The sequence below is a fragment of the Panthera onca genome, chromosome A3 (assembly GCF_046562875.1).
Source record: "Panthera onca isolate mPanOnc1 chromosome A3, mPanOnc1 haplotype 2, whole genome shotgun sequence".
Classification (NCBI taxonomy): domain Eukaryota; kingdom Metazoa; phylum Chordata; class Mammalia; order Carnivora; family Felidae; genus Panthera; species Panthera onca.
Window position 1 is genome coordinate 120008205 of NC_138341.1, and position 72089 is coordinate 120080293.

Sequence of the window (72089 nt, forward strand, 5' to 3'; positions counted from 1 at the left end):
AAGTTTCTGTTGTCAAGACATAAAAGCAGGGCTTTAATTTTTCTCTAGCAACATCTTTGATCTACTTGTATATTTATTCCCTTACTTCATTTACCAAGGAGTCTAACCAGTGAAATGATTGTAAGTGTGGGCTCTGAAATCACAGTCCTGAGTTTCACTCTTGCCTCTAACACCTACCGGCTGTGTGACCTTGAGATTAGGCTGGTGTTACGGTTGACCTGTGTTCCCCCAAAATGTATACGTTGAAGTCTTAGCCCTCAGTAACTAAGAATATGCCGTTATTTGGAGATAGAGTTTTTACATAAGTAATCAAGTGAATATGAGGTCATTTGGATAGGCCCTAGTCCAATAGGTGTTCTTCATAGAAAGGGGAAATGTGGACACAGACACACAGAGAAGAAGGACCCCAGGTGGACGTGAAGGCACAAGTTGGGGTGATTGTTCCACAAGCCAAGGAACATCAAAGACTGTCCAAATTCCACCAGAAGCCAGGGGACAGGCCTGGGACAGACCCACTCCTCAGAGTCCTCAGAAGTGGCCAACCCTGCCAGTACCTTGATCTTGGACTTCTAGTCTCCAGAATTATGACACAATAGATTTCTGTTGTGTAAGCCTCTCAGTTTGCGTCACTTTGTTACAGCTGTTTCAGAAAACCAATACAGCTAGTTATTCAACTCCAGGAGATTTAACTTTCTTACCTCTAAAATGCAAATGGTAACTTCAGCAATGATTCTCAGTGTCGTCCCTGGAACAGCAGTGCCAGCATCACCTGGTATGTTGTCAGAAAAATGCAAATTCTTAGGTCCCCACTCCAGATTTGCTAAATCAGAAATTCTGGACCTGGGACTCAGAGTTCTGTGTTTTAACAAGCCCTCCGTGTGACTCTAAGGCATGCTTCATTGTGAGACTGCATAGTATTAGAGTGAGGATTATATCAGAATAATATGTTTAGAGTTCTTAGCATAATGCCTGACACAGAGTAAGAAACTAATATATGATTAACCATAATAAGATCTTCTCAAACATGTATAGAACACAAAGTATTCTAGTTACTAGAGATGTAACGATATACAAAATACTGTCCTTCCATAAATTGGTGGGATTCACAACTATGGGAAAGGCATACACACAATGATTAACCATAGTGCTTTTAGGTGTTTTACTATTGTTTAAGATATGCTTTGGTAACATAGTAGATGCACTAAGGCAGTGGAAAGTCAAGATAGATTTTGATTGATAGATAGATAGATAGATAGATAGATGATAGATAGATGATAGATAGATAGATAGATAGATAGATAGATATAATCAAGTAGAGGAGACATCTCCAAAGTGTGATTTATTATTATTAAAATGATGTTTTGTCTTTAGATAAGTTTATCTAAATTCTTACAACATATCCCTGGTGTAAGATATTATCTCTATCTCTATCTCTATCTCTATCTCTATCTCTATCTCTATCTCTATCTCTATCTCATCTATCTATCTATCTATCTATCTATCTATCAACTGAGGCTCACAACAACAAAATAACTTGCTACAAAGAACACATATAACTTGCCATAAAGACACAACCAAAGAACCTCATTTCAAGCCTTCTGCAGATTCTCCTCATCTTTGCCCATCCCCCATTCTGTTGTGCAGTCTCTTGTATGAGACGGGTAGGCTTCTCTCAGCCTTTGCTACAGTTGCCATGACTGTCCCGCTAGATCCTCTGCTCCTATAACTTGCGTCCCCACTCAAATGACTGTAACAGGGCATCTCACTTCAGTGCTCAGTGGCCCCGCGTTCTGATGTTTCGGAGAGAACCAAAAGTCAAACCCCGGGATTATGATTCTTGGGCGGGTCCTCAGAATGGTGGACATTTGGAGGGAAGGGGATTGTGTCAGGCTAAAAGGCTCAAGAAACCATTTTGCTGTTTCCCTCTTAGTCTGGGGCTGATCATGAGGCCAGACTTTCTGGGCAGGTACCGTTGTAGTAGTCCCTGCGGTCCAGGAGGAAGAGGCAGAGAACTTTCTGGCCATAAGAGATCTGGAGAATATGAACCATGAAACACTGAGCCTAGAGTCAGCTGGCTTGTGAAGGAAGACAACTTTATGTTCCATGAACCTCTAGTTTGAAATTATTTGTCCTCCCACTCAAGGCTTTCTGACCTCTGGCCCTGGTCTCCAGCATTATCTCCTGCTATTTTTTTTTTTTTTTTTGCATACTCTTCCAGTTCCAGCCAGACACCATTCACTTACCTATTTCCCTGAGTGCCATCACTCCAGGTGTCATGTGTGCTGGGGCAGATGGGTTTGGCAAAGGAAGAGGCCTCTCAGGTTGTGGTCACAGAGTTCCTATGGCAACCTCTGCATCTTGCCCTAGACCATACTGAAGAGGCTTGTGGGGATTCATAGACTTAATCAAGTCTTTTTTTTTTTTTTTTTTTTTTTTATAATTTTCCCTGTCTCTCTATTTCTCTAATTTATTTTTTCCAACTTTCTGCCCTCATTCTTGAGTGGCCTTCATGTCCCTCCTCCCTCATTGCTCTTGGCGGTGTGAGTGGCGTTCTGGGAAAATGGTGGGCATTGAATGATGCCCCACCCTTCCTGCAGCGTCTGTTCCGTGGCAGGGCTTGAACATACTTGTGAGCACTCCAGCATGGGAGTAAAGGAGGGAATGGTGATGTTTCTTTGTGTCTTAGGAGTGGATGTCAACCTCCTTCTAGACACGTGAGACTCAGACCCAATGAACTGGAGCCAATTCTCCTCCCAACATATGCATATATCCCCATATGTAAACAAGCATTTCACCCAACATGTATTCATTGAGTACCTATGCTATTGTTACACTCAACCAAACCCTTGAGGATGTGGTTGCAAGTGAACAAAACAGATTTAATTCCTACCTTATCAATGCTGACTACCAGGAAAGCCATCCTTAAGAATTCCTTGAGATTCCTTAAGAATCTCAAAAATAAACCTTTTTGTTAAACTGATATTCCCATATCTTCGGATGGCCAGTAGTTTTTCTTCTGGTTTTCCTTTGAAGCCAAAGGGAGGTAGGAAGTAAAATGACAAGGATTCAGGAATCAGAAGACTTGAGTACGAATTCAATCTCCTCCCAACCCAATTAAGCGAGCCTGGCCAAGTGTAACCTTTGATCTATGGGGTAAATGCCCAGATGAAGGGATTGAGCCCTTTTGGGAACGTGGTCATGGTTATAGAGCATTCTGAACTCTGAAGATACAAAGAAAACTAGCGTTCATTCTTACCTCTTTTGGGTCTTTGACCCAATAGTTACGACATTGCAGACCACTGTAACCAATAAACACTCAGTAGTCTACCAAGATACATGTACGTTTCCTATCCACATCAAGTTCAGCTGGTGGAGGAACTGAGGCCAGTTACCCAGCATCCCAACGTGCCACAGTTTTGTTGCTGTTGTTTTAAGGTGTGGATACCAAGAGTACACTGCAATATGGACATTCACTCACAAGATGAGGGAATAGAGAGAATGGAGAATTGCACAGAAGTGTTACAGGTAGCCTGAAAGAGTGTGCATCACTTGCCCAAATTCCATGGAACAGCATTCAATCTCATGGCTGCATCTAACTGCAAGGAAGACTAGACATATAATCTACCTGTGTGCCCAAGAAGAAAGGGAAATAGACTTGCTAAATTCTTAGCAGCCTCTGCCATAGCCTCCTTAAGAAAGCAAAGACAAATTTGCACCTTATACCCAAAAAATAGATGCTAGCACCCAAAGACATGAAAAGAAAATGGTGATTATTTTTAGAGTTTAACACAGCCCCTGAAGCCACAATCCCTGGGATGAAAACCACTGATACACCAGCTCTTTACAGAAAAGGGTGATAGGTAATAGGTGATAAGTAATAAGTGATAGGTACCTGCTAACGTCATTTGGGGACCTCTCTAGTAATAAAGAGATCTTGGTTGAAGCCTTTAAAAATTCATCTTTTGGAAAGTGAAAGAAGGAATTGCTGTTGACATCTGTGACATGACTGTTACCTGCTTGGCCTCTCCAGATGTGGCCCAGGGGAGATAACTTTTCAAGAACATTTTGGCACATTTTCTTTACAGACCAATCAACAGAACAACCTACAAAGTGGAAGAAGGAAACCAAATGGAAAAGAGCATGAGAGAAAGTGTTTTATTTCTTCTGTCTCATTTGATGTCTCCCTATCCCAATGCTGAGCCAGTGAACACAGGGGTTATCATAGGGTCTGGCAGTCATAGAGGGAACCCCAGAGCAGCTATGTACTCTCAAGGTTCCGACTCTCATGGCTCACCAAGTTTCTTTCTCTTATCTCCATCTTATGGGTCAAGAGAAGCTGAGCTTAAGACTGACCAAGTGAGAAGTTGGGAATGTGGGATTTAGTCAGTGCCCTGCCAGTAAATGATAATGTGCAATTAACTCTTTTTTTTTTTTTAATTTTTTTAAATGTTTATTTATTTTTGACAGAGACAGAGAGACAGGGCATGAGTGGGGAAGGGGCAGAGAGAGAGGAAGACACAGAATCTGAAACAGGCTCCAGGCTCTGAGCTGTCAGCACAGAGCCCGACGTGGGACTCGAATTCACAGACTGCGAGATCATGACCTGAGCCGAAGTCGGACACTCAACCGACTGAGCCACCCAGGCGCCCCATGCAATTAACTCTTTAAAGCAGTCTTTACTTACTTTTTTGAAGTCTTACTTAAAAAAAAAAAAAAAAAGAACATGGTGTAGCAGACAAGGAATAAACTTTGCAGCAAGAGGAATTAAATATAGAGTCTAACTCTGTTACTTCAACTTTAGAGTCTCTGTTTCACATCTGTTAAACTGGGAGAAAAGACATTTACTCTTCAGAGCTGTTGTGAACATTAAATCAGATAACTGTCGGGGCACCTGGGTGGCTCAGTCGGTTAAGCGTGAGATCAGGTCATGATCTCACGGTTCGTGGGTTCGAGCCCCACATCGGGCCCTGTGCTGACAGCTCAGAGCCCGCAGCCTGTTTCAGATTCTGTCTCCGGCTCTCTCTGCCCCTCCCCTGCCTGTGCTCTGTCTCTCTGTCTTAAAATAAATAAACATTTAAAAAAAAATTTAAAAATCAGATAACTGTCTTAGAGCACACAACACAACCTCAGATCCACAGTGAACACGTAAGTGTGAAAGGTAAAGGGCCGTCTTCAGAGAGAGAAAAAAGGATACAAAGCAATTCCTGCAGTGAATACATATGCGAAACAATATAAACTCAAGGGCAATTACCCGTAACCAACAGAAATCTTTGGGCAATATTATTGCTATATTTCTGGAAATCATTGTCTGAACAGGATTGAGTTTGGATTTATTCTAGAATAGTCTTTATTCATATACATCTTTATCAAAAAACAAGATCATGCTGGGATGGGGGCCCCATCACTCTCCCTCACCCTCCACTATAGGAGTAAGAAGGCTGGGGCTGGGACTGTTGAATCCATAAGTCTCTGCATTTACCCACTAGGAATCCCAGGAATTCCCCAGCATCGGGGGAAGAAGACAAGTTCCTTTTGGAAGAAAACGTATCGAGACAGGAACTGAATCCCAGGACCACTCTGTCCAGAGGATATCTTGACTCCTCAGATCAAGAGGAACATATGGGATATTTCACAAACACCTTAATCGATGTACCCTGGAGACATTAACTTATACCTTCTTCACCCAGTCCCCCCATTCTGGGAGCAGAGAAAGAAAGTAGGGGACTTTCAGCTCAAGTTTTTCATTCCTATCTCTGTCATTCGGTGCACAACATGTATACTCACACAGATTGTCAAGCGTGATTCTCGTCAAGGCAAAAAAAAAAAAAAAGACAACAAAGGGGTTCTCTTTGGGATGGTATAGCTTGTAGGTATTCCGATTCTCTTTTTTTAAAGGGAGAGGAGCGTCATCTACCTGGAATCCTAAAGAGATTTATAGAAGCATATTTAATTGGGGGGATGAGAGAAGAGGGAGGTCCTTGAGTGAAAAGAATTATCTGATTATGAGCCTACCGCCTACTCCTTCCTGCCATTGGATGAGCTGGGCAGAGCTTGATTCTTAGTCTAGGAATTCCAGGGCCTCACCACCTATTCTCACAGATAATTACCAAGTCTTTTGGAATGGACCGCTCAAATACCACACAATACAGAGTGGCCTCTGGAGTTCTATGGGAAAGATGGACAGATCAAGGAAGAAAAATTCTTTTGCTGCAGCCAACTAGAGGAGCCTCAAAGACTAGGTTAGGAGGTAGATGCAGGTCTTAATTTAGGTTACTCCAAGATCCTGAAGCAAACGCTTTGGTGGAGATAGTTTATTTGGAAGATGATTCTAGAATGCACAGTGTGGACATGGAGAAAGGAAAACAAGGAAGATAGAAGAGTCCATGATCTGTTGAAGATCTTCTGAAAAACGGTGTAGAACCTATCTCAGAAGGATCCCACTTCGGATGACGGCCTCCCATCTGCCATGAGTTGAAGCTTGCCCTGGGTGTTAATTCTCCCACCTCACCACACACTTCTGCACTCAGCCTGAGTGTGGCAGAGTAAGCTCCTGTGGCCTGCAGACAGACCTCAGACAGAGAAGATGACAGACATAAGCACCTGATGTGTAAAGCTGGGAACTCTGGTGGCCTGGGGGAATAAAGGGGACTAAGCATCAACAGCATCTACTGAAACACAATTAAAATGCCAAGAGTCTACCTTCCCCAAATCTTCACAGCTGGTAAAAGGCAGCACTGACATTGGAACATGAGTCCCTTGGGCTCCAAATTATCAGGTGCTCAGAAGAATCTTGAGTTTAAAATAAAACTTAAGTTCAACACATGACACTCTGGATTACGGAAGTGTTCTATGACTCAGTCCCTAAGATAGAAATTGAGATATCACTTCTATTAGGCAAGAAGGGATTGAGGGAAAACAGAGTGGAAGAGAACGAAAATTGTATGAAACATTTAAAATAATCATTGGCAGCATTAACAAGTAGAATTGACAGCATGGAAAATTGAATTAGCTAAGCAGAAGCTCAACCCAAGAAATAAATCAAGAACACAGAGATTAATACTAACAGAGAAATGAAGGGACTGTTAGCAAATCTGACATTGAGCACCGTGTGTCAATATGCATATAATAGAATCCCTTACAGATGATATGGGGAAGTGAATGATCAATACCGTGGCTATAGAGAGACATGATCAGATCTTCAAATATAATAACCATGTTCATAATGAAAACATATATCATCAACTCACTGAGCTAAATTGCTAAAGGCCTGTTTGAAGGATTTTGAAGCAGAAAAGAGATGTGAGGAAGACTGAAAACCAAATCTGGTGTCTGTATATAAGAACACTAGTTATGAGTGACTAATATAATTATAAAGTGGGTTTCTTTTTCGTAAAACACAGAAGCGTACACATAAAAATAGATGCCTACTTTTGTTCTACACACCATCTACTACAGATTTTATAGTTGTTCTTGTAAGTTGGAAGCTTGTAGCACTTCAGATATTTAATTGTCTTTATCATGAAATCCATCGTGAAACCGTTATCCTCAAATGCGTATTGATTACTCCCATCCCTTTCCAAGTTTTATAACGGAGAACTATCCTCATTGGGGACAAGGGACAAGTTTAGGAAGAGCATTCCCGGTCAACATCCTTCCCACCTTTACCGCCTCCCCAATTCCCAATACTGCGCGTCGGCACCACGAGGAATGTCTAATGCTCCAACACTATAATCCACAAACGTTAATCTCTGTGTTTTTTTCTTTAAGTTTTTCTTAATTGGGATATAATTCACATGCAGGAAAAGTCATTTTCTTATAGCGCAAACCATCCTGGAACCACCACCACAATCAAGAGACAGAGCAATTTCCTCATGCTGAAAAATGTCTGCACGCTCCTGGCAGTCAACGCCTTCCCCCGCCTTATGCCCGTGACAATTACAAATCTGTTTTCTGTCCCTTTAGTTTGGAAATTTCCAGACTTCTCGTTAGTTTTTGAATCTGGCTTCTTTTATTTAGTATGATGGATTTGAGCTTTATTTGTGCTGCTGCATGTTATGGGTGGTTGATTCATTTTATTGCCAAGCAGAGTTCCATTTTATATACGTACTATGGCTTATCTGTTCACCCATTGAAGGGTATTTGGATTTTGGGTGGTGGTGATGAATAAAGCCACTAGAAACGTATTCCTTTCAGGGTTTTGTGCAAAAATATGTTTCCATCTCACTTGTGTAGTCAGGATGGAGATTTCTGAGCTGTGAGGTAAGCATATCACTGAATTTTACAAGAAAATGTCCAACTGTTTTCCAAAGAGGCTGGACCATTTTAAATTCCTATCACCAAAATTTAAGTTCTAATAACAACATTACTAGAATTTGTATCGACTCCCCTCCCCATTCCAATCTAGTAGGCACGGTATCTTGTTGTGGTTTTAATTTGCATTTTCCTAATAACTAATCATATGGAGCATCCTTGTGTGTGCTTATTTGCCATTTCTATATCATCTTTTGTAAAATATCTGTTCAAATCTTTTGCACTTTTTAAAAATTAGGTTGTTTGTGGGGCACCTGGGTGGGTCAGTTGGTTGAGTGTCTGACTTTGGATCAGGTCGTGATCTTGCAGTTTGTGGGTTCAAGCCCCACCTTGGGCTCTGTGCTGACAGTTCAGAGCCTGGAGCCTACTTTGGATTCTGTCTCCCTCTTTCTCCGCCTCATTTCCACTTGCACTCTGTCTCTCTGTGTCTCTAAAAAATGAATAAATGTTAAAAGTTTTTTTTTAAATTAAGTTGTTACCTTATTGAGTTTTAAGAGCTCCTTATATATTCTAGATACAAGTTCTTTATTAGCTAGTGTTTTGCCAGTATTTTATTCTAGTATGTGGCTTTTTTTTTTTTTTTTTTTTTTTTTTTTGGTCATCTGAATTATTTTGCCCTTCCCTGTTGGCTTAAGTCTTTTGATTCATGGGGCTGTGTTTGGGGTTGAATTATATTCTCCCCAAAATTCATACATTGAAATCTTAACCTCCAGTACCTCAGAATGTGACTTTTGAGATAGGATATTTACAGAAGTAATCTGGTTAACATGAGTCCATTAAAATGAGGTCAATCCAATATGTCCTTATAAAAGGAGGAAATTAGGACGCAGACACTCACGGAAGGAAGATGATGTGAAGGCAGAGGGAGGAGATGACCATCTACAAGCCAAGGAGAAAGGCCTGAATACATCCACTTCTCACTAACCCTGAAGACACCTTGATCTTGGACTTCCCGCCTCCAGTGAGAAGAAAACTTTCTGTTTTCTACCCAATCTGAAGCTACCCAATCTGTGGACATTTGCTACAACAGCCCTAGGAAAGTAATACAAGTGAAAGATCTGGGTAGGATTTCTCTTCTTTCTGATGGAGGTATTTCCTTCCTTGCCAAGGCTCGGAATACAAAGGAAGATTTCTCCAGATCCCTGCCTGCCCCTCTTCTTACTCATCAACATCCAGTGAGACCTGTGGAAGAGATTCTATGAAGGAGTGTAAACCACCCTCTTGCACACTGCTCGTGTGGACTGGGTGTCTACATTCTTAGGCTAGTTCTCTCTCAGCCTGGAGCACTTTCTCAAAAGTTCAGCTTCTTGCTTCCTCGTATGGCAGCCTTATTCTCCTCCCACGTGCTGTTCCCGGCAAAGCAGTGTGTGTGCTTTGTCTTTCCTTGGAGGCATCCGTCTGTACTGAGATTTCACATTTGTTGCTATCTCTTTGACCCCCCAACGTTTGGTGGACTCAGTAAAAATGGTGAGTCTGTAGAGTATCCAGTCTTTTCTGGGTTGTCAAGTGGGAGCAATCCTGTCTTCGGTTTTTGACATCCTGAGCAGGAGCCAGAGATCTCTTTGCATTTCAAAATCCTGTACACATTCATTTTTTCTTTTTCAAAAATGCCTTTCTCCTCATCTGTTTGTTGGGAAACTCCAACCCACATATCAAAACTCACGGATTTTGCCACTTCCTCCATGAAGGCTTCCCTGACTCCCGCAGATAGAGTCAACTGATGAAAATCTGTGTGTCCGCACAGCACAGATATTTTTATAAAATATAAAAAATATTTTATCATATTTGCATTACAAGTATTTCTTAATATGCCTGTACCTCCCACTAGATTGGGAGGCCTCTGAAGGCAGACTCTCGGTCTTTTTGGTTTATGTTGCCTCATAATTTCCTTACCATAATTTCCACTATGCAGTCAGTTCTCAGAACATGTCTGCTTCAAGAAAAGTTCTCTTGAGGAAAAATACTGAAAGCTTGGTCCTCCCTTCCAATGGCCCAAAATAACACTACAGAATTTCACACGGAGGAGAGACTTCCTGGTCTCTTGCTTTTTAGAGAATCCGGTTTTTCCTTTTTTAAATTTTTTTACCTTTATTTATTTATTTATTTACTTACTTTTGAGAGACAGAGAGAGACAGAGAGAGACAGAGCACAAGCGGGGGGAGGGCAGAGAGAGAGAGAGAGAGAGAGAGAGAGAGACAGACAGAATCCGAAGCAGGCTCCAGGCTTCGAGCTGTCAGCACAGAGCCGGACGCGGGGCTCAAACTCATTGAACCGTGAGATCATGCCCTGAGCCAAAGTCGGACATTCAACCGACGGAGCCACCCAGGGGCCCCCAGTTGTTTCTTTTTTCTTACCATATATACCTGCCAGGTACCCTCATGACCAAGAGGGGAAATGCATTGAGTCATAATAGGTGATAAGACACAGTGGCTAAGAGCACAGTCTCTTGAAGTCAGGATGCCTTGGTATTCAAATCTTGGCAATAGTACTCCTCAGCTGGAAGATTTTCTGCAACTTAAGGGTCAAAAACTGTTTTCTCATCTGTATAAGAGTATCCACTTCAGAGGGACTGTTGGGAAGGTTAATTGTGAATCTCGATGTAAGGTACTCTGCACATGGCAGATGCTTCGTCAACACCTCACAATATTAGCATTTGTGTGTGTTACTCCACATCATCTCCCCTGCGTGCGTGGGCCCAGGTCATGAATTCCACCAGTACAGTCATTTACCTTTAGATCAATGACACCTTTTCCAGAAAGCAGTATGACACCCTTCAAAATTACAACCATGAAATCCACTCCAGTGGAGCTTTTGGGAAGTGTAATGGTTCGATTTTACATGTCAACTTTACTGGGCTGAGAGATGCCTCAATATCTGGTAAAACACTTCTGGGTGTGTCTGGGAGGGTGTTTCTGGAAGCTATTAGCCTTCGAATTGGTAGACAGAGAAAAGAAGCCGGCCTTCAGTGTGGGTGGGTCTCATCTGATCTTTTAAGGGCCTGAACAGAACAAAAAGGCAGAGGAAAAGCAAATTTGTTCTCTGCTTGACCTTGGACATCCATCTTCTCTTGCCCTTGGATGTTGGTACAGCTGGTTCTTGAGCCTGAGGATTCAGACCAGAACCTACATCATTGGCTCCTCTGGTTCTCAGGCTGTGGATTTGGACCGGAAGTTACACCATTGGCTCTCTTGGGCCTTCCAGCTTGCAGATGGCGACCGTCAGACTTCTGAGCCTCTGTAATGTGAGCCAATCCCTCAGAGTAAATCTCTTTTTACATATCTCTGTATATCCTATTGGTTCTGTCTTTCTGGAGAGCCCTGACTAATAGACGAAGACATACTCATTGGTCACATTTTAGGGGGGAGCAAACACACTGGGGATGACTGTGGGATGTGCCAAGCGCCCAAGCCCACTATAACTGGTGTAGGGGGATGGCTTGGAGCACAAGCTACCGTGTTGGACAGACTCGATTCGTTTTGAGCCCCGGCTCTGTCACTTACACATCAACGGGACCTCAGACAAACTGCATCACCCTGTACGCTTTGTTTCTTCGTTTCGTAAAATTGTGCTGATCGTGACAGTACCAGACTCCCGTGCCCGGTTCAGGGCACGTGATCCAGAACTGTTAGCTGTTTATTTAGCCGAGATTATCTTGAAAGGTTGGCACTTGGCTGCACGGTTGGCATTTCCTGCGGCACGCGGCACTGCCGGGCCCCTGGCTTTGCCCTTTCCCCTTTTCCCAGGCCGGATGGAGCTGGTTTTCCTTTCTGGCACACAGTCGACAGAGGGCCTTGGGAAAGGAACAGAGACTGGAGAACAAACCAGTCACTTTTTCCGCTTTTTACAAGTAGCTCTATCAAAAGGTTGCCCTGGGAGGGGTTTGCGGCCATTGGCTAAAGTGGGGGGCTCTCTTTCCTGTCTACGGACACCCATGAATTCTACCCTCCACTACTGCTCTCTGGCAGGACAGACCCCGGTGGTGGACCCCTCCCCCGACCCCCGCCACCCTGGTCTGTCTCCCGGAACTTGGCACTTGCCCCTTTCCATGTTCCACGTTCTTCTAGAAAAGAGCTCTGGCACGGGGCACAGCCGGCAGGTAGCCGGCACACCGAGGGGCGTCCTGCCTTGAGGCTGCTGAGCGAGGTCCTGGGCCTGACAGGACAGATGAAGCCTTTTGTTCCTGCAAATGGGCCTTTCCTGGCAGTGATGGAGCTGCCTGCAGTCGGGCCCTGCTCCTCCTGTGCGCTGCAGCCATTATCCTAAAGTGGTTCTATTGATCTGCTGACTCTCCGTCTCCTCCCGCTCTCGCTCTCCTCCTCGCTCCCCCCCCTCGGCACCCCGTGCCCGGGATCCTGACCGCTCTGCAGCTGGCTTCACAGACACGCGAGGCTTCTTCTTCCGGGGTGAGTGGTGCTTTGGACGTTGGCCCGCACGGCTGCACCTGCCCCGTGTGAAAGCCGAGATCCCCTCGGGAAAAGCGGTTGCGGTCTGGCGAAGGCCGCGTCTCCATTGACCGCCCACCCCGTGGCCCGGAGTTTAGTTTCTGTCGCTTCAAGTTTTTGTATTCCAACTAGGAACACGCACGCTACAGAAGTCTGATTTCCAAGGTTGCCTTTTGGCAAACCGTTGTACGTTTTGCAACCTCATGATGACACCTCGTTTCGGACAATCCTGTTAATGTTACTACAATTTATGTGTAATGCAAAGAATTCAAGCTCACCCAGCATTTCTCCGTAAGACGTAGTGACGAGGTCCTTAAATGTAGTATTCTTGTTTCGTTCTCACCGATCTTGGGAGATAACTGGTTTTGGCCCCATTTTCAGGTGAGGAAAAAGAAACGGCTGGTAATTCATAAATCTGGCAGCAACATGGATGGGACTCGAAGCTGGGCCATCTGACACCAAAATGTGTTTCTCCACGTGACAGGGTGCATTTCTGAGAACACCTGAGATTTTAGGCACGTGTCTGATCAAGCAGGTGTGCTACATTAGACAACACTTTTGAAACTCGGGAGTCCTCATCTTTCGGGGGGGTAGGAATGACCTAGGTGTTCATCACCTGAGTGCTGGGCCATCCTGGGGAGTTTTAACTGAAATGTCCCCACTTAGTTCTACTCTGGCTCTCAACACTATGTTAAGTTTTTTGAGAGAAGGTGGAACAGCTCTCCGTCAATGAAAACGGGAACCCTGGATGGTGATTTAAGCCTCGACCCGAAGTCCATGAAGAAAGCCCGCGAAGAGCCTTTTTCTCCTGGTGAGATAACGGAAGCAGAACACAGACGTGGAAGGCCCACGGGCTCTGATTCTTGGACGCGCCAGGCATCAGCTTCGAGGCAGCTTGCTAGGAACAATAGGAAGGATGAGGGCTTCCTCCTGAGAGGCCAGGAGGCTGTCATGACCTTTAATTAAACTTATGATCACCCTATATGCCACTACGGAAGGCACATTTAGAAGAGATGTATGTACTTTCCACGGGCCGAGGATGAATTACAGCCTTGTTAGAATCAGAGTGAAGGGTGGTCTCTGGAAGAAGCAGATTCTGATTATTCGGGAAGGCAGGGGAATGGAGCAGTAGGGAGACAATGCCTGTACATAATTATTATTTATTACTATTGAACAATACTATCTGCCGTGCACCAATCCGGTCGGCTGCCATATATAACATTGACATGCTCTTGGCCCTAGCCAAATCAATACCTTCCATTGCAGACTACAGAGATGACTTTTGTCCTTTCTCTGCCCCCCACTCCCCATTTTCAAAGTGGGGGATGTTTTAGAGTGGGATACAATTTTCAGCTTTTTTTCATTTTAAGATTCGCTCCCGCAAATGTTGTATGCTTTACAGCAAAGTTTGGCTGTATTTTTTTTTTTTTTCCTGCTGATTCACAGAAAATCAGCAATGCGTTTTTACAAGAAAAAAAATAACAGCATATTTAGTAGAAATATAGACTGGAAAAGGTGCCGGATTGGGAATGAGGACGTCCAGGATCCAGTTCTATACTGGTCACTCCTGTCAGGACTTTGCTCCTGCGAGAGTGGGGACGGGTTATCTAGCAATCTTTGAGCCTCGGCTTCCACATCTGTACAAGGACAGGTCTGGACGAGCTCAGAGGTGGCAAATATATAGCATGTAAGCTATCACTCACGGTTTCTATGCCTGTAGCAGACATCGTTAGTCAATAGCATTTCTCTTTCTGATCGAGCCAGAATACAGTCTCAGCACACCCGTAATAAATGAGGACTGTGCACTGACCAGAGTTCAAACCTAAAATGCTTGAGTTATATGCTCTTTCAGGTTTTCTCCAGGGCAGACCTCCTCGGATCCTGAAAGAGTGGCCATCTTCTTGCAGCTTTCAGCCAGAAGACTTCCATACATTAAGCGTATCCTTTACATAACTCTCTCAATTCATTTCAAAGAGTGGCAGCAGTAGAAAAATGCAGTAACAAAGAAGACTGGGTCAATGTCACACGAAGTATTTTCGTTAGAGGACGATACTGCTTCCTCTTTAGCCGATTTGGTCAAAACGACTCTTGCTCTGGATCTATTCTAATTTGGTCTCCCTTCTTCCTCTCTGCCTTGGCCAACTCTCCCATTCTGGTTCTCCCCATTGTTTTTAAAACCGATTCTTAATAAAAATTCATAATTTCAGCAGTAGCTATGCCCTCACGTTGGGAGCTGATTTTCTGTAGGCACTGGACAGATAATCTCCACCATTTATTGCTTCACAAGAAAAGACCTTACGCAGGTACAGCCACACAAATGCAAAGTGAAAAAAAAAAAGACACAGTCCATAACAATGGCAAGGGTTAATTCTACCGCTGTATTATTCTGAAAGTGGATGCTGAATGACTGTCTCTAAGGAATGTTGGTTCTACCATGCATTTACTTCTTTTTGTTATTGTGAAAAAAAGTACGCATGAATGAATCATTCCTTTATGATGCCATCTTGAAAGAACATGCATTTTAAATGAAATTGGCCTGTTATTTCTAACATGAAAGTTGTAACACTCAGCCCTCAATTTTGAGGAATATCTTTATGTCACGTTACATGTCTTCAGTTACTTAAAAAGAGGGATACTGGTATCGGAGGCTGAGGGTGTTTTTTTAAGTTTATTTATTTATTTTGAGAGAGACAGCAAGACAGCATGAATTGGGGAGAGGCAAAGGAGGGGGGTAGAGAGAGAGAACGCCAAGCAGGCTTCATGCTGCCAGCACAGAGCCCGATGTAGGGCTTGAACTCATGAACTGTGAGATCATGACCTGAGCCAAAACCAGGAGTTAGACGCTCAACCAACTGAGCCACTCAGGCGCCCCAGAGGCTGAGTTTAAGTAAAGATTGGATAGAAACTTTAGCTGGTAGCATGAAGTTTTCATCTTATAAAATATATGCACCCTTCCCCCTCCCCACCATGACACATGTTTGCTCTTGCAGTTATGGTCATTTGGGATCAGGTAATCCTCAGGTGAACAGGTCACGTAAAAGATCCACTGCCTTGTAGGGACGGTGGGTCCTCTGAAGGAGGCATGTTCTTTCCAGACGGAAAGAGGAATGAGTGAATTACTGAATGAATGAAGGTGCGAACCCCTGACTGTGAAGGGACAGGCAGCACGACAGAACACGAGGAATCCAAGATGCGTGCTAAGGCGGGGCTGTCACCACAACTGGAGCTGACACTTACCTGTGACCTAGAAGGATAAGACAGAGGGGTATTTCTATTCCTGTAGCTACACCTCTGGCCATACTTTCCTTACAAGCTCTACTGTCAGTAGTGAAGATCCGAGAATTGGGTTCGTGGGAGTACATTTTATGAATGGGAAAAGCGACTATGAGTTCCAGGTCAGGGCTCTCAGAAATGTTTGATTTTTTTTTTTTTTTCTCTCCACATTCTGGCTCCCCTGTAACAAGTTCCACCATAGCAGGTGCACTGATCTTCTGGGTCTCTTTTTCAGGATTGCCCCTGCCCTCGGAGCTTCTTTGTAACAAGGCAGGGATTGCCCTCGGGTGATGATTGACTAAGGTTAACTTTTAGATTTGGAGCCAAGATGAAGAAAGCCTTATTTTGACATTCAGTACAAGCTGCAGGCATTCGTGAAACTCAGATTCCACCAGAGAAACTTGCATTTTGTGTGTCTGTGGGAGAAGGGTGGTGACTGCATGCTTGCCTGGGTATGAAGAAAACAGAAGCCTTTGCTCAAGACGGTCTGGCCCCGGTGAGTTGGTGTCACTCCTGTAGCACTATTCTGCTGTCCTACCTCGGGTGGGAATAGCTGCCCTTCCACGGGAGCTGTGAAGTCACGAAGACTTAGAGGCAAAGGCCTCTAAGGGGTACAAGGCCTCTGACTTTCTAACCCATTCTTGTGTCTCCAGTAACATCCCTCTAAACTTGGGAACACTTAGGGGAATCTCAGAATTTATTATGCCTCTTTCCTGAAATGAACTGCCAAGTTTTTGAATAAAGGACGGTTTGAAAGTCACCAAAGCGCTTTCAATTTTGCCAAATGTTGCACCTGTCAGAGAATTTGGCGACCTGGGGTTTGTGGTGCGAATTTTGGGTTTTATCTTCATGCAGGTTTTTATAAGTGTGCACTTATGCCACCATAGAGCCAAAATGTCTTCTTAAAAAATGTCTGTTGAGGATAAATACACCCGTTCTCAAAAACATATTTTCTACTTTTAATGCTTAACGTTAATTTTCTAGTTTTCTACATGCTTTTAATACATGAATTTTAAACACATCCCACAATTCATGTGGGGAACTGGAGAACTTATTCGTAGTCCTTAATTATATTCGATCGTCTTTTTTTCCCCCCAAAGTTTATTTATTTTGAGAGAGAGAGAAAGAGAGAGAGAGTGCACATGCAACTGGGGGAAGGGCAGGGAGAGGGGGAGAGAGAGGGTCCCACTCAAGCTCCACACTATCTGTTTAGAGCCCAATGCAGGGCTCCGACTCACAAACCATCAGATCGTGACTTGAGCCAAAGTCAGACGCTTAACCGACTGAACCACCCAAATGCCCCTAGATTTGATCATCTTTAGCAACACTTCCTAACTCTTAAGGGGGATTTAATGGCACTGATAATGAGTTACACACTCTGACATGGGGAGATGACCAGAAGAAGAAACTTCACCTAATTTATGTCAGTTTGCACAGACTTTTCCCTCATAATCATCACTAATTAGAAATGATAAGGGACAATGATTAGAAAGTAAAGAAGAAAAGCCCTCATTTAAGAGAAAGAATAGATCGAAGGAGATCAGCTTTCCAAGAATCTGCCACCAAAGTCACAGTGAAGCTCCAGGATTTGAGATCCGTAAAGGCTGTATCTAGAACGTGCTTCTCTCTCCCCATCGGGATGGTGTGATCTTCAAGGAGTGGAATGAGCAATCACCAGCCTCTGTGTGCTGCTGGTCGGTAGTCCTGGATCCTCTGTGACCTATAAGAAGAGGGCTGGGAGGCCAGGAAGACCCCAGCCCCTGGGAGGACTTAAATTTTTATAATCAGTGCTCTTCATATACTCAAAACTCTAATGTATATTTTCTCATGATGAGTCCCTTGGGTAAGAACCAAGAGCTATTGAAATTTAACTATATTAACCACTGGGTACGATGCTTTCCTCATGAGGATTTAGAAGCCAGAGGCTGAAAAACGGCCTTCTACAGAATCAAGGTACCTTTCCACCCTCTCCTCAGGTTTAGTTCTGGTTTCCACGGGATCTTACCTTTTTTATCCTGACAAAACCAGGAGAAACTTTAGGGTGCCCTTTGGCTATTCTCTGAGGCTGAGGACTTCATCAGGCTCCGTTCGGTAGGCTTTTGGATAACAGGGATTTGAAATGTCTCCGTGACAGGAAATTCTCACTGTTATATTTGTGCTTTCCTGTTGGACCTAGTGGATTTTGTTTTCATATTATTATTTCATTTACAGACAGGAAAATCATTTGGATCTGGAGTCCTCTTGATAACACTGTTAATGCAATAGCCAGGACTTCCCTGTGTGAACTGTCCGAGCCCGAGGACACTGAATGGCCGTCCTTTCAAAGATCCAGGTGTAGGTTTCAAGGGTGGTCACGTGACATCCCATAATCACATTTATGAAAGAGCTAATTAAAAATACAGATGTCTTCGGCTCACAATACTCAGCTGAAATACTGATTAGGCTTTTTGTTTTAATGTGAAAACTGTATCCTCACCTCTCTCCAACAGAAAAACTAATAATAGATACCAAAGCCCAAAGAGGAGGGCCCTCGATCTTTTTTTCTCCCAATAAATGGTATGCTTTGTTTACAGAGAAAACACCTATACTTCTGCAAATTGGTATTTTACAAAAATGCCCTTTTAGATGACTTTGTCTTCTATTTCAGGATGACTCAGATGCACAATGTTGTTGGTAGAGGGCAAGAGGGATTTGAAAGGCTTGTAGCCCAACCCTTCCTACAGAGCTGATGGCCATTCAAAAGATGGTCTTGTCCCAAAACAGAGAACCCTGTAGAGTCATTCAGTCTGAAGAAGAGAGTTCCTCATGCTGCAAACGTCAAGTTGTCTCTAACTCCTGGGAGGCAGAATAAACAGGACGGCTATCATATTAAAAATATGTCTTAGAGATGTGTGGACCTAAGAACTTTGCCCCAATGAGTTAAAAACCCTTTAGAGACATGTTGGGTTTGCCTATATGAACCAGGGCAAATGCATTTCCCCTCTCTGGAAGACAAAAACTTTAGATTTGAATGTATGGTTAAAAATACCAAATTGATGTTCTACCAAAATAATGCCCTGTTAAGGTACAAAGCTATATTAAAAATGCTGATATGACCTTTTGTTAATTTCCTCCCTTCCTCCCTCCCTTTCTTTCTTCCTTCCTTCCTTCCTTCCTTCCTTCCTTCCTTCCTTCCTTTCAGTATATACAACCACTATTTTTGGAGAGCTTGCTGGGTAAAAGGCACCATGTTGGGCATTGAGGCACTTAACACAGAGATGAACAAAACTTTCCCTAGAGGAAGTCCTATGTGGACAAGAATTATACTCTGTGGTCAGTTTGGAGAGTGGACTGGAGGGAGAGTATAACTACACATCATAAGGTTGGAGAAATGATCCAGATCTTTGCATTATCCTTTTCTACCCAGGGGAGATGATGAAACATCTCTGGGCAGGAAACCTACAAACACTTTCAATGTCCCAGCCCCTTGGAAGGAGAGGGAAGGCAAGGCACAGCTGGGAAGTGTGCATTAAGGAAGGCATTAAGGCTTCCTCTCACATGGATTTTCCTTTCTGGCTCTGTACCCCTATATCCAGCTCTCAGGAAAATTTCATGGGCTTTTTCTCTCTTTTATTTTTTTCATTTCAGAACTATTTTTTTGAGCATCTACTAAGGTACAGGCACTTTACCAGGCATTGGGAATTCACCCATGCCTAGCACTGATTAGGCATCCACCCTCATCCAGCTTATAAAACCACATGGTCCTGAGGAACCACATGGTCCTACCCTAGACTTCTAATGGCAATGGCAAGTATTGGCTTTGGGAAAACAAAGAGGAATTTCTCATTATGATGCTACTTCCTAGTCTTTATTTTCTCTAAAAGTTTTCTCCTATCCCTTTTCTTTTCTTCTTTCTTTCTTTCTTTCTTTCTTTCTTTCTTTCTTTCCTTTCTCTTTCTTTCTCTTTCTTTCTTCCTTCTCTCTCTCTTTTTTTTTTTTTTTTGTTGGAACTCATGACCAAGAATCTAAAGTTCAACTGACAGAGCCACCCAGCACCCCCTTATCAGTTTTCAAGTGTTAAAATATCACTAGTCTTTCTAGTAGAATCCACTGTGGTGAAACGATTCCCTATTAACTTTCTCTCTCTCTCTCTCTCTCTCTCTCTCTCTCTCTCTTTTTTTTTGGTCATTTGAACTCTGTTTCATGTTCACCACGAACTTAAGTGTGTATAATGTCAGTTAAATAAGATGTTCTCACAATAGTCAACAATTACAACCAGACAATGATTTCTGGCTCCTATCCATTTACTAGTCTGAGCGTTCACCCCATATCCCCAAATTTTGTGTTGTACTCGGGAAGTCTCTATCAATGATGTCTAATACAGTGGCCACATGTGGCTATTGAATACTTGAAACGGGGCCAGGCCAGCTAAGAGGTAGCTGTCGATATCAAGCACACATCAGATTTCAAGGGTTTAATATAAAAAAGAATGCAAAGTATCGTTATCACCCTGTTTATACTGATTACATGTTGGATAGACGGTGTTGTACAAAATACAGTACTAAAATTAGTTCCGCCTCTTTCTTTGTTTTACTTTTTAGAAGGGAGCTCTCAGAAAACTTTAAATTACATAGCAGCCTCATTGCATCTCTACAGGACAGCGTGGCCCTTCTTCCATGCCATACCCCTTACTGATTCACACATGCAATGTTATCGTTAGCTCTTACGGCTGGTCATTTGCTCCCCCCTTCCCCCCTGGCAACATACAGTACGCATTACTGGATGTTTACCAGGCCCCATGCATTGTGATGGATGCTAAGACTACGTTTGTGAAGAAAAAAGGGAAAAGAAAGAAAGTCTTGTGACCTCACAGAGCTTCTGTTGTATAGGAATGCCCAATGGCGTTACGGTGATCACCCCGGCCACACGCTTCGCTGCAGCAGTCATTAGACTAAAGCATTTAGGGAGAAGTGCCACCCGTTCAGATGTGAGTCACATTATGATCAGCCCAGAGTTAATCATACGCCTCATGATCTTAGGGTCTGCGGCATCACCGGTGCAATGTTTCCTGAAGCGGCACAGAAAATGTTTGGAAAATCGCTTTGGAAATGCTGAAAAGAAACAGATTGAAAACACGTCCATGGTCGAAGGTGTTTGGGGAACTTTGGGGGAAAATAAACACATGTCTATTGCACAACTCGCTCTTTCAACGCATCTTTATGAATTACCGACAGGAGGAGACCACGAAACCACGAAGATTCCCTAAGTGGATTTGACAAAGGATTCTGTTTCTCGGCTTCCTGTTTCTCTCAGCAATGCCTTTAGCAATCCTTCTTCACCCTGATACCGGCTCTTCCCCATCTCGGCAACTGAATCCAGTTGGCAGCATTTTTAAAATGACACTTGCAGAATGAGCATCATAACACCTTCTACGGATTGAATGTGGCCTCCCCCCAAATACACACATTTGAGGCCCCAACTCGCCGTGTGACTGTATTTGGGGATAGGGCCTGTGAGGAGGTGAGAAGAGTTACAGGAGGTCTCAAGGGTGGGGTCATAACCCAGTAGGGCTGGAGGCTCTATAAGAAGAGGTAGAGACCAGAGCGCTCTCTCTCTTCCCCTTCTGCGAGGACACAGCGAGAAGGCAACCGTCTGCAAGGCAGGAAGAGAGCTCTCACCAGGAATGAGATCTTGCTGGAACCTTCGTCTCCCACCTTCCGGACTCCAGAAATGAGAGAAGATACATTTCTGTTGTCTAGGCCACTCAGTCTGTGGTGTTCTGTTATGGCAGCCGAGCGACTGAGGAAACCTCCTTTACCCAGCCAGCACTGGCCGGCTGGAACCCCTCCTCACTTGCCTGCTTCACCTCTGGGTTTCCCTCCTCTGAGTTTCTAAGTTTTCATTACTCAAATCTCTGTCCTTTGCTCCTGCAGCCTAGAGGGGGTGGTTACTTCCCGTAGTCGCTACCTGTGGAGACCCCGGGGTCGTTCTCTTTGTCTTTCCAGCTCCTCACCATGTAGTTTGTTATATTGAATTTTCTATGAAAATCACCTGTGTGGTTTCTAACTCCGGACCAGACCTGTCTAATATTATCTTCTTCCTCTCCCCCACTTCCTAGGCCACCAACCCAAGGGGTAAACCAGGAAGTTATTTGACTGAGACCGCAGCACGCTGTTCCAACATCAGGTCAGCCAGTGTCTCTGGGTGAGCCCTTCTTACCCCTCAGGAAATCCGGGTCTAAGACGAGGAGCTTCCATGGAAACAAACCTACCACGAGCCTACCCCTGCTGACCTTTCCTGGTGTGCTCAGGCATGAACAGAGAGATTAGGATCTGCCATATTTGGTCTTCTCACTTAAAACCCTGATCCATATGCTTTGACAAAATCAGAAAGATAAGTCTTGCCCACACTTCTATTTGCTGATTGTCCTGGCGATTCAAGGTTGTGACTTCCCTGTCTGGCTGCTGGAGTAGCTAATCGTGTCTGAAGAGTGAAACCTTCTAACTCAAGGAGCGTTTGGTTCTCAGAACCTGACTGTGGCCTTTAATGCATGTTTGCCCGCCGTTTGTGCATACGTGCATGTCTGTGCGTTGTGGGTCTATCTGTGTCTATGCATGCACATTTGAATACACACGAGCATGTGTTGTGAAGGTGTGTGAATGTGTGCATGGATATGCTTAAGATACACGGAAACGGGCTACTTTTTTATTGCCGTATCTCCAATACCTAGCACAGGGTCTGTGCTAGTGAATTTGTTCAAAGATACTTGTTGAATAAACAAATGGATGAATTAATGTGTGTTAATGTTAATGCAAAAGAGAATGAAATATGGCCATTGCTCTTGAAGGTAGATCCATCTAGATGAGCTCTAATAGAAATATTATGCAAGCCACACACATAATTTTAAATTTTCTAGTAGCCACGTTGAATAAAATAAAAAGAAATAGGATAAATTAATTTTTAAAATATTTTCAAATTAACCAATATATCCAAAATATCATTACTTTTCTATAATTGATAGAAAATAATTATTTATATAACTTACAGGAAATAATTCTTAGTGATATACTTACATTCTCTTAGTCTTTGAAATACAGGGTATATTTTCCATGCACAGCACATCTCAGTTAGAAGTAGCCATATTTCAAAAGCTCAGTATCCCCATAAAGCTCATGGTTACATTATTAGTGTAGCTCTTGATAATATCCTATGGGTGGTACAGCGTAGTATGAGACACTTTCTATTTTCTATATTGGAAAGTTTGAGATCAGGAGTCTTGGGAAGTGGGGGCTCCCTCTTGAATTTGGAAAACATTGGTTAGGAATATGTATCACTGACACTCTTCAAGTCGCAGCAAAAGTTTACACAGTTCAGCTTACAGCACCTTCCCTATCCTCCCACACCAGCACAGTGGGGGTGAAACACAACCTAGGACCCAATTCTGAGGCCCATTACCCTTTCCCTAAAACCCAATCTTCTTGGCTGGAAACCCATCTCCCACTCTGGAACTTGGTCCCCTATACTAGAAAACTAGAGACATCTCTCCCTAGAATAGTCTCCAACCGATCTTTCCTAATTCATGCTTCAAGTTCGGCCATGAAGAAATAAAAAAGTAGAAAACAGAAATATGCACACGTACACCCCCACCCCGTCTACACACACCAGGAAGCATGATTGGCCCTCTTCTTCTCTCTCGTATTCTGTATCCTCCATCTTTCCTCATTACATCTGATATGAGCCACTTTATATAGGAGTCTGATTTTTCTCCCCACTCTTGTCTTGAGCCAGAGATCTCCCAGGTTCACAATCTCTTCACCCACCCGTATCAATACCCCATTTTATGGTCGTGACATTGATAGAAATCCCACATTGGTAGAAAGCTCCATGTTTTCTCTTCCCCCCTCCTCCCTATCTCTGTTATTAGATGAGATGGACTCTTGGAGATGGTTCCATTGGCTTCAGACCATCTACCCATTATACTCTTCTCAGTGTCTCTTTCAATTCTCCAAACTAGAGTCATTTGTAACATATAGGCAGTTAAAAACAACAACAACAAAAAAAAACAAACACAAAAATCACACACAAACTCCATATTTTTCATTAACGTATACTGTTAACTATGCCAGTAAATTATGGATAATTTAATTTAATTTAGACTTAATGGCAACGTTTCCCTCACTAATGAAATGGTTATTTGTTATTAGGAAAATATTTATTGAGGTGGAATTGTGTGATCTCTCACATCACTATTAAACCTTGTTAAACCATTTTTAATTTCAATTTGGGTTTAATTAAGATTCATTAAGCGTTTTATTAAATCCAAATTAAATCAAAATGGAAATGGGGTTTGCCAAGGAAAGATGGTGGTGCCTTTCCTTTGCTCTCCATTCTTTCAAAATGCCACAGTTACAGAAGTACTTGGGAGGAAGTTGGGCTCCTTTATTATGGGTAGAATGGAAAGAGCACAGACTGGGTCACAGATTGATCAGGGTTCAAACTGAGGAAGTGCTACTGGCTCACAATGAGACCTTGGATGAGTCAGATCATTTCTGTGATGATCAACTTACTCCATTAGAAGATAAGGATTGCAGGTGTATCTGGCTGGCTCAGTTGGTTAAGCGTCTAACTCTTGATCTCAGCTCAGGTCTTAATCTCAGGATTGTGAGTTCAAGCCCCATGTTGGGCTCTGTGCTGGGCATGAAGCCTACTTAAAAAAAAATAATAAGATGAGGATAGCAATATTAGAGTGGTTGTGGGGGTGGATGGGCAAGGATTAGGTACAAAATGGATATTTACATCTCATTTCCTGTCTCAGGTATCTGCAACTCCCTAGAAAAATAGAACTAAATAAATAAGTTCTTAGAAGAAGTAGAAGAAGAAGAAAGAAAGAAAACCATGACTTTAAAAAGTGGTACATGCATGAAGTTGTCCATTGGAAGCCTAGATTCAAAAGAGGGTATAGGTGGAACAAAAGCAGGAGAGTCAATTAGAGCTTGATGAACTGGGCCTTGGAAAAGACTGGACCAAGAATACAGGAGCTGTGGCTAAATGCAGGTCAAATGGGATGGGTCTCGTCCACCTGAAAACTCAGAGAGAGGGCCTCCCCTTGGGAATGAAAGTAAGTTCATGGCCTGGATTTTGGGGAGGAGTTGGTTAAAGTGAAGCCTGAATGGCATGGATAGCTCTTTCCTGGCCCAACCCAGTAGAACTCAGAGCTACACCCTAGTCCCATGTAAATAAGTGGGCAAATAGCAGTGTTCATTTGTCCAACAGGCTACTGCTGTGGACTTCCTCAGTGCTAGGCCACGTGTTAGGGATATGGTGGTCAACAAGAGTTTCATGACCTAATGATACAGACATGCCAATAACACACTCCAAACTAATCGTGTCATATTGTGGACTTGAATAATGTGCTGTGCTAAGGAGACTGTGTAATGTACCGACTATTAGAGATCTACTGTATGTGACATCAATTTGATCTCTGATTCAGAGTGTCTGAATTCCCCTTTAAATCTCTACTTAGCTGTTGACTCAACCCAGTCCTTGATTTCAATTTCACTTGAAGTTCCCAGGAAAAGCCCCTTTCCTTAATGCCCCATCATTTAAGTGAGTCTCTATTACCCCCATTCAGGTGATGTGGTCGGGATGTACCTCTTCAAATGGAAGGATTCACCCTTGATTTGACTTTTCCTTCTCCTGGAGTGAGTTCTTCAGAAGCAGGAACAGGTCTTTCCCTTTGACATATCTCATCCTTTGACTGCAACCTTTTGCCACCTTGATATCTAAAGATAGTTTCTACACATATGATCCTAGAGGAGACTCTCACTTCCAGTACTCTGCCCTGCTCTTCAAACACTAGGTGATCAGAATTGGAGGAAATCAAGACTCTCAGTAATCTATACAGACCAAACAGAGCAAGGTGTAGCCCCTGAATGACTCCTCCCTTGGAGAAAACCAGGTATTTCCTTTCATCAGCCTAGCACACACTCATGTACATATATGCATGTATATATGAGCATAGAGGTACATGTACATACATGTTAATTTTGCTGAATAACTTTCATTTGCCCCTCCAGATCCATTCTCCACCCATTCCCACCCTGGCCTATGACTTAGAAGTCTGATCATTATGGACAACCCCAGTGGGTTCTCTTGACTTCTGGTTTTTTGATTAAGGGCAGCCAATGGGGAGTCCCAGCAGGAATGTTCAGAGGGGAAGAAGTGGGATGGAAGCTTGCAATTTCTCATTGCCCTTCCCATGAGTACCAAGTCTGGCTGCATCCGTGGGCCAAGATGGCACTTCCTTCCATAGGGTTCTTTCTCTCCAGAGGGCTGCTCCCTGCCCTTATCCTTTCAGGAGTACGGTGATAGCAGAACTCTATTGTTGCTATCCCCAGGACACTGCTCTGTCCTTTGTGGTTTCTCTGCAGCCTTGGTAAATCATTTTTATTAAACTCTTTTTAAGTTTCCCAATTTGAGTGTGCCAAATGCTTTCTGCCATGGCCCCAACTGAGAGGTACACATAGACATGCTCAGATCAAAGGTCCCACCCAGGGCATAACTAGACTGCCTTTATGGAAACCAGGAACATTAATTGTCCTAGTGGCCAGTCAAGATGTCTTCAGCTGTGTTACTAGTCTATCTGAGACATAATAAAAGTTCTGGAAAGATCAGCAGGTGGATTTAGCCCTTTGCTAGGCCTTTCTGCTCTCAGGGGCAGACCGGGCTCTCTGAGTTTCAAATACCTCCCTTTGTCTTCATTCCAGAAACGGATTGAACCAAGTGGCCCAGATGGAAAGCAGAAATCCAGACAGAGGGTTGTGGAAGAGGAAACTTAAAAATAACTGAACAACTTAAAGAAAACAAGCAGGGATTTATTGGAAACAACTGCCTCAAGAGGGAAAAAAAAATACTCCGGCTTAAGAATAAAGAAGATGGAGGACACAAAAACAAGCCAGATGAGAATCACTGGAAGGAAAACCAGAAAGAAGCAAGAAGGGGAACAGTCCTGCAGAAAATTGGTTGAGGGAATAGAGGTCCAGGGCAGCCTGGCCTCTCTTCCTTTTATGCAGGAACGGGCCATGGCGGGTTTAGGTGCTGGAGTCTGTGCTCTGCTACTAAAAAACCATAGATGGAGAGTGGGGCGCACAAGAGAATATTGTGAGTGTCTCCTTACCGGTGCGAAGTGTCAGGAAAGCCAGGCCATCTCTCCATAGGGTGGGATGGATGCTGACTTTGTGGGGACAAGCCCCCAGGCCGGCCTGGCACCCCAGGCCACACTTAGCCCGGGACCAGCCGGGGAGAGAGCACCGGGAGGCCTGGCCATCCATTCCACCTCCAACCCGGACTCACTAGCTATGAGGCCGGAGGAGTTGTCCAACTTCTTTGTTTCTTTATATGCAATAGAGCAGACAACTCATGAGGTAGTTCTGGGGATAATAATAATAATGATGATATAAAGAGGCATTGCTTGTGTGGTCTAGTATAAAATTAGGACTTTGAAAATTCATTTCCCTCTCTCCATCCCTTTCTTTTCTTCCATGTTCTTTCTTTCCTTCCCCTTTGGGTCTTGTGGTAAAGCTCCATTTCCATATTTGACACTATTGCCATCAGTGGTGGTGGTGATAGTATTATTATTTTTTTATCCATGTCGTTGTTGTTGGTATTGCTGCTATGCAATTTTCTTCATTCTGCTTTTTTTTTTTTTCCGGAAAACCGCTGCCCTGAATTCCCTCTCGCAAGGTCCCTGCCTGGAGAATATTCTCCCCTGCGTGCCCCGCCCTGTGTCCTGTGTCTGTACCCTCTATGGGCAGGGATGATCAGGGCACTGGCCATTATCCCACCGATTATAATCCTAATCCTTGCTGGGAGGGACCCACTATGAAGAGGGACTAGCCTCTCTCCAGGCTTTTCCACTCCTGGAGTCCTGGGACCAGCTTTTGGGTTTTAGTGCACTGTTTTGTCTTACTTTTCAACCAATCCATTAGCAGTAGACCGAACAGAAGGTGGGGGGGGGGGGGGGAGTCAAGAGTAATATCTCCAAAAGATACAGTTTAATTTCGTTTTGTGCTTGTTGGTACTGGCTGTTCCTGCTAATCAGTCTGTCTATGTCTAGAGCTCAGGTTGAATGTCATTGCCGATATGACTACTGATAACAAAGACCATCTTTTCAGGGCAATGAGTCTGAGATGGCATCCCCCCGTAGCTGACTGGATCAGGCAACGGACATAGAGGCTACGGAAAGGCCTCCATCTGCCAACTTGGACACATGCTTTCTTTTTCCAGCCCAGTCGAACCCTCTCATCTGTCCGCTCTGATGATAAGCCTTGTTAAGGCTCGAGCTTTCATCTGCCTGGGTGGTATCAGGATTTGGGGGACATGTGGCCTCAGTGCTTGTGTTTGGGTGGCATATGGCTGTGAGCCTCTGCTGAAGTAAACAGGTTTTATGAAATAGACAAGGATGACAGTAAAGATAAAAAACATGAAAACTAGTTGTGTAGGGCATCCCCTCTGCCACCCATGGAGTGGGGGACTCTGGCGAAATGATGCCTGACTCTTACAACAACCACAGAAGTTAGGGACCATTAGTCCATTTCTTAGATAAGGAAAGAGGCCCAAAGGGTTGGATATTTTCCCCAAAGTCACATGCCCTACAGCTAGCAAGAAACAGAACTGAAATGTCCTTTATATTTTGTTTTCCCTGTCTCTCTTGGGTGTATGCGTGTGTTTATGTGCGTGTACACACATTTGTGTTGTCTCTCGATTAAAATATTTTGGGTGCCATTTTTCTCTTTGCCATGCATTAAGTACCTGTCATAGTCCCCAAGAGAAGTGAGAGAAGAAGGAAAGACAAAGGTAAGTGGGGGAGCACTGGTCTTGCTAGAACTGCCCACTCCGGGAGAAAGGGTCTCACACCTTCTAGATGTTAGATCCAGGCCACAGTATTATTGAGACTACTCTACACTCCTCCCCAAAGCTGTTTTCCATCTGTTCATTCAACAAATATTCACTGAGCGATGAAATGATTAAAAATCCAGGCTCTGGAATCAGATTGGCTGAGTATGTGTCCTAGCCGCCCCCCCCCCCCCCCCCCACTTTATAAACTTTGTCAACCTTGAGTAAGACACCAAAGTGCTTTCTTCAGGCTTTATTTACCTCTTCTGTAAAATGGGGTCAACAATGGGTAAGTGCTGTTGGGATTAAATGTCTGCCAAGTACTTAGCACAATCGCCCAGCACATAGGTCGTGAAATCAAAGATGTTTTGACCTCTGGAAGACGTCTACGTCTGCGTGTATGTATTTGAGAGAAGCAAGGAGAAACTGGAATTTTTATATGGCCCCCCCCCATGTGACTCCTTGTTTCTATTTACATGGCTATAGGCAAGTCACTAGTCTCCCTGACCCTCAGCTTCCTCATTTCACGGTATGAGACTTCAGTAAGTATGTAAAACATTCAAAACCATTCTTGAATAAATGTAATTGCTCATTGAAATGCTCTTTTCCCTTCTTTATCTCTTGTTTTATTAATCCACCAGGGCTGCAGACCCAGAGACATGTATTAGGGTTTTCAAGAAGCCATTATGAATTCTCTCAACTATAGCCAGGAATGTTGTCCAATGGGGACAATGTGTCAGGGGAGGGGGTACAGAGTCATAAGATATTCATTGACTTTTCTGAGAAAAATGAGCTCAGGAAAACCAAATGTTGGCCACTTTTCCCTTCTGACACCTCATCTTTCTCTCAAATTAAGCTAAGCTGGTGACCAGGCTCTGGCATGGAGCGGGCCCCTCCCCTGCTATAGCCAGATCTAGAGAAATGAGAAAAACAGCCAGGATGAGGCCACAGGAGTGACTCTCATGCTGGCTTCATCCAGGGACAAAGGGCTCAGTCCCTCCATCCCCTCTAGGTATCACCCAGGAAGTAAAAATTAAAGACATGACTTTAAGTCTAAGTGAGTCCACTGTGGAAAGTTCTCCAAAGGCGAAAGGGATCTATTTGATTTTTTTAAATAAACTTTTTAAATTTTAGAAGAACTTTAAATTTACAAAAACGTCTCAAAGTTAATGCAGAGAATTCCTGTGTATCTTTTCACCCAGCTTATTATAATATTAACATCTTATGTAACCAAGCACATTTGTCAGAACTAAGAAACCACCAGTGGTTGGTTTACTATGGTTAATTACTATTAACTAAACTCCAGACTCCCTTTGGACTTTGCCCGTTTTTCCATTATTGTCATTTGTTTTTGTTCCAGGATCCAATCCAGGATTCCACATTGCATTTAATCTATTTGATGTTTAATGTGTCAGTATTTACCTTTCTTTTAAGTTTATTTATTTATTTTTGAGAGCAAGAGAGAGAGGCAGAGAGAGGGGGGGGGGGGAGAGAGAGAGAATCTCAAGCAGGCTCCACGCCGCCAGCATAGCACCTGATGTGGGACTCAATCTCACAAACCTGAGCTGAAATTGAAAGTCAAACACTTAACTGGCTGAGCCACCCAGGCACCCCAGATCTCTTTTGATCTAGAGATCTCTGTGTCTACTAAAATAAGTCTGGAGTTTGAGCTCTGACTTTAACATCCTCCCTTCTAGAACAGACTACCCCCAGCACCTTCATCTTGGTCATATCTGAAGGATGTGGTCAGGATGCTCAGATTCTACTTGATGTCTTTATGAGAAAGTGTTTTGACTTTTTATCCTCACCTGGGTGGTTAACTAATAAATTCCCTTGCCTATGGAATGCATTGATTTTGTGCTGGGCAGCATGCTAAGTGTTTGCACAGATTATCTAATTCAATTTTCATAGCATCCCTTTGAAATTGGTACTATTATTATTAGTAGTATTTTCTAGATGAAGAGACTGGGTTTCAGGGAGGTTTATAACTAGCCCAAAGTAAAACATTTAGTAAATGGTAGGAGCAGGATTTCAAAGACAAATTTGTTTTCTCTAATGTTTCCATCTTAAGACCTCTGCCTTGTGAAGCTCTGCCCTAGAATTCCTAGTTTCTCTTCCGCATATCTAGTGGAATGGTTAACAAGGCTGATGGATGGTACCCTTAGTTAGAAGGCCCTCAGGATTAAATGCTTCAGAGCCTCAAGAGGAAAATGTCAGTGGCTCCAGCTGATGGATCTAAAATAGCTAGCAAATCCTGAAGTGATCTAGAATGTGGGTGTAAGAGCTTATCTGCATGATATCCCTCCCTCCACAGATACACCCTTATTAAAAAAAAGCCTGACAGTTTATCTCCTGAATGCCCAGAATTCTATGCACACATTCCACCCCCACCCCCACCCCCAGTACTGTAGGTGTTCCTTTGGGAAGAGTAGAAACACACAGTCAGCCAAGGAAAGCTCAGAATCAGGGTGTGGAACATCTGAGTTGAGCATAGAGGACTCGCACTGAGCACTCAAGGAAAGGTCAGGGAAATTGTGCCATCAGGCTGGAGACTCATTTAATCCATTTCGGGTACAGGGTGTGTGTGTGGAGCCATGTGTAGATCCATTTCAAAGAGACAGAGGTAGGACAGATACAATTGTAGATTTTTAGACACTCTTAGGTGCAAATCAGTTCATTCATTTATTCACTCATCCATTCATGGAACAAGCATTTATTATGTAAGTTTGATGTGCCAGGCCCTGTGCCAACACAGGTTTCTGGTCCTGGTCTGTGGTTCAAGACTTCAGTTAAATCTTACACGGGTACAGCTCAAGAAACTCATCTTTTTGGAAATTAACAACCATCTTTTCACTTTTGTCAAGGGAAAGAAGAAGCTAGTTTCTAAGGGATGTAAAGGATCAGAGAATTCATTTCAGAGCACTTTTCAGGGTGTCCCATTCCTGGTAGCAGAAAAAAAAACATGGCCCTGCTGTCCTTTGGTGATCAAGAACTCCTCAGGGTAGAGCAAATGCGGGGACTCTGGGGCCATCTGAGGTTTTTGGTACTGCATCCTCTCTCTCTTCCTTCCTGTGTAGATCAGGAATCAGGATGAAAACGAGAGAGGCACATTTAAGTGTCAGGATAAGGTGACGTGTCTGGAGAGGATGCCCTTGGTGTCTTCCGGGCGGGCCCATGATGAACCCTGTCAGGAAGATATAGAACAGGTGTGCTCTGATATGCATGGACCATCACCACTAAACCGGACAGTGTTCGCACTAATAGGGTTGAACTACAAGACCATCAACAGGAAGGACACACACTCTCTTGGGAAACACCCACTGTAGCAGTCAAGAAGGGAATAGAGTCACTTGAGAAAGCCAGAGTGGTGAGGAGTAGGCGGAGCATAGTATCCACACTGCTCCTTTATATCCTCCAGAAACAAAAGATGTACCGACAATTCCGCTGGCATGTGAACTGTGCCCAGAGATGGGCACTTCCTAGGCAGGCTGGTTGAGGAGGGTGCTAAAGGTGAGAGAATCTTTTCCTTACCTGGAAGTCAGGTACGCCCTGAAGGAAGGAGAGCAGAAGGAAGGATTGGAGCAAAGGAGAGGGAGGGAATAGAGGGAGCATCTGTCATCCGTCTGCTTTGGGCTCAGTAGGGTGTTCCAACAGGGCCCACACTGGGAAAGTTCAGGTGCATTTGAAGTTTTCTACTTGGCTCTGTGAGATGGGATGATACTAAGGAGAGACTGTTCAGCTGGATGTCAACAAATATTTCCCTCCTAGGAAGATAAATTTGAGCAGGGGCTGGTGTTCACAGGAAGTGGTTTATGCCCTGTAATTTGTGTAAAAAAGAAAAATAAAAACTGGCTAGGAGGCACATGTGAGGGGCAAGCTGTATCTGGTTTTGTCTGCTGGGTCATGTGAGCCTGGGAGGAGCCAATAGGGATTAAGCTGGGCTCTGGGTTCAGGGGATTGGGCTGGTTGATTGGTGATACCAGGATCGGTGGCCCCAGTGCCCTTCTCGATCAGGAATTTACAAGAAGACTGGCCTGACATAGCTTTCGTTTCTTGAGGTTTCTGGTCATCCTTTGACTAAAATCTCTGTGACTAGTCTGGGCCTTGGTGGGTTCAGCGCTGGAATACAACCAGTAATTTGACCAACAGACAAAACTGGCCAGAAGGCATAGCAAAAACCAGCATCACAGAGATTCATGATACTTGTTATTCCCCATCATTCCAGAAACCATGCTAGACTTCAGTAGTCCATCATGGCCCTCCTACTGTGCTCAGGTATAACCTCACGATCCTTAGTAGGACAGAGTTCCAGAGAGCCATATTATTCACTGGATGCCCTGAAGATGAAATCTGCTAGCCATCTTGGAGAAAGAGGTAGCGAGGGACAATGGGACACTGCCAAGCAACAGGGGGCATTAATTCATTCACTCATCTCTGTATTGATTAGTTCACAAAACATTTGCTAAGAATCTATGATATACTGAGCTTCCTGCTAGACACTAGGGACCATGAAGATAAAGTTTCATCTCTTTTGTACACGATCCACTATGGGAGAGACAGAGAGAGAGACAGAGAGAGAGAGAGAGAGACAGACAGACAGAACAGGAATCTTTCAAATAGGATTTCAAACATGTTGCAGGAACAGAGGAGGCTGTGGCCACCACTACATGGGGGTTGCAGGTTTCACAGAGATGGTGACATTTGAGCTTGGTCATGAATGACTCAAAGAATGAATGGGAATATGGACAAATAGAGTTAGTGCAGTTGGCAGTCTAGAGGAGAATTAATATCTGGAGATATTACTCTTCTTAAACATTTCATAGGACATGCTTGGTCAAATGAGATAATTTTTTCATTCTTAAGTAGTCAGACTGACTTATAACCACAAATGACCATCTAATAAGTAAGATGGAGAGAAAGATCCAGGAAAGGGGGGAAGAGAATTACTTCTTTGAAAGCCTCCTAAAATGATCAAGAGTTAATCCAAAGCTGCCCTCCATGAAAAAAAAATAGGAAGGGGGGGATATTATTTTCTATGTTAGCAACAGCCATTGAATAGGACATGTAGGTTGACTTTCTCTTCCCATCGTCCATTCAATCGTTTTTTTAGAAATCCCACATAATTGCCTTCTGGGGAACCATATCTTTTACTCTAAGCCCATATGATTTGGGGGCTCCAGCTCTGACTTCAGGATGCAAGATGTCACCTGAGCTTTAGTCAATCAGATCATTGAATTTTGTTATGACTTACTGAAAAAAAAATTATTTATTTATTTTTGAAAGAGACTGGGGGTGGGTGGAAAGAGAGAGAGAGAGAGCTGGGGAGGGATAGAGAGAGGGAAAGAGAGATTCCCAAGCAGGCTTTGAGCTGTCAGCATAGAGCTGGACACAGGGCTTGATCTCACCAACCATGAGATTATGACCTGAGCCAAAATCAAGAGTTGGCTACTTAACCAACTGAGCCACCCAGGTGCCCCAATTATGACTTACTTTTATACCCAGTACGACAATCTGAACATTTTAACTGGGTTATATAAATCATTTACATGGTGTTCATTAATATGGTTCAGTTTAAATCTACTCTCTTGCTCTTTGTTTTCTGTCTTATCTCATTGTTCTGTTTCTGTTATTTCTGCTTTCTTTTGTGATAATTGAGTACTTTTTCTGATTTCATTCTGTTTTCTTTAGTATTAACTATAAATTCTTTTTATTATTTTATTTTACTCATTGCTTTAGGGTTTACAGTACACATCCTAAACTCATCACAATCCACCTTCAAGTAATATTATACATTTCATGTATAAGAACCTTAAAATAGTATACTTACATTTCAATCCTTTGGGCTTTTGTGCTATTGTTATAATACATTTTACTTTTGTGGAAGTAATAAATCATGCACTTCATGCTTATTATTTCAACAGTCAAATATATTTTAAGAACTTAAATAATAACAAAATTTTATATGTCTACCCATATAGCTATTTCTTGTGCTATTTATTTCCTTGTTTAAATCACATGTGGTAGGCAGAATCATAGCCCCTCAAAAATGGCTGTGTCCTAACCCTCAGAACCTAAGAATATGTTTTCTTACATGGCAAAAAGGACATGGTGGATGCTATTGAGCTTAAGAATGTTGTGATGAAGAGTGCCTAGGTGGCTTAGTCGGTTAAGCATCTGACTATTGATTTCAGCTCAGGTCATGATCTCAGAGTTCGTAAGATCGAGCCCTGTGCCAGGCTCTGTGATGACAGTGTGGAGACTGCTTGGGATTCTCTGTATCCTGCTTGGAATTCTCTCCCTCCCTCTCTCTGTGCCTCTCCCCAATTTGTAGTCTCTCTGTCTTTCTCTCTCAAAATAATAAACTAAAAAAAAAAAAAAAAAAAAAAAAAAGAATGTTTTGATGAGAACATTATCCTAACTGGACCCATTCTAATCACATGATTCTCTATAAGTTAAGAATCTTTCCTGGATGAATTCAAAGGCTGAGGTTAAAGGGAGATACCTCTTTAAAAGAATGGTCAGAGAGTTATAACATCATTGACTTGAAAATGGAAGATAGGGTCATGAGCCAAGGACCTTCTAGGTCCTTTGTGAGGTCAAGAGTAACCTCTAGAAGCTGGAAAAGTCAAGGAAACAGATTTTCCTCTTGAGGTTCCAGAAAGGGACACAGCCATTTCGGACTTTTGACCTGTATTACTGTTTTTTTCTTTTAATTTTTTTAAATGTTTATTTATTTTTGAGAGGGACAGAGACAGAATGCAAGTGGGTTAGGGGCAGAGAGAGGGAGACACAGAAGCAGAAGCAGACTCCAGACTCTGAGCTGTCAGCACAGAGCCCGAAACGGGGCTCGAATTCACAAGCTATGAGATCATGACCTGAGCCGAAGTCGGACGCTCAACTGACTGAGCCACCCAGGCACCCCTATATTACTATAAGTTAATAAATTAGTGTTGCTTTAAGCCACTAAGTTTGTAATATGTATTTTTTACAGCAGCAATAGAAAAATGATACATCATGTATTATCGGTGTAGATATCATCCCCACATGGGTGAAATTGGTTCTTGGGAGGCAAAACTATTATTTTTAATGTAGAAAGCAGAGATAATATACTCCATACATAAGCAGATGTACAGTGTATCTGAGATATTAAAATTATATGAGGTGGAAATTAGGGAAAAAGTCTAAAAAGACTCCTTAGGGGGATGATAATAAAAAACAGTTGGGAAACAAGATGCATATTTACATCTGGTATAGCTTTTCTTCTGCCTGAAGTATTTCTTTTATCATTTATTGTTGTGTAACTTCACCATCTTGAGGTGATTCAGTGTTTTTATGTCTGAGAAAAATCTTTGTTTTGCCTTCATGTTTGAAAGATATTTTTGCTAGGTATAGAATTCTACATCAACAGTTATTTTCATTTCAGTCCTTCAAAATGTTGTTCCATTGTCTTTTCTATGTGTTTCTGATATGAAATCTTCTGTAATCTTTATGTTTCCTCTTTTGTGTTTAACATGTCCTTTTCTTTGGGTAGTTTACAATTTTCTCTTAGTCATCAGCTTTGAGAAATTTGATTAGGCTGTGTTGTGGTATACTTTTCTTTGCATTTCTATGTTCTAGGGTTTTCTTTGCATGTCTATGTTTTAGAGCTTCTCATACCTGTATATTGATAGATTTAATAAAAGTTTCCATTGTTTCTTCAATTATTTTTTTTCTGCATCCTCCTTTCTCCTCTGCTAAGTACTCTGCTTTAGTGTACATTGGGTCACTTGAAATTGTTCTACAGATCACAAATGCTCTTTTCATTTTTCAATTTTAATTCCAGTATAGCTAACATACAATTATATAAGTTTCAGATTTATAATACAGTGATTCAACAATTCTATACGTTACTTAGTGCTGATCATGATAAGTGTACTCTTAATCCCCTTCACCTGTTTCACCCATTCCCCTACCTACCACCCCTCTGGCAACCATCAGTTTGTTCTCTACAGTTAAGAGTCTGTTTTTTGCTTTGTCTCTTTGTTTGTTTTGTTTCTTAAATTCCACATATGTGTGATATCATATGGTATTTGTCTTTCTCTGACTTACTTCAGTTAGCATTATACCCGTTAGATCCATCCATGTTGTCGCAAATGGCAAGATTCCATTCTCTTTATTTTTTTAAATTTATTTGAGAGAGAGAGAGAGTGAGTAGGGGAGGAAGCGACAGAGACAGAGACAGAGAGAGAGAGAGAGAGAGAGAGAGAGAGAGAGAGAGAGAGAAAGTATACACACACACACACACACACACACACATATATATATATATATATATATACACATATATATACTACCTCTTCTTTATCCATTCATCAGTTGATGGACACATGGACTACTTCCATATCTCAGCTATTGTAGATAATGGAGCAATAAAAATAGGGGTGCATAGATATTTTAGAATTAGTGTTTTTGCATTCTTTGGGTATTGCATACCCCATAGTGTGATTCCTGGATCATCAAGTAGTTCTATTTCTAATTTTTTCTGAGAACCCTCCATACTGTTTTCCTCAGTAGCTGCACCAGTTTGCATTTCCCCCAATGGTCCACAAGGATGCCTTTTTCTCCACATCCTCGCCAACACTTGTTGTTTCTTGAGTTGTTGATTTTAGCCATTCTTATAGGGGTGAGTTGATATCTCATGGCAGTTTGATTTGCATTTGCCTGATGATGAGTCATGCTGAGCATCTTTTCATGTGTCTGTTGGCCATCTGGATGTCTTTTTTGCAGAAATGTCTGTTCATGTCATTCTTTTCATTTTTAGGACTTTTTAATATGTCCAGTTTTGGAATAAATTTCTATTTCTATGTCTGTAAGTTTACTAATTGTTTTCATTTATGTCTAGTCTAGACATATTGTCACTTTTTCTTGGAAACATTTCAGACTAGACTAGAAATTTGATTTGGTTAATATTTATATCTTACCTGTCTCTGATTTTTTTAAACATATGAACTAGAGTTATAATAACTTTTAATGTAATTGTCTGCTAATTATAACATCTGTGTCAATTCTGTAAATTTTCAATTGATTGATTTTTCTCATTTTTTTAATTTTTTTATTTGCATGCCTGATAACTCCTAGTTGAATTGTAGACATTATGAAGTATACTACATTAAGGGTTTGATATATGTATATTCAGACAGATAGATGGATAGACAGATCTTTTGAATCTTGCTTTTAAGATTTGTTTGGGTGAGGTGAGAGTAGGGTTTATTTTAGGACTAATTTTCTCTCATTACTGAGGCAACACCTTGTGTTGAGAAGGAAACTCAAGATCTCTTTGAGTTCAGCAAGAACACGTGTTGTTATTATCAGCTATGTTTTTTTTTTAATTTTTGTAATGTTTATTTTTGAGAGAGAGAGAGAGAGGATGTGGGGGCAGAGATAAGGAGACAGAGAATCTGAAGGAGGTTCCAGGCTCTGAGCACAGACCCTGACACGGGGTTCGAACTCATGGACCGTGAGATCATGACCTGAACCAAAGTCAGATGCTCAACCGACTGAGCCACCCGGTCACCCCTATTATCAGATATGTTTACCATGGGTGGGAGATGGGAGTGACAGGATACATAGTCATCACATGTAACTCATATTATAGAAAGTAATATATAAGAATATAGCATCAGAGAACAATGGATGTCTTGAAATTTTCCCAAGAAGTTGGGATACTCCCACTAGGAGAGTAGGGAAGATGTCTTCGATTATTACCCATGTTTTTAAGAAAGTAAGATTCAATGAAGTTAAGCGACTGTTTAAGGTCCATCAGATTTAAATGCAAGAACCAGGATTTGAATCACATTTAGACTGGTGTTAACATTTTTAAAATTGCCAATAAATAGGAGATGGCAGCAAAATGACAGACAATTAATGGGATATTTGGGGCCTTACAGGAGTTTGTCACTGTTCCCCAACGACATTATGTGGGCTGCTGTTTCATCTACTTATTCTCAGACAGGACAAAATATGGAAAAGGGACCTGTTATGACCAGATCTGGGAAAAGGAGATGGAGAAAGTATGGGAATGGCAATGTGTGGCTCTGATGAGAGTGCCAGAACTTATGAAAAAAAAAAAATCATCAGAGAAGTAGAGGAGGTGCACAGGCACTTTTTAAAGGCACATCTGGGCTCAAAGTTTTTAGAAAAAATGCCTTAAATCATTATCAGTATATGCTTTGAGCATGGTCAAAGGGAGGTGAGGGCGTATAAATAAAGGCCATTACGCCAACAACTTGGTCCTTTTTTTCAAATATCATAACTAAGACCTTGGTGGGAGAAAATCATACTTGGGCATATTTTTCTTTTGATTGTATGTTTTTTATTCTAGAATCCCCTGTGTAAAACCATTCTTTCCCCTCTCTGAGTGTTCTTTGTGTATGGAACTGCCGCTGTCAGTGTCCCACCCCCTTGTAGTTGTTATGAGTCTATGGGATGCACACATAATCACAGAACCAATCAGAATCCTCCCTGGGGTGAAAACACAGATGCAGAGACACAGGAGACCAGCTCCCTTTGAGTCTAACGTCGACCCAAAGTAGGGACATCGAGTCCTCCAGTAAGAATGGAGCGTTTCCACATTCAAACTATAAACATCATCTCATTTTGTATAGGTGTCTCTGTAGGAGCACCCAACTGGGGAAATGTGACCATAGGCCACATTCCCCACTGCCTGGCCCTAGACCTTGCCAACACGACAGCCTCCATTAGAGCATGCCAAATCAGAGACAACCTAGTGCAGCCGTTAAGAGTAGGAGGCGCATTGTTCAAAAGCTCTGTGATCTTTGACAAATTTACTTTTTGGGGGAAAAAAATACCCTGTTTTTAAGCATCTACTACACTCCAGGGTCTATTTTCGACACTTGATATAAAATGATGACTAGGATGGCCAGTCCCAGCTCTCATGGAACTTCTATTCGGGTTAGACAAGCAGAAGACAAATAACAAATACATTAATCCAACAGTTATATAATGTTTCTGTGCCTTAGTTTCTTCCCTCATCTGTGAAACGGAGGTGGTGACAACACCCACCTTGTATTGTAAGAGTTAGGTAACCCAGGGTGGAGGGGATGGAAAAGATCTCAGCCCTTTTTATCGCTGTTTATCATTGTTCCCCGTGTATCTTCTCCTTGTGAAAGGTTGGATTCTAGAGGTCTAGCTCAGTGAGGCTCTGGATCTTAATAGGCCTGAGTCAAAAGAATTCTGCAAGGGGCAGGCCTAAGACAGGACACCTTTCGCATACTCTAAACACAGGCCCCAAGCCAGTTCTGCCCGGTCGTGGTCTTCCAGGATGCACAGGAAGTCCTCACTCATTTCTGACTTGCCTACGGGAGGAGGCGAGAGAGGCCCTGGGCCTTGGCTTTACCCTTCAGTTTCACCATTCAACTTTGCTAGCACTGCCCTCCCATATCTCTTACCCCAAGGCCTGGGAGCATGGTCTTTGGTGCCCAGTGGCCGTCTAGTTGTGCCTCCAGGTTCAGATGTTACTATCCCTGCTTTTTCTGGTTTTCATTTCCTTTTCTTGTCTGCTAGGCTTTTGAAATGCATATTGCAGCCACTTGTTGCCCTGTTTTCTAAGCTGCCTTGAACTGCCGCCAGGGGCTGTTGCCAGAGGAGCTAATGACTAAGTCACTCTCCTTTCAGCCTCTGGCAGGACTGGGAATTCGCTTGAGGATGGGGGTGGGCAGCAAAGGCCCAGCCATCCTGAACCAATCATGAAACCACAATAAAAGTGCCGACCAGGGAGTAAGTCACTGACTCTCAAAGCCCAGCGCTGAGCTCAGCTTGGAGGTGATGACCAGGCAGAGGGTGCTCTGGTTTGTTCCTGCGGAACCACATCAGAGGCAAGAGACTTGGGCAGAAAGGCAGGCCCATCAGAGCGGCCTTGCGGGGGATCCCAGGGTCAGCGAGAAAGAGATACTCACTGTGTTTCTGAGCCAGGAAAGGTCACAGAAGAGCAGAGAATCACAGGACGCGAGCCAGCACAGGCAAACCCAGGTGAAGCATATTACAAACGATCATAATAAACTAGCTAACACCCACAGAAAACTTACTTTGTGTCGGGCTTTATCTTAAGCACTTATAAAGTACTATGTCATTCGGTCCTTCCAATATCCCTGTGTGGTAGGCTTTACTATTATTCCCACATTCAGAAGAGGAAACTGAGACCTCAAGAGATTTTAGCTGGTGGTGGATAGCCTGAGGTTTTCCCACTGATCCTCTCACCTGGACAATTACAATGTCCCCCCCACCCCACCCCCACCCCCCACCAACCGGTTGTCTAGCTTTCTAAATGCTTTTCCCAGATGGTTCATCGGCTCAAATGTATCCAGCACTTGTACTGAGTTTTATCATCAATTACATGATGTTAGAAGTGGATCCTTCCCTGCTCCAGCCTCCAGATGAGATCTCAACCCTGGCTGACACTTTCGATTGCACTTGGAGACATCACGAAGCCAAGAACCCATCTAAGCTGTGCCCAGATTCCTGACCCACAGAAACCACGAGATGATAAACGTGTGTGGTTTTAAGCCACTGAGTTTATGGTAATTGTTATGCCGTGGATAATTAGTGCAGGGAGGTTCAGCAGACAGTGACATGCTTCAAGAATTGAAAGGTACACCGAAGGGAAAGGAGGGAGTAAGGAGGGACATTCCAGGCTGGTAAGTGGCTCTAGCGGAAGGTTCATCAAAGAGCACCAAACAAACCTAGAGAGGTTGATTAGGAGTTAATGAGGGAAGGCCCTAGAGGATTTCATCCATTTGGCAAAGCAAGAAGGGAAAATGGCGGAGGATGCAGGGGAATTATGAGAAAGTGAGGGAAATGTATCTCCGTCAACATTTAGGAGAGCAAGCGAAGGTGCTGCTTTCATACCAAACGGCTTTGATGTTTCTGCAAAAGCAAGCACTGAGATTATCTGCTCAAAGTGAGACAGGATGGGAGGGCTTCCAGACTGGCAATACTACTGATGATCCTAAGTCATCCTAGCTTTACACGGATCATCTCACTAAGGATTCACCGCCTCCTCACGGGAGGTTTTATTTTTATCTACGTTTTACAGGTAAGTGTTAAAGTATTCAGAGAGATTAGGTTATCTTCTGACTGTCACCTAGTTCAGAAGTGGCACAATTGGAAAACGAACCCAGGTCCTGGGGTCGGGACGTCACACTGACATTCTGGAAGCTTTTTCGGCAGACGCCACGGGGAATGTGTGCTCTCTGCCAGAGTGGTTTGGCTGCTCTGTAACAAGAGTGCTTTGGAGACTCTTGGAGAAGGCATGGTGGGTTCAGCCTCAGAGGAGGAGGGTAAGAGGGGGAGGCAGATGCAGGCAGAAAAGAAGGCTCTTTCGTTGGAAGGACAGGAAGTGAACTGGTGTAGTCAAGGGTAATCTCTCAGGAGGCGGGAGACACTCCATGTGCAAAGGTCGTAGCCACCGGAGCATCTGCACACGGGAGGCCATGGACTTCCCAGGAACTTCAAAACAGACAGTTCAGGAGACAGAGTGGTAATGACGAGAGATGGAGGTCTGTCCCCAGTTATGAGGCAGAGGGCGGGGTGAGAGGGCAAATGGTGAATGACGAATGTAGGCAAGCAATATGGGAAGCCTCTCCTCTTCACCGCCGCAAACCAAACGCAAGTGTCCAGAGATTCGTCGAATCTTTGTGAGTTCTGGACAAGACACCGCCCGCCCTGGAAGAAGAGCCTCCATCTGCGCAAACATCTTTATACACCACGTGACTGAGACGAGGCTTCCAGGAAGAATTCGGCCTTTGCATTTGCAGTGACCCCTGCTAGTCCAAAGCAAACACTATCCCAAGGCAAAAAGATACGATGTTGTAATGGATCTGAGTCTGCAGAGCTGGCGCGGGGAGGCTACCGGAAAGGGTGCAAGGGTCTCCCTAACTTTGAGCGGAAGTGTGGATGGGGCGCTCACCTTGCCTTTCCAGGTCTGGAGAGGTGGCCTGTGATCCTGGGGGACTGAGAAGCAGCCCTCGTGCGAGACAGAGAGAGCCTCTAGGAGGGCAATAACTATGCTTCTTTCATTTTTTTTCCTTTCTCAGTGCCTGGTTGTGTGTTTGGCAACTCACAGGTGCTTTATGAAAGGAAACTGAATGAATGAATGAATGAATGAATGAATGAGTGGGCATGATTGTGCATGTTCCTCGGCTCAGTCCGCTTGCAGCCCGTTTTAGATCAACAAACATCCTCAAGATTACCCCGAAGACAGTGCACACGCATGTCAGAGACAGAGGGTCGGAGACGTCCAGGCTGCACACACGCTCCCTCCTGTCTCAGGCTTCACTCCCTTTTCACGGAGGAAACCCACCTCCTCTCCTGCTCTCCCCCCCTCACAGAAGAAGGAGGCCAGCTCTAACGGCCTTGGCCCCAGTTTGCTTGTATAATTAATGTGGGATTTTTCCTCCTCTAGTAAAAAATGACCTTGTCAAACCAGAGACGACAAAATCTTGGTTACTGAGCGATTGCGGGCTCCCTGCTGGGATGGCATCCTGGGCCCTGCAAAGAGAAATCTAATAAAATCAGTGTCGGGGGCTCCCTGGGTGCCAGGTCCCCTGCTGCCTGACCCCACGATCCCAATTTATTAGCCAAACCCAAGGAAGCAGACAAACCTCGCTGGCTCCAGACAGGAGACTTCCAAGCGGGAGCTAATGTGGGGGCTGGGGCTGGGTTTCAGCAAAAATGACAAGGGAAATGACAGGAGGTGCCAGCCCGACCGGGGAGTCTGGGGAAGCCCTATTCAGAGGATCTTGCTGCCTTGACAGGGCCGATTTTAACTCGGTGGAGGAATGTGTTAGACTGGCCCATTGGGAAGGGAAGCTGGTCTTTTCTCTCTGCACTGTTATTAGCCAGACCATGGACCTCACGCCTTGTAGTAGCCATGTTCCTGGGAGTCAGCAGGCGTCAGTAGAGGGATAGCCAGAGCATAACAATTGCACGAGGCGTTTCCATTTTGTAAATTGAGCACTTCTGGCTGTGCCCGGGAGTTTTAAATGTACTGTCACTATTTACCCTTCGGCACAACCAAAGCCCTCTGTGATGGGAATACTGCTTAGGATCATGCACTAGCTTCTTCCCTGATTAGCTGAATGATCTTGGGCCAGGTACTTAACTTCTTCACCTATAAAATGGGATAAGAGTGCTCATCTCATAAGTCTGCTGATGAGGATTATAATAGGAGAAAGCAAAATCAACCCATAGAAACTATGGCATTTCTCCATAGCAGCAAAAATCAAGTAAATGGGAAAAAGGGGGGGAAGAAAAGAAAAGAGTTTGTTCCAAATAGTTCACGAGAATTCTCACGTGTCTAGGAATTACCTGAACAAAGAACATAAAAGTCCTATGGACAAAATGCTAAAACTCGATGAAAGGATATACAAGATAGTCTGATGATTTGAGGGATATTCCATATACTTAGGAATGAGACGTCACAATTTTGTAAAGCTATCCGTTATCTTCAAATTAAACTATGACTTCAATGCAGACACACACAAAAAATTCCAGCTGGGTGTTTTTAAGGATCTAGAGACTAGAAACACACACACACACACACACACACACACACACACACACACACACATGTATATGGAAATGTAAAGGTCCACATATATCTAAATTCATTTTGGAAAAGAAGCCTAAAGAGGAGACGTACGCTGCACCAAATATTAAAATATATTATGAAGCCACAGAAATAAAAACAATATGGTAGTGGCTGCCCAAATGATAAATGCCATCAATGGAACAGAAGAGGAAGCTGTTGGGTGGATATATATATATATATATATCTGAGTGGTTGATATATAATGAAGATGACAAGACCATCAGGAATTTTATCCACCAGGTTTGACCTATGGTGCTGGAAAACCCAACTCACTGCTTGAATTTCAGTGGAAATCTCTTCATTATAAATAAAAGCGTCTTCAGATGGATGAAAGGGCAAAAGGTAAAAGGTAAAACTCTAAGGTGAATCACAGAAAATACTATTCTTGTAATCTAGGAGTGCAGAGAGATTTCCTTAAAAAGTCTCCTAAAGAACAAATTGTGCATGGTCAAGATTAAGAATTCCTGATTATAGGGGCACCTGGGTGGCTCAGTCGGTTAAGTGTCTGACTTTGGCTCAGGTCATGACCTCACAGTTCGTGAGTTTGAGCCCCATGTTGGGTTCTTCTGTGCTGACAGCTCAGAGCCTGGAGCCTGCTTCGGATTCTGTGTCTCCCTCTCTCTCTGCCCTTCTCTCTCTCTGTCTCTCTGTCTCTCTCTCTCAAAAATAAATATTTAAAAAAATTTTTTAAAAGAATTCCTGATTAAAAAATGCCTCAGACATGGTTAATAGACAGTTAACAGATGGGGAGAAATTATTTGAAAATTATGCACAAGTTTTAAAACTGAAAAAGGACTAATATGTAGAATATATAACAAATTCCCACCCATCAAGAATTACAGAATAAGGCAAAAAGCACGAACAGGCTGGACACAGAAGTGGTACTAATGCACAATAAATACAGGAGGGACACTGCAACTCAGCAGTCAGCAGAGAAATATGAATAGAAAAAAGCAATGAGATGTTACTTTACCCCATCATACTGACAACAACTACGATCATTGGATAATGTTGGGAGGGATGTGGGTATGTTTGTATGAACTATTGTTAAACTGCTCCGTTCAGAATGAAACCTGAGAAATCCTTAGTCTGGTGATGTTTGAGATTACTCTGTGATGCTGCAATTTCACTCTTGTGTGTACAGTATACTTGAGAGGAAGATGTCCATCATTAGCCTTGTTTGCAGCCAGACTTGTCAAACTGTGGCCGATGGGCCACGTCTAGCCACACCCATTTATTTACACACTGCCTCTGGCTGCTTTTATGCTACAACAGCACTGTTGAGTCCTTGCAACTAAGACCTTAGGGCCCACGGAGCCAAAAATATTTACTGTCTGGATCTTTCTAGAAAAAGTTTGCTAACCCCCAGTTGAAAGTATCAGAACTCCTATAGGCAACCTGGGAGTCCTACTGCTGAGGGCAAAGTCAAGTAAAATATAATGGACATGTACCGTGGAACACAACTTGGCTCCTACAAGCCATAAACTGTGTGAGGTGTATACATTTCTGTGTATACAAACACAGAAATACCTGCTCAAAAGGATGCTGAATGCAAGGAAGGAAGAAACAGAACCACGTTAACAGTACTTGAACTTATGTTTATAACTTGTTATTGTGATGACAACACTGTACATTTTGCAAAGGTAGGCACAAGATCAAGGTGTCACATCAAAGGCATTATGGTGGCCAGAATGAGGAGTGGTAACATACGGATAAAACACCAGGAGGGGGCCATTGCATGACCTGATGATGGAGGCGTGCTACAAAATGGGAAACGTGATTTGCTCACTCCCTCATGCCTAAGATACAAGGAAGTTAACGTAGAAATTGCTTCGTACAATGTCAAGCACGTTGTGAATTTTCAAGAAGTACTCATTGTCACTGTCATTGTCATCGTCATCAGCACCGTCACCACCACCATCACTCTCATTTCATTATTAATCTTTTGAAAGTGACATACTAACCATGGAGCTAAAATCACTAAAGAGGAACATGCTTAAGACAACCCTGTTTCATCGGGACCCCCAAATAAACAGACAGACAGTAAGTCTCTTCAGAGGAGCAAAAGGGATTAAATTTATGGAACCCATGAATTGATGGATAAGGAAAAAGGGCTTATTTACTGCCACAGTCATCTTTTCTGTTCACCAACCATTTGTCTTCCTGACTGCACATCCTTGTTCTCCTTTTGGTTGGATGGGGCTAAGGTACTCAGATACCTTAGCTCTGGCTGAGGAGTTGTTTGTGTAAGTCCTATGGGCCATCTTTGGGTCAGAGTATTAACTGTTCTTTCTAGACCCGCCAGAGCTCTCTTTCCTGCTGGCTTGGGGGCTAGCTGCATTTGAGAAGGTAGTTGGAGGGATTACAGTGATTGGAGCCCCTGACATCCCACAACGGAGATGCGGATGAAAGCCACTGAGATTTTCAGTGTTGTTTCTTACTCCAGCATAGCCTAGACTACCTGACTGACACGCCTTCCAAGTTCAACACTTACATGCAGGCACTTACAAAGATCCAGACACAGAATCGGAAAGACTCTCAGAGGACAGCGAATCCCAAAATTCTGACGTGGATTGAGTCAGATGAATGTCTAGACCAAGGGACCCGGTCCCAGTGAAGAAAAGCCCACATCCCCCCAACAAAAGCTCCTACTACTCGATCTCACCTCTTATCACTACTGAAATTCTTCTGTTTGGAGTCAAATGCTGCCTCCTTGCCCACATTTCACCCATTTGTCTTAGATCCTTGAGAGAGGATCTTGTCCCTTATCCGTCTCTCACATAACAATCCTTCAGGGAAGTGCAGAATAATGGCTCTGCAAAGATGTCCCCATCCTCATCCCAGAAACCTGTGAATCTGTTACCTTACACGACAAAAGGGATTTTTGCAGAAGTGATTATGTGAGACGTCACGGGGTGGAAGAGTGCCCTGGAGTATCTGAAGGGGCCTAATGCAGTCACAGGTGTCCTTATGAGAGAGAGGCCGAAGGGTCAGAGCAGGGGATGTGATGATAGAGGCGATGCAAGTGTTGGAAGGGAGACTTGGTCCGAGGAACCGAGGCAGCCTCTAGCAGCTGGGAAAGACAGGGGACAGATCCTCCTCCAGAGCTCCAGAAGGAGCGTATCCTTGCCAGCCCTTGGGGGTCAGCCCCGTAAGGCCCACCGCAGACTTCTGACCTCCAGAATTCTACGATACAAATTTGTACTGCCACCCTAAACGGGCGGCGACGTGTCACAGCAGAAACAGGAAACCCAAAAAGTCTGATTAGGGGCCATTATTTCTTTGCATTTTCTGGTTCTAAGCCAATTGCTTTTTTGCTACACCTAGCTTCATCTGTTAGCGTGGTTTCCCGATACTTGAAAAATTCGACCTCAGAATCCGGTTTGTTAATAAATGGATTCCTAGAACTTTGGCTTCATTTTTATTCTTGTTGTGACCTGACAAAGGAAACTTCCTGCAAGAATTCACCGTAGCTAGAGTAGACACCAAAGCAACATGGACTCTTCAAGAAGCTCCCTGAATCTGGGGGTCTACACGGACTCTAAATCCTTCCCACGGTTGATATCTGGTGCCATTTAGATCCACCTCCCTGATCCCACACTTGTTCAGTTGATTTTTTTTTTATACTAAATACAGGTTCTACCAATCTCTTTGTATTACCAAGCAGGAGTTTGTTAACTTGTAAGTTGTGTGATGTAGTAAAAACGAACTACCTTTAAGAGTCTATATTGTGGCTTTAATAAGAAATCAAGAGTTTGACAGAACTTATCATATTTGAGAAATGGACATGGCAGCCAGATCATAACTATCTAATTTTTTCTTCACTGGTTGCGATTTCGCAGGCCCTTTGTTAAAAAACAAGCAGTTATTGCCTTATTTATTTTCCAAAACAGTCGTCTGAAAAAGTCATATGAATATCATTACTGCTGTTTCCTAGCGGGGAAAATGTCAGTAAGGGATGGTTAAGCAACTTGCCCAATTTTCACAGCTAGTGAGTTGAGGGAGCTGGGCTGAAACCCAGGCCGTCTGACTCTGCGTATGGTGCCTTGAGTCCGTGCTATGGCATCACCCTTGAAGACATCTGTATGGCCCTCACTTGCCTCTGACTTGGATTTGTCTGCTTCCAGGTCCAGAGGCAGCCTGGAATGTGTGGACACTGTCCTTGGAAATGAAAGGACCTGACAGCTCATTTTTGATGGATCGCATTTCTTAGAATAAGCACAAAATAAATATTTTCCATTTGCTGAGTGATTTTATCAAGCCTCTCTGGGTTGAGCTTCGGAGGGGAGAGAGGAAACAGGTTTCATGGTGAAAGCCTGAGAAATACCTCTCGGGCAGTCAAGGGTGAGGGGTTAGTAATGGGTGACTTCAGCCCCCAGTCATGCTCACCTGGCACAGGGAACTCTGGGTGGTTTGGCCCAAACTCTTCACAATAAGCTCCTCGTTTGTCCTCCTGAGTTGATGGTCTGGTGGAGAGTTTGTCTGTGGGAATTTGTTCCAGGAGAGACCCAGCTGCATCTGACAGGAAATGAAGAAAAGAGAGACAGAGGCATAAATCTTTGGCCTTCTGCCTCTTTCTTGGGAATCTGTTCTCTCCAGCCCAGAAGTGTGGAAATGAGTAACTAGTGAGTTTCAAAGCCTGGATGAGTGTCATACCAGTGGGTAGACATGTGGGGCCCCCTGAAGAGAGAACTGTCCCTTTTGGAGGAAATATCCCTATCCAATCTGAAAAACTGACATCAGCCATTAAGCACATGAAAAAATGCTCAGCCTCATTAGTCATCAGGGAAATGCCTACCAAAGCCGCAATGAGATACCACCTCACACCCACTATAATCAAAAAGACAGACAATAACAAGTGTTGGTGAGAATGTAGGGAAATTGGAACCCTCGTACACCGCTGGCGGGGATGTAAAAATGGCACAGCTGCTTTGGAAAACAGTCTGGAGGTCCTACAAAAATGGCAAACATGGGCTTCCCCCCAAACTCAGCAATTCTACTCCTAGGAATGTACCTAAGAGAGCTGAAAGGCGTCGGCTAGGTGTAGTCTCTTGGGAAGTCTCAATCGTCTTGATCTCCGGTGTGCCCTATGCCCTCCAGCCGTACCCTGGTTTATTTTGGGCCATATTCCCTAATGATAAAAGTCGGAGGAAGAGGAGTACAGACAAACCTGTAATTGGCAGTCACCAGCGATGTAGCATGGTCCACACGAGAGAGTCAAAAAGCACAAGGTAGGAATGGAGGGTGAAACATTGGGAAACGGATTTCAGGGAGCAAGAGTGGAGGCAAATGAAATGAACATTTTCAGCATAAAAGAGAGAAAAGTGTAACCCTCTGGGCCTGATCAACAATGGAGCCTTGGGGGAAGATCCCGCAGAGTATGAAGCCTCATACTCTTGGGTGTTGGAACCTGATCCCTGGGACTTCTCAAGGCTTTTGGTTCCTTGGAGGCCCGTAGGAAAACCAGCAATGCTCTTTAAAGGGTTTTCTCCGTTTGCAATTACTACCTTCAGGTAGAATGCCTACAGTCAGCTAACAGTCAGTTCCAAGCAATCCCAGACTTGTCCGCATGGGTCTGGGCTTTACTCATAGGCAGCGCGTACATTCTGTGCCATGGGAGTGCTGGGTCCCGTGTTCACCAACTTGAAAGTATCAAAGAATGTGAAGGACTTCTCACTCCACATCGACGTATTTGGCCGATAGAATTCTTTCGAATTGTCTGATTCCTCTAAGATTTTGTTTCCCTTGATCCACCTCCTCTCAAAATCAAAGGCAACTAGCCTTCCACAATTACTTATCCTTCCTGACCATTTAATGCTATGTCTATGACTTTCTACGTACGTTGCTTATTTGTGTGTAGCATATGAGTTTCAAATTTCTATCAAATAGTCAAATGGATTTGAACCTGTTTCTACTGTGTTTTCTATTTACCATGCGTTTTCTGGGTGTGTCCCTGCCCCATCTCATTTCCTGTTTTTGCTCAGAATGTTCTAGGCAGTTTCATGTTTTATGGGGGTTCCCCCCCCTTTTTCCCCTACCTTTTTTTTGGGAAGTTACAGATCGCCCATTATTTTAGTCGTGACCCTTGAAGTTGTTAGCATGCATAATTACCTTAACAAAGTCTCAGGTTAGGCTACCCGTCTGTCTCGTTTCTTAGAGTCAAAAAAGCCTTTGAAATTCTTTGACTTGGGTCTTTCTACCCCCCATCTTCTATGTTACTGGTTTCCTTTATTTTAATTTCTCCCTTTCTCAGCTATCCCCTAAATAAGACATTATTATTATGAATTGTTACATTCTAAGGGATTTTTAAAAGATTTACTGTTATGTCTACCACTTTTTTTCTTACCATTGCTTCCTGTATTCCTCTTCTTCCTCCTTGAATCAATTTCTATTTTTCTGAATCACATCCTGGTAGAAGAGAGAAATCACATAGGATCTTTGCTAAACACATAGTAACCCATCATCGCTTGTAATCATATCAGCAATTCTACAGAATATTGATTATTATTCCCATTTTACAGAAAAAAAAAGAAAGGCATGGAGAGGAAAGTGACATGCTTAACCGAAATTATAGAACTGGTATACTTCAGATGCAACCAGATGTTCTGTTCAAAGACATCGAGGAAGCATCACACTTATAGTCAAATAGAAATATCTTGGGGGGGATCAAGAAGAAAGGTGGGGATTGTGGAGTGCTTGTTGGCAGGCCGTGGTGCTTAAACTCAAGTGACTTATATGAGAAACGTACTGACAAACCATCCATTATCCCCAAAAAACTGCTTCAACGGAGAGTTTTCCAAGCCTGAGGGTTGGATTTGGCCAATAATTAATCTGGAGCAGGGAGGGTGCTGTGCTGGGGAGGCAGGTAATACTGTCACATTGCCAGTCTGGCTTTACTCTTCCTAAACATCTGAATCCTACAGTTTAAGAGAAAATGTTTGGAGGTAACCATTTAAAAATTTTAAATTAAAATGTATTGATTTTAAAATTAATAATTTATTACAATTTAAAATTGTTAACTACATAGGTTTTTTTTTAATGTTTATTTATTTTTGAGAGACAGAGAGAAACAGAGCATGAGCAGGGGAGGGGCAGAGGGATAGGGAGACACATAATCCGAGATAGGCTCCAGGCTCTGATCTGTCCGTTTAGAGCCCGACGTGGGGCTCGAACTCACAAGCCGTGAGATCATGACCTGAGCTGAAGTCAAACGCTTAACCCACTGAGCCACCCAGGTGCCTGCTACATAGGTTTTTTTTAAAGACTTTTTTTTTAACGAGCACTTTAAGTTTTACAATAAAATTGAGAGGACGATACAGAGATTTCCGATATACCCCCGCCCTTTCACATGAACTGGCTCCCGTGTTATCAGCATCAGTCCCCAGAATGTATATGTTTTACTAAGGATGAACCTACTTTGACGCATGATGATCTCACAGAGTTCATAGTTTACTTTAGGGTTCATTCTTGGTGCTGAACATTCTATGGGTTTGTACAAATGTATAACGATGTATACCCATTATTATAATAACATCAGAGTATTTCCACTGTCCTAAAAGTCCTTGTGCTCTGTCGATTCATCTCTATCTCCCACTGCTAGATAGGTTTTTACTTTAAAATTTTCAAAACATCCGAGTCAGAGCCTGAGCAAAACACATTCCATCAAAGCTCATTCAGGGTGGATGCATGATGGCTGGTGATGTTTATGAAGATAACATTATGATATTATGATATGATATTGGTAATTTGTCGTTGCCAGTCATTGCCTTTGGTGATGTTTATGGTTGTTTGTTGACTTGAAGCCCTTTGGGGATGATGATAATAATAATAAATAATAATAATAATAATAATAATCTTAAAAATGTATCCAAAGTCAATGTTAAACAGTGCGCAAAACAAACCACACCAATTGCTGGACAAGATAATGCACCCAATCTGTCCGTGGATGCTATGCTTCTCACGAGCATGGAATTTACTTTCACAACTAAAGCTAGATCATTAAAACTGCCGCCTGTTTGGCGGTGACACATTTTGCAGCTCAAATCCTCCTTAAAACAAAACTTGCACTCATTAGAAGGGTGACAATGTGCTGAGAACACCCACAAGCACCCTCCCTTGGCGCTCTGTCCTTACTGGCTTGCTTACATTCCAGCAAGTTGACACCTTGGTTTCACGGGCAATTTTAGCAGACCGTTGATTCTGGGGACCACCCATCCTCAGGTGAACTCAAGGAGAGTTGTTCCTCCCCAAATGAAACCCACCTCACCTAATTCAAGTGACTTTTGTGTGAAACTTGTGACGTTCAGGGAACCTGCTGCCCACAAGCCCTTCGATGGTGTGGACGTGTCAGAGTCAGGAGAATTGCCATCACTGAAATGCCAAATCACAATCTGATGCTAATGCTGGCTAGCTGTGTGACCTTGGTTACATGACTCAATCTTTCTCTGTCTTGGTTTTTCCATCTGTAAAATGGAATTGTAATGCCTACCCCATGAGAATGTTGAGGTGGTTCAATGAAGGCAAGTGAAGTTCTTATTGAATAATCAGTAAATGTTAATTATCAGCAGTTCATAGAAGCTGATTAGACAGGGGCTGAAATCAGCATAAGATGGGTCAAGGTCAAGGCAATGTCTGGGCAAATGGGAGACATTTCAATATTAGAGATCCTGTCACTTGAGCTTTTCTGAACAGAACTGACTTACTCTCCTAGTAATATTACTCTATTACCATACTATTGATGGTGATTGGTAATCATTCTAAAAATTACACAGAAAAGGAACAACCAGCTGGCTGTATTATTACAACTTATACCAAGTTAGAAGTAAATGTGCCCTCCCGCCTGCCCCATTTCACCACTCCACAGCACCACGACAATCTGTTGGACCTCATCTTCCTGACTTTACAGATACACCCATGTCTCATCCGTATCTGTGTCTGTATCTAAATATCTCATCTGTTCCAAACGTACTTTGCCAAGGATCATGCAGTACATGATGACCTATAATTTCCTTATCTGGTAACATCATGTACATCTTAACCTATCAGGGTACACAAATCTTCCTCGTCATTGCTAACGATTAGTAACACGAGTCTTAGCAATCTGGGCTTTCACCTGGCAATTTTTATCTTCTGTGGTTTAATTACATTTATACAGCAGTTAGAAGAAAGTTGCCATTGGGATCAGCCTCAAAAAATCGATTTCTTGAATTAAACACATTGCTCAGCCTTACTAAGTGGAGAAAATTAAGCTGCATTGTGTTGCTTGGGTTCTCGGTCTCATGCATCTTCTCCTTCCCATGGGCTCAATGTTTTGGTCTACTGGGCCACAGTGGACAAGTCTGCTGGGTTTGGGAATGAACTTTAGTGTGGTCCCTAAATTTCAGGCAGTCCAAATTCAAAGCTTCGTGGGAACTCAGTGTGGCAGTGCTTAACCTTCTGCTCTTCTAGACCCCAAATAGCAATGGACTACTTGTTCAGGGTTTTTCAAGATTTGCTTAAGTTAAAAAAATTCAGTCTTATTTTCCCTTGAACTGGACGGACCCTGACCTCAAAGGTGGGAGGTTGGAAAAGATGGCTTAGTACTCGTTAGGACTAATTCTCACTGAGGATTCCAGACAAAAAGGAGAAGGCATGCACCAAAGGGAATATATGTTACTTTGTAAACAGATGAACAATGGCAACCAAAGGATCTATAACCCTGATGTCTCACGAAGCAGTAAGGAGGAGAGGAACAAACGGAAGAAGACAGGAAAGGGAATGGAAACTTCTAAAGCACTGTGCCATCCACTATGGTAGCCACTAGTCACACGTGGCCAGTAAGCACTTGAAATGTGGCTAGTCTGAAATTCAGGGTGCTGTGAGTATACAATGCCTACCAGAGTTCGGAGACTTAGTGTGAGAAAAAGAATGTCAAAGATGTCACTAATAATTCTTATAATGACTTCATGTTGACATGCTACTTTGCATACATTATGGGGTTTTTTTAATGTTTTTATTTATTTTTGAGACAGGGAGAGACAGAGCATGGGCAGGGGAGGGACAGAGAGAGAGGGAGACACAGAATCAGAAGCAGGCTCCAGGCTCCGAGCTGTCAGCACAGAGCCTGACGTGGGGCTCGAACTCACAGACTGTGAGATCATGACCTGAGCTGAAGTCGGACTCTCCACCGACTGAGTCACCCAGGCGCCCCTACATTGTGTTAAATAAACTACACTATTCAAATTCCTTTCACTTGTTAACTTTCAGTTTTCAAACATGGTTCCTATAGTGTTTGAAATGACATGTGTGGCTTATGTTGTATTTCTATTGGACAGCACTGCTCAACAGCTTTCTTCCACGAACAGGTAAGGATAATTTCCTATTTCTTGGATGTAAATAGCATCTCTAGCAAAGCAAAAACTGTTTATATATTATTTATTTACATAGGCCAACGAAAATATCAATTTCCCCCAAAAGCTTTTCTCAGTAGCCCCTGAGATAAATCTAAGCCTTGCCCCCATTACACGTGCACAAATCATAAATTTGTGGATTCTAAATGAAAGCAGGCTCACCACACAAAGCACAGGAGAGACAACGGAATTAATGTGACTCATCTGTGAGCCTAAGTTTGATTTAGAAAACCAGTGATTAGCACGGCAGCCCCACTCTCTATATAGACAAGGCAGAAAGAAACTAAACAACCTGAGCGGATTGAACAGATCACTCAGAGGGGCCTCAGAATTTGATGGCAATGTGGCCCCTGTTCCCCTTCTGGCACCTGAAAGTGCATCTAACTGTTATGGCTTCTCAGTCTTTAATACTGCCTTCATCTCCATGAGATGCTTCGCTGGGGAGGGGCTGGCGGAGCTCTCTTCACTTCTGGCTGCAGGAGCACAGACACTGTGTCCAGGTGACACGATTCCATGGGTCAAGCCTGATGAAGGTGCCTGCCTCCGTCCTCCCCATCTCCCCAGTCCACTGGGGACCTCTGTTGGAGGAGACTTCTTCGCCCCTCCCGTGGCATCCTGAGCTTATTCTGTGGGTTATCTTCACACCTACGCCCCCACACAGGTCGCAGCGGCCAAGAAACCTGGCTGCGCGGTGTCTGTGGAGGGAGGCATTGGGCTCAACGACATCTGCAGCCTGCTGCCAATGGCTAAATTGCAGTGCCGTGGGCCAAGGTTGAGGATAGCTGTTACGGTGAGACCTCTTAACCAGAGAAGGCATGCCAAAGACGTAGCTCCTTTTCAGAAACTGTTACCAGAGGCAAGAAAACTGTGGTGGTAGAGGGGAGTGTTCTAGAGCCCCAAAGATGGGACGCGATTGCATACCCTTATCTTTAAATGCTCAGGAAAGTAACACGAAGTAGTCCAGACAGCAGAAATACTATAGCCCAAGGAGTCAGAGGCAGAGATTGGAAAGGGGCAGGGCCCCTGATATTCTGGTGAGGTGGGGAAGTGAGTCTTGGATGGGGCAGAACGGCGCTCAGGCAAGGGAGGGAAGTCGACGGTAGCAGATGGTCATATCAACAATCACGCTGACTGCGACCAGTGGTCGATTAAGTCCCTACTTTGCATCAGACACCGGAAGTGCTTCACGTGTATTGACTTATGTTCTCTTTAGAACCAGTCTGCTGTCCACTGCATTTGGTAGGCAAGAAAGCTGTGGCTATGGGGGCCTGAGTAAGTTGTCTAGCAGCACACAGCCGTTTACAGGTTTTCCTGGGATGCAGACACGAGCCTGTCTGACTCCGAAACTCTGGATTTTCCGTGGTGCCAGGAAGCCAAATCAGGAACACGTTCTGTTCTCTTATTCTTCCCAGTGTTGAGAATTTTGTGGGTATTGTCCTCGTAACCACTATAAATCGCAGGTGGCTGAGCCCTGGCTCGTGGAGAGAGTTGATTTTCACTTTGTAATTCTAGATCAGAGGCTCTTAATTTGGAGATGCCTGGAGACAGGTTTGATTGCCACCACTGAACTGCAGGTGCTACCCCCATGGAGTGAGTAGCCGCCAGAGAAGCTGCTAACCCATCCTATGATACACGGGCCAGCCCTTACTGTCCTTACTTACAAGCCTTACTCTTTCCATATCTTGTCGCTATAACGTTAGGTTTTTCTGTCTAAGGGCATTTGCTAAAAAGTGCAAAGAGCTTTCCTAAAACATTGAGGGGTTTGTTTTAATTGTATCCGCAAAATAAGATTGACTTGTAACCTTCAGACTTACATGTGGGTTATGGGAAATTAGATTTGTTGTGGAGAATTATATTTATGTACTTACAACTGGGTTACTATTTGTCGGAAGAGTCGAAGCGTGTTCACCGATCTTGTCTCTGTGAACCCGGTGACGAGGACTTCACTGAGTTTGTGAAGAGGAGTGACGTTAAACTGGTAACATTTTCGAAGGCCTTCCCCCTTGCCTGAATCTGTACAAGCAAAAATGCCAACGTACCTCAAAGAGAGTCATTTTGTAAAACATCTTGCGAATTTCCACAGCACTGGGAGTTCGGTGGTTAGAAGAAACTAGACGTGGCTCCTAACCTCAGGAGCTAAGTGTCGAACTGACAAGGGAGACAAAAATCCAAGGAATAATCACACCAAGAATAACACTACAGCTGTCATGACTGTGACGACAGAGAGACCAGAGCATAAGGAGTAAACAGTCAGGAGCATGGCCTCTTCTTGGCGGCCTGGAGGGCTTGTCTGCAGAAGTGACACGGGACCTGGGAACTCATCAAAGTGGGCAGTGGTTACTCGCGGCTGACGAGAGCCAGTGTGAAGGCCTAGAGCCAGGGAGAGTCTCGGTGGGCAGTGTCCCTGGAGGTAAGGGTGTCCGAAGGAGTCGGAAGAAAGGCAGGAGCTGCACTTTCTGGGTCCAGACAGGCCGTGTTACTCAGTTTATGTTTTCACCCTGCCGTCAGCGTGGAGTGACGCAAACGTCAAAATTAATAGCACAAAGTGCTCAGTGTGCATTTTGCGAAGGCTGGTCTGGCCACTGGGTGGGGAATGGATGATGGCAGGAGCAGAGTGATGGCAAAGAGACCAGCTGGGAGGCGGCTGCACCAGCCAGGACAGAGATGCTGACGACTGGGTGTGCGGAGGTAGCAGTGGAAATGGAGGAGAGTAGGTGAAGTCGAGAAAGGAAGGTAAAATCTCCAGGGCTTTATATACAGTGGATGGTCTCTGATGGAGGAAGATGAGGCCAACAGAGGTGCGGAGGACTGATCCCTGGATTTGGGGCTTGTCTCATACACTGGGAACAGCTGAAACTCTGGCTGATGATTCAGAAGTTTTGTGATGCACCTGCACTGTCCTCTACGAATGAGCAGGGGGTAGGACTTGCCTCCCTATGATGGCATACGTTATTATTACCGGGTGCTTGATATGGCCTTTAACTCAGAGGAAAACAGCCATCGGCTCTGAAACAGGAGGGAAAGTCTGGGCCATCTGAACATTCAACTCAAGGATTCGAGCCCTGCCAAGTCCTAATCACAACGCCAACCTTTAAGCCCCTGTTTCCTTCTGTGCCAGTAATGACATTTGAAACAGGAAGGAGACGTCTACTGAGAAGCAGGAGCCTCCTCAGTGAGCACACCGGTCAGTCCTTGCTGGGCTGTCTGCTTCGGCTGTTAATTTGCACAGGAACAGCTTCTGAGCTGATTCGATGACGGGTCCGTTGCCAAGACCAGCCATTTCAAGCTCACTTGCATTTCTGCTTTCTGCACATGACACAACCCGGGGCCAACAAAGAGTGAATAGGGGCAGAAACCATAGCCTGAAGAGGAAGGCGATGGGACAGTTGCCAAAAGCCAAGGGAAGAAGCACGAGGGACTACAGGAGGAGGAGGAGGAAGACTGCAAGTCCTGCTTGATGGATGCAAGGTCTTGGCTTGAGCCCAGGCAAAGAGCTGCCACTCTCCAAGGGGCACCGGCATGGGTCGCGAGCAGAAGGTCAGAGTCTAACTTGGACTCAAGTCCCAGCTTCGCAAGTTGTTAGCCTTAAGGCAAGTCACCTCATCCTTCTGAACCTCAGTTTCTTCCAGAAAGTAGAAACTGTGTCTACCTTAGATGGCTCTGAGGGCGAAGTGATTCTGCCACAGGTGTTGAGGAACCCTTCCGTTGGCTCCAGGCCTGTTGGGCAAACACCTAACTTCGAGGGAGGGAAGGGCACATAGGAGAGTTTGCCTCTAGGTCCTTCTTCATCCCTCCACTCTCCTGACCAAAACCATATGGGCCTTAGACACGCACAGTCTTTGCTTCAATGCATCAGCTGACTTAGTGAGTTTCTCCATTGACCAAAGGCAAAGTAGCTGAGGTAGGCATTTCGATGAACCTTCCTGGGTAGCACACACTCATCTTTCTGAATCAGCTGGGTGAGGTAATGGGTGTTGGTCACATGCACTCTGAGTAGCCAGGGGATTTTAAACTACATCACTCTGATTGTTGTTGTTTCATCTGGTAAAATTAGGATTTTGCTTGAAATGGTTTAGTGAGAATACTCCTGGACTTTTTTTTTTTTTTCCCCCAAAGCCATAAAGATGGCCTCTCAAATTTAGAAAATGCTGAAATGGTTGGAAAGTTTTATTAAGCTGTTTAGAATTTAAAACAGCAGCTTACAGCAAAGCAGTTAAGAAATAAACAGCATCTCCGCGTGTTTTCCACTTCCTTCATGGAGCAACTCAAATCTTGTCACATTAGGAAAAGGAGACAGATCAACTATGTAAACATCCTAAGCATCTTCAAGGAAAAACACTCCTCCCTCTCCAGCAGCAGATCCACTATTAACACGGCTGCTTGGTGAGTTATAGCATCTTAGACCTGGGGAACCCTTTACAAGCCACCCCTCGGTCTTTTTCCCAAGTCAACAAAAGTTTCCTTTATGAAGAAGGGGTAAAGTTTTCCCCGTAAAAATTTTAAAGGCTAATTGCATCCATTAGAAGCAAAGTCTAATCTGTGTTTCATTTCCAGCTCTAACTTCTACTTGTATCTCTCTTCAGGTGCCTGAAGAGGCAATCACTGTCTCATCTAAGAAGATCTTCCCTTCTTTCTGACATCATTAGGTTCCCGCTTCTCCCAAAGCTTGTGTTATAACCTCCTCTGTGAGAAGCTTTCCTCACCTTTGGGAGAACCACACTGCTACCTGTACTGAGTAATCTTGCAACGGTGTTCATTCTTTCTCCCCTTAGTATATTTCCCCATGAATAAGTTCTTCAGTCTAAGGTCACATTTTGGGGGGCTTTGAGTGGACAATTCATGCTGACCATTGACACCACAGGGCTCTAAAATACCAAGGAGACTGTTAACACATCCTCGCCCCAAACTTCAGAGAGGAGATATCACTTATTAAAGAACGTGTAGGTACATAATGGCATAACTGGAGTCCAGACTAGATCTCCCAACTCTCAGCCCAGCTCTTCCTCAATTATAACATATCAACAAGTCTGCATTTGACCCTTTTTCTAGAAGAATATAACAGGCAATCAATAAATTTGTATTGAGTGACTGAATTGGTACTGAATGAGAAAATAAGAATATTTCCTTAGGAATTTGGTTTTAAATAAAACATTTGTGCCATGTCACATGGCAGAACTCATGATCACCAGCCCTTGGTCACGTATGGATGTTTGTGGAAAATCTCGGTGATGAAAAAGACAGTGTCATCCTGGAACTCACTAGAGCTAGGTCAGTGAAAATCAGAAAGCATCTGATGCCGTTTTGATTCCAAATCTTATTTGCCAAGTTGTCTAGGTTGTGAAATTAGAAGTCCATTAATTTACTAACTCAGTCAAAGCCAGTGATTCTGGAAAAAGTAAAATAACATATTGGAATGAAGATAAGAAGATATATCCCAAATTCTCCTGCCCTTAGTGGCTCAAGTTTGCCAGGGCCTTCCTATTCCTGCCCAAGCACCATCATCTTGGGAAGCCCTCTTTGTCAGTTCCCAGAGTGTCTCTCCTCTTTTGGCTTCTAAACAACCATCACTCATCCAATAGACAGGGGTACTAATGTTCCCCTACCTCAGCGCATTCAGTAGAAGGGTTTGGAAAGCCCTTTATTTGCATAGCTACCTGTCTCAATACCTAGCAGGTATCTATCTTTCTTTTCCTAGGGAACGGTGGGCACATTTCTGCATTTGCTAGAACATAGTTAAGTGATGTTGAGAACTTTGCATAGAAATCTGATCCAATGATGCACCTCAAAACTATTAACAGAGGGAACTCTTTAAAAGAGGAAACCAATGGAATGGGAAAAGATATTTTCAAATGACATATCAGACAAAGGGCTAGTATCCAAAATCTATAGAGAACTCACCAAACTCCACACCCAAAAAACAAATAATCCAGTGAAGAAATGGGCAGAAAACATGAATAGACACTTCTCTAAAGAAGACATCCAGATGGTCAACAGGCACATGAAAAGATGCTCAATGTCGCTCCTCATCAGGGAAATACAAATCAAAACCACACTCAGATGCCTCCTCATGCCAGTCAGAGTGGCTAAAATGAACAAATCAGGAGACTATAGATGCTGGCGTGGATGTGGAGAAACGGGAACCCTCCTGCACTGTTGGTGGGAATGCAAACTGGTGCAGCCACTCTGGAAAACAGTGTGGAGGTCCCTCAAAAAATTAAAAATAGGTCTACCCTATGGCCCAGAAATAGTACTGCTAGGAATTTACCCAAGGGATACAGGAGTGCTGATGCCTAGGGGCACTTGTACCCCAATGTTTATAGCAGCACTTTCAACAATAGCCAAATTACAGAAAGAGCCTAAATGTCCATCAACTGATGAATGGATAAAGAAATTGTGGTTTATATACACAATGGAATACTACCTGGCAACGAGAAAGAATGAAATCTGGCCTTTTGTAGCAACGTGGATGGAACTGGAGAGTGTTGTGCCAAGTGAAATTAAGTCATACAGAGAAAGACAGATACCATATGTTTTCACTTTTATGTGGCTCCTGAGAAACTTAACAGAAGACCATGGGGGAGGGGAAGGAAAAAAAAAAGAGAGGGAGGGAGCCAAACCATAAGAGACTCTTAAAAACTGAGAATAAACTGAGGGTTGATGGGGGGTGGGAGGGAGGGAAGGGTGGGTGATGGGCATTGAGGAGGGCACCTGTTGGGATGAGCACTGGGTGTTGTATGGAAACCAATTTGACAATAAATTTCATATTAAAATAAATAAATAAATAAATAAATTAATTAATAAAATCATGAAAATAAATAAATAAATTAAAAAGAGCTGGATCTTTGTTAGTGAAGAAAGAGACAGTCGGTGTTGTTGTAATTTGGGTACAAATAGTAGAATGGCTTAACTGGCGTTCGCCGTCTGGGGAAGCCAGGGATGGATACGCGGCTGTTACTAAGTGGATGAATGAATGGACCATCGGACTGAGTAATCTACAAGCTCCTTTCTCACATCTACATGGAGCAACAGACTTAACTTCTCAGGATGAGGAGCCTAAATGCCAAACTCACACTTAGTGTCTTTTCTGCAAAGTGTCTATTGATTGTCCTTTGCTTCTAGAAATTATATTCCATTGCCTGTGCCCTTACAACACCTTGCAGTCGACTGAACTATGTTCATCTCTTCATGGTGACTTGCCCATCTGTCCCCATGAGGCTGTGAGGAACTGGATGGTAGAGATCATGTCTTCTTTTTTAAAACTTTCTGGTTTTATTATTTTTCACTTTATATCATGAAATAATTTCAGACTTAGCCCAATGTTTCAAAGATGTATAGGGGTGCTTAGGTGGCTGAGTTGGCTGAGCATCTGACTCTCGATTTCAGCTCAGGTCATGATCCCGGGGTCGTGGGATTGAGCCCCATGTCGGGCTCTATGCTGAGCATGGAGTCTGCTTAAGATTCTCTCTCTTTCTCTCTCTCTCTCTGTCCCCCACATATGCTCTAACCCTCTCTAAAATAAAAATAAAAAACAACAAAAACATACAAATAATTTCTCTATAGCCTTCATCCAGATTCTCCACAAGTGCTAAAAAATTTACATTTGCTTTATAATTCTATCTGCCTATACACACACACACACACACACACACACACACACACATACACACACTTTGTTCTGAAATTTGAATGGAGGTTTAACACATGATACCTTCATTCACCCCTAAGTACATCAGTGTGAATTTCCTAAAATCAAAATTTTCTCCTACAACCATAATTCAATCATCAAAATCAGGAAATTATCATTGATTCGTTACTAGTATCTAATCTGCAGGCCTTATTCAAATTTACTAGTTGTCCCACTAAATCCAGGCATTGGTCCAGGATATAACCTGGGATCACATCGTCGCATTTAGTTGTCACATCCCTTTAATCGGTCATGTACCTTTATTTTCCTTTAATTTGGAACAGGTCCTAAGCTTTTCTTTGTCTTTCATAATCTTAGCATTTTGGAATAGTACAGATTAGTTATTTAGTAGAACATCCCTTAATTTGGGTTTGTCTGAGGTTTCCTCATAATTAGATTCAGGCTATGCATTTTGGCAGAAGAACCATAAAAACGATCTTATGTCCTTCTCATTGCATCATATCATGAGGCACATGATGTGACTGTCCCATTTTGTGTGTGTGTGTGTGATGTTTACTTTAATTGCTTCATGTAAGTTATATCTACCAGGCTTCTCTGCTGCAAAGTTACTATTATTCTCTTTGTAATTAATGAGTATCTCATGGGGCAATACTTTGAGACTCTGTAAATATTTTGTTTCTCATAGTACTTTCACTCATTTTAGCATCCACTAACGATCCTTGCCTGAAACAATTATTACTGTGGTGATTGCCAAGAGGTGATTTCCTAATTCCATCTTTCCTTCTAAGTTTATTAATTGGAATTCTGGCCTGTCTTTTCCATCTGTGTCCTGTTTGTCTAGTTCGGTCTGGTCCAAAGAAGGCATTATTTGTGCGAGTTGTTTTAGTTAGTTATTTACTTGGTGTTATCATTGAAACATCTGAAGCAAGAACATGGTTTGAGAGAAGAAATTATGCCTACGTAATAGGATGTGTCGTTCAATAAACTTTAAATGGATTACAGTTCAAGTGGGTCTTTAAAAAATTAGCATGGATAAAGGCCTTTTGTAAAAGTTGTCAGAGAAGATAAAAGTGTCCCAAGACCCCTTTTGTAAGCTGAGAAAAGGCTTCAGAGTGAGGGCTTCCAGCCCCTCCTCTCTCAAGTGGGAGAGTGTTGGCTGTCTCAGAGCTAGGGGACTGAGATACGCCAGGCACCATATCTTCACAGACAGTTCCTACTGATTCTCTCTGCTCTCGAACTTCCTGCTTTTTTGTTTCTCTGTGATCCACACACAATAGAACTGATCTTTATGCTGGCCCATCACCCTTGACTCTTGGGAGGTGGACATATGATCACATTTAGACATGCATGATAGAGCCACAAGAAGGGTTAAATAAAGCTATTATATAGATGACACAACTAACTCCCCAGGGTCCCACAAGAACTTTCTTCCCTGCCCTCTCTTTCTTTTCTCACGTTCCCTGGACAGTGTTTTGCTGTCCTGAACTTGACCCTGGCTGCTGACCAGTTTATCCCCATGACTCAGCCCAAATACTGCCCAAGTCTTTACCTTCACCCCTCTGGGGTTTAGCATCTGGGCAAGTGGCTCTCATTCCTGGCCAGCCTCTGATCTTCCTTCCTGGAATCCTCCACTGCCACATCTGTCAGTTTGAGGTCGCTGACCCCATCTGGCTTTCCTTCTGGGCCACTGGCCCTCTCCCAAGGACAGCCAGAACTCCTGTGTTAATGATCTAGGGTCACATTGCTTCCCTGTCTATCCTGACTTAATAGGGGGAAAATCATTTCCCTTTTTGTTCTCCAAAAGAGGTCAGACTTTCTCAAAAAGAATTTCCACTGAAAAATAAGAATAAAACAGAGATCGGAAGGTTAACCAATAGTTTAAAGAAATCCCAAGTGTCACACAAAATTTCATTTGGAGCATAGGCTGTATTAAATTGTCTAAGGTAGAATACAGGGAACCACAATATAGATGAGTACACCATCCAGCATTTTTGACTTTTAGGGAAATCCCTTGGTGAGGACATCTTTTTGAATTATTGAGTGTTTCCTGGTCCTACCTTATAAGAGAGCGATCGAAGTATAGTCCCATCATCTCACAGGATGCCTAACTCAATGAGGGCCAAGGATATAACTATGGTGCTCACAGACAACTCACCTGGGACTCCTCCAGATCTGGAATGGAGTAGGTGACCGAATGAACATTCACTTGAATTTTCTCAGAGCACCCTCCGCAAAACTTCGGCATATCCCCGAAGTTCCAATACTTAAGCACCAGAACTATAGCTTTCAAACTAGAAGACTAGAAGATAAAGTTATATGCAAATGGGCAATTTTCAGTTGGCATTAGAAACTTACGCTTCTCATAGCAATCCACACGAGGCAGGGTAAACAGCCTAGTCTCTACCCAATATGTTCCTTTACATTTTTGGAAGGACTCAGGGTACTTACCAGCTTACTGCACATACAGTCCTAAGACCTGAGATCACCAAAATATTCAGAGAAAACAAGTGGAAATATGGAAACAGGGTTAATATGGTGGATAGCTGTCTCTGACAAGCTTGTCAATGACCACATAATTTTCCATGAAAGAAAATTCTTTTTTTTTTAAGTTTACTTATTTATTTTGGGAGTGGGGAGGGGCAGAGAGAGAGAGAATCCCAAGCATGTTCCACGCTGTCAGTGCAGAGCCTGACGTGGGACTTGAACTCACGAGCTGTGAGATCGTGACCTGATCGGAAATCCAGAGTCAGATGCTTAACTGACTGAGGCACCCAGGTGCCCCCAAAAGCCTTTCATTACTGTCTTCTATCTACATTCAGTGTGTGTCTTCTCTTATTTTCAAACAAAAATTTGGAGTCCTCAATTAGACTTATTAATACTGGGACCATGATAAAATTGTCCAATGACTGAAGTTTCTTCATCCATAAGATGGGGGCATGACTCAGCCTATAATGTTATTATGAGGATTAAGTAGAAAATAAAGGACCTTGCATAGGACCATCCTGAAATGACTTGGGAAGTGGTTTTACTCCCAGAGTCTCCAGATAAGAACCCAGCCCAGCTGATACACTGACTTCAGCCTTGTGAGAGTCTCAGCAGAGAAAGTAGTCGAACCCACCAGGACTTTCAAACTTACGGAACTGCAACATAAAATGAGTCTTAGGCTAAGGCATTCAATTTTGTGATAATCTGTCAGGCAGCAATTTAAGACCGATACCCATCCCTTCCTTCCTTCTTGCATTCATAAACATGTATTCTTGGCCTAGCATGTTCTGGGTACTGCTTCAGACACCCTATAAAAATCAGGGCATTTAATTCACAAAACACTGATACGAAGTAAGTTTTACCATCTCCACGTTCGTAAGCATGGGCATAAGGTTTTAGAATTTTGGAAACTGGTCTATAGCCCACGTCTTTCTCTAACTTTGGGTCATCTCCATTTCCCCCCTCTTTCATACCAGACTTGGAGTTTCCTCTACAGACATGGTGGAGTGGAATAGCAGAATCTTCGGGCAGGGGAGGAATGAGAAACATTACTTCTGAGGTTGCCACGAAGACAGCGCAAAGTAGAAGCCAACATCGTGAGGTGGGAGCAGCCCATGGAGACTTCTGAGAACTTTGAATACGGTCCAGCTTGCTTTTCCCATTTACCTCTCAATTCCTGAGAACTATGTTCGGCACAGTCAGCCAGAAGTCCTGCTTCTGTTCTGGAACTCGCCGGAAGGGATCACGGTAATGGTGACACCAACTAACATTCAATAAATATTTATGCTGTTCCAGGCATTAATTGATCTTCAAGCCTACCCTCTGCCTTTCCCGGGGAATGTTGTATCAAATCACATTGGAACCTGAGACAGAAGGAAACATGTCTGCTCTGGATTTAATGGAAGCGAACACATCAACAATACTCTCAAAATTTGCTTTATTGCTTATCTCATGTTCAGTTGAGAGAGTGTCATGTTGACAGTTTCTCTTCACCAAGTGACAGTCTTAAGCAATTCTTAATTAACTTAAGCTGAAGTATAATGATTATAAACCGTATATCGGTATAAATAAGATACTTAAATGGAAACGGTGTCGGTTTTAAACGTTTTCCGTATTTCCCAAACTACAGTGTTTTGAAAAAAAAACCACAACATATAAAACACTAATAAAATACACAAAAATATGTGTATAGGGGCCCATAGTTTTCCTTTTGCCTCAGGCTCAATATGGTTCAACAGAGCAATGGTCTCTATTTAAGATTCTCATATTTTGTTCATCATGGATTGTTTTGCATTAATTTTGACTTCTAGGAAACATATTGCATTTAATTATTACTTATCTTGACTCCCGAGTTTCTTGGCTCCCTCTTCGATTTTACACCTGAACTGAATGCCTTACTTTCCTCACCGTAGTCCTGGCCCTTGCTCAGGGCAACCCAGCTTCTAGAGAAACATCTTTATAGAATTTTCTGTCCATTACGGAGAGTCCTAATTTAGCTGCCTTATTCTCCAGACATGTACTGGCAGATTTTAATATTTCAAAAGTGTCAAGGTGTCTAATTGTCTTGGTAACTGAAAAACACAAGGCTTTGCAAAGCTTTGGTTTGAAAAAAAAAAAATTTGCAAAAACCAGACTTGTACTAGGACAGGAGGACCCGTAACCTTAGCCTGAGACACACGCATCCTAACGGAAGGCTGCTGAGGGCCAGTTTACATGCAGAATAAAGGAGCCTCCTGGGAAAGAGAAAAGGCAGGTGTACAATTTTCCACAAGGAGGAAGTGTTAATTATTTGACCACCAGTGTCTTTATCGTTTTGATAATAATAGAAAAAAAGCCTAAATGCAAATATATTCTGGGTCATAGAGATGACTCCCCTAAAACTAGATACTGCCAGATACCTTTATTTCCCTGTTCTTCCTTTCGTAGTTACTAAAAAGAAAAAAAAAAAAGAAAAAAGAAAAAAAACGAGAGGAGGTCTAACTACACGTAAATGAAGTGACCGTTCCAAGTGAAGGTCAGTTAAAATCCCCGACCCATTTATATGAACCCAGCTTTAGGAATAGTTTAAACAGGCAAGTGAGACGACGGAATGGGGTAGATGCAGCGCATTGTAGTATCGACTTTCCAGACAGAAAAGATACTGTAGAAACACAGCAATCAGTGTCATGTTCAGATCTCAAACAGCGATTTAGTATCAGCAACCCAAGATGCCACATTCAATTAATATTTCAATTCACATGTAATGGGTATTGTTTTGCCTCTGTTCAACTGGCGGATGTGTTTTATACCAGCTGTCTATGAGCCATGAGGACGCTGTTGATACGGAGCTTTACGTTTGTGTGCACTGAAGTAATATGATGATGCACATTTTGACGATGCTGAGCATACATGTAATTGTTTCCCTTCAGACAGGGTCGCTGTGTTACCCACACTGAAAATCCTGGGACTCTAAGCAGAGATAGAGACTATCTGGGAAGGAGAGCACAGGTGGTAGTCACCCCAAACAGGCTAACAGCTCACCTTTGATGGAAGACGGATTTGGGAGCCTGAGCCTTCCAGGCGCCTTTGACCATCACCGTAGCCTTTGCTTCCTGATGACACCGGCCCGAGCAGCTCTGTAGTTGGTTCGCCAAGTGTTAGAGCAAAGTTAGAAGGGCTCTGGCTTCCTCCTCGCACCAAACAGCCTAATGAGGTTGTTAGCTGCACTGTGAGAATCTGTGATCGGTGTTAACATTTAGCGGGAAGGTGTGTACGTGCGGGTGGGCATGCCCACGTGTGGATGAGGTGCGGAATTATCATTGCTGCTACACTTCCAAATTCCGGGAGCTGTGAATTTGGCTGGGCAGGGTCTGGGCTTCCTGCCAGCTGCTGAGCTGCCCAGGTAGACGACACACTAATTAGGGGAATTGCAAACCAATTAGCACTTGGGCTGGATTGGCTGATGTGTCTTCGAGACTTCTCCATGGAGTATTTTGTGATAAGATCTGACCTGGTGCCCTCTTTCTACCATCCAGATGGGTCATCCAGCGTATCCTGGAAAGGGTGGGGGGGGGGGTGTGTGCTGCTCTAGCCATAGGGACGCTGTTAATTTTCCAAGGGAGGTTTCCATCCTTAGATGTCAGCCTGTCTTTAGAAGGTAACCATTCTCCCCTGAGAGGTGACCGTCACGATCGGGGGCAGGTGGAGTCGGCCATGCCCTCCATGGTGAAGAGAAGCGCAACAAAGCAAACTTGCCTGGGAGACTGGAAGTTAAGCGGCTCCCCGGCCGACAACGTTAATCCATAGGAGTTATTGTCACTTCTGATATAGATTCCAGAATTGGATTTATTTTATTTCTGAAGCATCCTTGCCCTCACCTCCTACAGATCGCAGGCCCCTAACCTTGCTGCTCTCTTCCCTGGGGAGCTCTGCTTCTTGCCTTCATTCATGTGGGCCCCCTACACTGATCTTGCCCCATTGACTTCTGCTGGCCTTGTGGCTGAGGGCAGCAAGGATGGGAGCCCCAAGAGGAGGAGAGAGACCCCCCCCCCCTCCCCCAGAGGGGAAACTTCTCCTTAATTAATTGCTCTCTTACATCTTAAGATGCTACTTATGCATTTGCGAAAATTGTTTACCTCTCAACGGTAACAACACGTAGTCAGGAAATACATTTCTCATTGCTTTGTAATAAGGTAACAGATAGGTTATTTTCTTAGTATGTCACAACTGCTCAGGGGCAATAACAACTGGAGAAAAAGAACAAGGCACTGTGTTCTAGAATCCTTACCACTAGCATCTTTTCTAGGGTTGTGTGATTAACAGGAATCACCTCTGAATGTCTGACTCCAGATGTTTCCCTGTGCGCATGCATGTGTGTGTGTGTGTGTGTGTGTGTGTGTGACACAGACCCCAGTCTTAACTTCTGGCGTGTCACCCATTGCATTCTAACCAGCACCCGACTTCTCCCTTCCACAAGGAAACATTTAAAAAGACCTCCTCTTTGAGAACAGACTTATCATAGAGCTGAGGATGATGTGTCCCAGGTTCACGGTTTTGTGTGAGGTTATACCAGTTTGGCCTCCCTCATTGTAGAAGAAAAAGAAAGAAAACTTAAGTGTATATTTTCAGTGGTGATGCTCACACACCTCTGTCAGTGGCCTCTGCTCTTCTCATCTTAGCACCTTGACACGGTGTTTGCAAGCCTGGAGAGCTTAGCACGTTTGGGGTCAGGACTTTGGATTAGGGGCCTCGGAGCCTCTTGGGACAGAATATATCTTCTATATGTTTCATTTTCCAGACCCAATCAGTTTACTGTGGAACGCCGTACTGAGAAAAGTCCTAAGTGGGTCCCAGATCATTCATAGAGCATGCTGGAATCTATCCACCGTAACTGACAAGGAGTAGGAACAGGGAAAGTGACACTTGTAATCTCTGCCTTAAAGACAGGAGAAGGTCAATATGCAAAGACCGAATCATCAGTTACACTGCGTTATTCTCCACATTCCCTGAATCCACACACATGCCCTGGCCTCATCATAGGTGCAGTGCATTTCCCAGACCTTTGACTCTGGACTGGACCACGTGATTTGCTTTGATCCATAGCGTGTGGGTGGAAGTGACAGTGGGCAGATTCAGAGACGAGGACTTAAGAGGCCTCCCCTGTTTCTACCGGCCATATTCATCACATCTCTGCCACCACTGGGGGTGAAACGTGCCCTGACGAGCGCTCTGGTCTCAGGTGGTGGTTGAAGGACGGGACAGAGCTGCCCCAGATCAGCTCCGCTAGCCAAGCCCAACCTGGACCAGCTGAACTCCAGCCACCATGCAGACCTGTGAGTCTAGGGATGGCTTGGAGTAGTTAACAGTGCCGTCCACGAACAAAAACCGTACGGAGTGAGAGTCACAAAATCAGAGTGGGATTCTGAGTCCAGGAGAGTGTCATTTTCCCGGGGTAGCACCAGGCAACTTGTGTCTGAGTCCCAGGGCAAGGGGACTGCAAACAAACACTGCCAACAAATACAATGGCAAGAGGTGTTTCATTAATAAATCATAATAAAGACTGAGGGCCTGCTAATGCCAGTTTTTTAGCCCACGTTGCACAGCATAAACACTTAAGGGTTTGGGTGTAAAGATGTGTGTGGTGGTTTCAAAGCATGTCTGTAAATTCTTGACACTCTTAACGACAAAACGCGAAGTCTAATTCCCTTCTCCTTGACTACGCACCAGTCTTTGGGGCAAGAAGTGACTTGCTTCTAATAAATATTATTGCAGTGACATTGTGCGGCTTCTGAGTCTCGGTCATAAAAGATGATCTCTCTCTCTCTCTCTCTCTCTCTCTCTCTCCATTTCTTGCATATGCATCCTTGCCTTGGGAGCCCAGACACCACGCCACAAGGAAGCCAACCAGCTACACGTAAAGGCCCACAAAAGCGGACCGGCCCCAGTTCTAGCTAAGGCCCCGGCTAACCATTAGCTGGTTGGTTAATCAATTATCAGAGACAGATATCATGGTTATTTACGATATAAATAAATAAATAAATAAATAAATAAATAAAATGACTGGTTATGATATAATTAATTAGCAGAGACGGATATCATGGTTATTTACGATATGAATAAATAAATAAATAAATAAATAAATAAATAAATAAATAAAATGGCTATGATATAATTAATTATCAGAGACAGATATCATGGTTATTTACGATATAAATAAATAAATAGAATGACTGGTTATGGTATAATTAATTATCAGAGACAGATGTGAAGAAGCTTCCAGATGATTCCAGTCCCCGGTCCTTGAAGCTGAGTGGAACAGAGAAGACCTGTCCGCAGAGTTCTGCTCAAACTGCAGACTCGTAAGTGACAGAAACGTTGCGGCTGCTTAAGTCACTAGGTTCGCGGGTGTTTTTTTATACACAAATAACCAGAACGAGGCACTTTCTTTTTGAGGGATAATATTGGCATGGGGAGAGACACAGTTGGGTGGACTAGCCAGCCCCAGGGCCGGACTAGAACAAAATCGCTTGCCAAGGGCTGGAGGAGGAGGAGGGCCTCACAGCTTCGCCTGGACGGGGAGATGCACCCGAACTTTCCCCATGAACTACGAGCAGCTGGAGCCACAGCAGTAACGGAAGCAGGAATGAAGGCCATAAAGAACACCGTGGAATGGCAGAGAAGCCCACGTATGCGGGGATCCAAAGGCGCCCTGCGGGGACACCCCAAGTAGCCAAGAAAACGTGTAGTGAGGGCTGGCGCTCCCGCCCTCCCGGCTGAGGCCAACGGGGGCCTGTGCGTTGTGACCTGCCTCTCCTCCCAGGACTGCCGTGGCCGGGAAAGCCGAGCTTGCACATTTGTTACAACACTCCGGTCTCCCGAAGCCCTCCCATACATCATCTGTTTCAGAGCTCACATTAACACCTGTGAGGTAGGTATTATTATTCCCAGGTCTCACAGCCCATAAATGGCAGCTCCACCAGGAAGTCAAGTCCTGGCCTGTTCCCTGTACCACAGCTGCCCTGGCAAATTAAATCTTATTTTTAATGTAA

The 72089-nt window shown here is 43.5% G+C and overlaps 1 long non-coding RNA gene across 1 annotated transcript; it reads left to right on the plus strand.

The window, feature by feature from the left end:
• The first annotated feature begins 22121 nt into the window (after positions 1–22121).
• Positions 22122–27468, plus strand: LOC144615802 (uncharacterized). The gene is made up of 2 exons (XR_013554413.2): positions 22122–22190; positions 26771–27468. It is a non-coding gene; the product is annotated as an uncharacterized LOC144615802 (long non-coding RNA).
• Positions 27469–72089: the final 44621 nt, after the last annotated feature.